We start from the raw sequence: 64,813 nt of genomic DNA, 5'->3' as shown, positions 1-64,813 counted from the left end.
CATTATTTTGGGAATGGACTGGCTGACAAAGAATAGGGTCCTGATTGACTTCCAGAAAAGATCGGTATTGGTTAGGCCGTTTGGCATGGAACAGTTTCTATTTGAGCCAGGCAGATGGAGAACCTTCCCTCGCATGATCTCTTGCATGCAGGCTAGGAGACTTATTTCTAAGGGGTGTCAGGCCTTCTTGGCCAGCATTATTTCTGCACCTGACATACCCACTCCGTCTTTATCAGAGGTGCCAGTAGTCAAAGACTTCCCAGACGATGTTTCAGGTCTTCCACCAGAGAGAGAGGTGGAGTTTGCGATTGATCTAATGCCAGGCACAGTGCCAATCACTAAGGCACCGTACCGATTAGCTCCAGCTGAGATGTTAGAGCTCAAGCAGCAAATTCAGGAGCTTCTCAACAAGGAATTCATTCACCCTAGTTTCTCACCGTGGGGCGCGCCAGTAATCTTTGTGAAAAAGAAGAATGAAAGCATGAGACTTTGCATCGACTACTGTGATTTGAAAAAGGTAACGATCAAGAATAAGTACCCACTTCCTAGAATCGAAGACTTGTTTGATCAGTTGCAGGGAGCCACAGTGTTCTCTAAGATAGATCTTCGATCAGGGTATCACCAGCTGAATGTTAAGGATGCAGATGTTAACAAGACGGCCTTCAGGACCAGATATGGGCATTACGAGTTCTTAGTAATGCCATTTGGATTGACGAATGCCCCAGTAATTTTCATGGATCTTAAGAACCGAGTATTTCAGCCTTTCCTTGACCAGTTTGTCATAGTGTTTATTGACAATATTCTCATATACTCGAAGAGCCATGAGGAGCATAGCCAGCATTTGAGGACAGTGTTGCAGGTTTTGCAGAGTCGCAAGGTATTTGCGAAGTTCAGTAAGTGCGAGTTTTGGTTGCAGAAAATAGCGTTTTTGGGGCATATAGTGTCTAGCAGTGGTATTGAAGGGGACCCAGCAAAGGTAGCAGCCGTTAAGGAATGGGTTAAGCAAAAGAACGTATCAGAGATCTGTAGTTTTCTGGGTTTAGCCGGTTACTATCGTAAGTTCATTCAGGGATTTTCGACCATAGCAGTGCCACTCACTTCACTGACCAAGAAGAATGCTAAATTTGTGTGGAGTGATGAGTGTCAGAAGAGCTTTGATACTCTGAAGCAAGCTCTTATTTCAGCGCCAGTACTAGCCATGCCGACAGGGCAAGGAGAATTTGTGCTTTATACCGATGCATCTAAGCTTGGATTAGGCGCAGTGTTGATGCAGCAGGGTCGGGTTATAGCTTATGCTTCCAGGCAGTTGAAGGTGCATGAGAAGAACTATCTGACGCACGACCTGGAGTTAGCCGCCGTTGTGTTTGCATTGAAGATTTGGAGACATTACTTGTACGGCGAGAAATGTCAGATATTCACTGATCACAAGAGCCTCAAATATTTCTTCACACAGAAGGAACTGAACATGAGGCAGAGACGGTGGTTAGAACTGGTGAAAGACTATGATTGCGAGATTAGCTACCATCCAGGGAAAGTTAATGTTGTGGCAGATGCCTTGAGCAGGAAAGTTGCAGTCATAGCTCAGTTATCAGTGCAGAGACATCTTCAGCCTGAGATTCAGAGGTTTGGTTTGGAAGTTACCGTAAGGACAGAGCACCAAGGCTGTCTAATCTGACAGTCCAGTCTTCTCTGCTAGACCGTATCCGGACAAGTCAGTCTCCAGATGAGAAATTACTGAAATGGAGACAGAAAGACGAAGCCAAGGGCAGTGTTCTTTACTCAGTGGCAGATGGAATTGTGAGATACAGAGGCAGAATGTGGGTGCCTAGTGTTGATTCGATCAGACAGGATATTCTGACAGAGGCAGATGCATCTCCGTATTCTATTCACCCAGGAGGTACCAAGATGTATAAGGACCTACAGATTCTGTATTGGTGGCAAGGGATGAAGAGAGACATCCGCATGTTTGTGTCTGAATGCCTCACTTGTCAGCAGGTGAAGGCAGAACATCAGAGGCCAGCAGGATTGGTTAAGCCACTCCCCATCCCAGAGTGGAAATGGGAGAACATCACGATGGATTTCGTCGTTGGATTGCCTAGATAAGTCAGAGGCTTTAATGCCATTTGGGTTATTGTGGATCGACTCACGAAATCAGAGCACTTTTTGCCGGTGAAGACGACTTTCTCCATGACGCAGTATGCGGAGCTTTATATCAGGGAGATATTCCGTTTACATGGGTTCCCAGTTTCGATTGTGTCCGACAGGGACCCGAGGTTTACGTCGTCCTTCTGGATGAGCTTACATGCAGCAATGGGGACAAAGTTGCTGTTCAGTACAGCTTTTCACCCGCAGACAGATGGCCAGTCTGAGCTAGTGATTCAGATTTTAGAGGATTTGATGCGAGCCTATATGATTGATTTTCAAGGGACTTGGGAGTCTAAGCTACCGCTAGTGGAGTTTACCTACAACAACAGTTTCCAATCATCTATTGGTATGGCTCTCTATGAGGCGCTGTATGGACGGAAGTGCAGATCACCAGTCCATTGGGATGAAGTTGGTGAGAGAGAAGATCTTGGTCCAGAGATAGTTCAGCAGACTGCAGATGTGGTGGTCAAGGTTAGAGATAGGATGAAGACCGCCTAAAGCCGTCAGAAGAGCTATGCTGATACGAGGAGGAGAGATCTCGAGTTTGCCGTTGGTGATCACGCATTCGTCAAGATAGCACCTATGAAGGGTGTAATGAGATTTGGGAAGAGAGGCAAGCTGAGTCCGAGATTTATTGGACCGTTCGAGATTCTGGACAGAGTTGGGACAGTAGCTTACCGTGTAGCCCCTTCCGCCGAATCTGGCCGAGGTACACAATATGTTCCACGTTTCTATGCTGAGGAAGTACCTTGCGAATCCTTCGCATATTCTAAGCTATGAGTCGTTACAGCTTGCTCCAGACCTGTCATATGAGGAGCGACCGATTCAAATTCTAGGCAGACAGGAGCGCAGACTCCGGAACAAAGTGACTAAGCTAGTCAAAGTCCGGTGACTAAATCAATCAGTGGAAGAGGACACTTGGGAGTCAGAGGTGGATATGAGACTTCGCTACCCGGGATTTTTCGGTAAGACTTAATTTCGAGTAGGAAATTTTTATAAGTGGGGAGGAACTGTAGTGCCCAAATTCAATACACGTATAACCCCTGCATTTATTTAATTATTAAATCATTTAATTAATTTTAAATTGATCTTATCAGTGCATGATTTATGAAAATGCATTACTTTAAATCATTCATGTTTATTGTGATGCACATTAAAATGTTTCTCAAGTTTCATGTTTCAGGCGATCATTCGAGGCGGGATTGAGGAAAAGACCCTGCGACGGTGTTGGCAATCTAAGAATGTGGTATTTTATTTTAAGTTGAGGATGGAGCGTTTTAAATAATTTATAATTGTTAGTATTTTTAAAGCTTAATTTAATTATTAGGTGAATTTTAGAATTTTAAAACTTTTAAAGTCTAGCACTTGTACCCCTTTATTTTTAATTAGAGATTGTGTTAAAGTTAAGGGAGAGTTAGTATTTTAACTTAGTTGCTAATTATTTAATTAAGCATAATTTGCTCCTAATTACTAAAACACATGCACACACACACTTTTACACACACCTGTACACGACTAATTATTTAATTAAGCATAATTTGCTCCTAATTACTAAAACACATGCACACACACACTTTTACACACACCTGTACACGACTAAACATACACACATATTTCCAAATAAGTTTTATTATTTTTGAGAGAAGAGAACTAGGGTTCTAAGAGGAGAATAGCAGCCGCCCCTTCTTCTGGAAATCCTGCGAGATTTAGTCGAGTTTTATTCAGAGAATTTAGTACCACCATCGTTCCGGATCAAGCCTCGCACCATCTCCGCTTCGGTATCGCCGTTACGGTAATTTCAAATCATCAAAAGACACGTATAATCTCTCTTTTGCTGCGTCGATCATGTCACATTATGTGTTGCGTTGTTTTACGCGTGAAAATTCATGTATGATGTTCATAGTTTAAGCGGTTAATTGTTTGGATCGATTTTGAAGAAAAAGTTTTAGATCTAGATCACGTTTTTACTGTTCTTATAAAAACTGTGAATTTTCGGTCAAGCTTTGGGAAAACCTTCAACGCAAAAAACGTAGAACTTTTTGATATCTTCGATTTGATATAAAATACGAAGTTTTTGGACGAAAATTGAATGAGTTATGGTGTTTTTCGTGAGACTGCTCAAACTGCGAATTTTAAGTAAATTGTGTTCTTGAAGTTATTTGTTGCAGGCTTCGTTGGGGATCGACGGGTGATCATTGTTGCGTATAGATACTCTGGTAATAATGTTTGGGGTGTTTTGAGGTTTCGTTTCATGTCTTTAGGCTCTTTAACTCACTAGAAGTCGTAAGAAAAGATTTGTTGTCAATTGCCGTGTTTTCGGGTTGTATGTGTCGTAGGGTGGACGTCGTTATTTTTGGGGCATTCGTACGAGTTTAGTTCAATGCTATGGTGTCTTAGGATGGTCTGAAGTTGTTTAATTTCGTTCCATTAGTCATTCGATTGGGAGAATAGACATTGTGTAAGTTTCCTCGCACATTCAGAAAAATCGAGACCACACGGACCCATACATGGACCATGACACGGGGTCTGTGCCTTTGTTTCCTTCGAGTAGCCATTTTTGCGAAGCCACCCGGACCCCTACACGTACCCTAGCACGGGGTCTGTGTCCTCACCTCTTCCCGAGTTTCACGTTTGCGCACCTACACGGACCCCCACCTGGACCTCAGCACGGGGTCCGTGCCTTCCCTTTTCATCACGAGTCATTCCATCGCACCCACACGGACCCGGAGCCGGACCTGGGCACGGGGTCCGTGTACTTGAGTTTTGGGAAATATTATGCTATGCTTTGAGGTTTGATGTCTTGGTTTAGTGCAATGTTTAACAATGTCGAGTCATGGGAATTTTAGAACGTCCTAAGGAAATGTATGAACTCGTGGGTAAGCTTTACTGTTACGTTTAAGTTACACCCGTTAAGCTTATGAATTCACGTTAGTATATTGCAGCAAAGACCCCGATCGAAGTCCAACGGATCTCTCAACGCCAAGTAAGTATGTATGACGTGCAAGAAAATATTTTAATTTTTTGAGGTATGCTAAATGTCTTGTGACCAAATTATGAATGGGTTTGGAATTCGGTGAACGTGGCCGAGGACCTCTCCACCCCGTTAAATTATGAACGGGTTAGATCGTGGTTGGAAAGCGTTAAATTATGAACGGGGACCAACCAGCCCGTTAAATTATGAACGGGGATCTCATGTATGTGAAAGTGGATACGTCACTGTCAGCCCAGTACTGTGGTTTAGTCTGATCAGGTGTTTATTATGTATGGGTCACTTGCTTTGAAACATCCTCTACGCAAAATGATGAAGTTATATATGTTCAAGTATGCAAGCATGTTTAAGAAAGTTTATTTTGATGGCACGTCTAATTATGTACGTACGTATGTTCAAGTTCATTTTGCAAGTTCAAGATTCAAGTATGTATGTCCTATTTTAAAGTTGCCTGTGATTTTATTATGTATTACTTGCTATTCAAGTTTATATGTGTCGAGTCTTTAGACTCACTAGACTTGATCGATGCAGGTGAGGATGTCTATGAGGAGACAGGAGGTGGCGACCAAGGAGCATGCTTGGACTGAGCAGAAGACTAGACCGGATGACCGCCCACGTCATTTTAGGATTTTAAGCAGGAAAATATTAATACTCTGATTTTATGTTTTGATGCGAGATGTTCTGAGCAAGCTTTCCTTTTAACAAAATTTTTATTGGTGAATGGATGATGTAGTGACGACCGTATGGATTTTATCTTCTTATTCAAGAAATTCTTAATTTTTCTGCAAATTCTAAGTAGTAAAGGTACGGTACGTTACAAAGTCTAAACTTATATTATCAAAGATAATCGAATTTCGGGGAAGAAATTCAGTTTAAGGGCGGAAGATTGTAACGCTCCGAAAATTTGAAGGTCCACGCGAACCACATGTGTAACGTACCGTACTTTTCATACTCAAAATTTGCGGAAAAATTAAAAATTTTCTTAAATATGAAAATAAAATCAATACGGTCGTCACTACATCATCCATTCCCAATAAAGATTTTGTTAAAAGAAAAGTTTTCTCAAAATATATCGCATCAAACATAGAATCAGAGTAATTTAACTTTTGCATAAACTTAAACATTGCGGTCCTCGGGTTAGCCTCCCGCTCAGTCCAAGCCTGCCCCTTGGTCGCCACCTCCTGTCTCCTCATCAACATACTCACCTTCATCGATCAAGTCTAGTGAGTCTAAAGACTCAACACGTATAAACTGGAATAACGAGTACTACGTAATAAAATCGCATGCAACTTTAAAATAGGACATACAAAAACTTGAAACTTGAGCTTGCATAATAAACTTGACATACATGCGTACATAACTAGACGTGCCATCAATATAAACTTTCATAAACATACTGCATACTTGAACATACATAACTTCATCATTTTGCGTAGAGGCATGTTTCAAAGCAAGTGACCTGTAACATAATAAATGCCTGATCAGACAACCACAGTACTGGGCTGACAGGGACGTATCCACTGCCACATACATGAGATCCCCGTTCATAATTTAACGGGCTGGTTGGTCCCCGTTCATAATTTAACGCTTTCCAACCACGATCTAACCTGTTCATAATTTAACGGGCGGATTGGTCCCCGTTCATAATTTAACGCTTTCCAATCCTAAACATAATTTGGTCACAAGACATTTAGCATACCTCAAAAACTTGAAATATTTTCTTGCACGTCAACATACTTACTTGGTGTTGAGGGCTTCGTTGTATCTCACTTGGGGCCGCTACTGCACATACTAACATAAATTTTTAAATACTTAACTTGCATGTCTTAGACGTAGGTACTCGAGCACACCACCAAAGTGAATAAGTAGCTTAGGATATTCTAGTTCGCTCCTGGCTTGACCTCGTTTAATCATCGTACTAAACCATGACGTAAAACCACAAAACAAATCCTATATTTTTACATAAATAAATTTTAACCATGGTGCTAAACCATGATATAGAACCCGAAGCAAATCCTAAAAAAAAAAATAATAATTTTTTTTAATTTTTAATTTTTTTTTTAAAAGGATGTACACGGACCCCGTGTAGGGGTCCGTGTACGGGCCCGGGTAGACTCTGGAAATTCGTATTTTTGAAGGAAAAAGGACAAGGACTCCGTGCCGGGGTCCGGGTACCCTCTGTCTTTGCAAATTCACGAAAATTCGCTAACTTAACCTTTCACCCATTCAATCCAAGCTTAAGGACCATGAACCAACACCTCTAGACTCATCCTAGGATGTTATTACATTGATTCAAACCCATAAAAACGCCCCAAACGTCCCTAAGCATCAACAATTAATTCCAACACAACAATAACTCGTAATTAGGCATCGTTTCGCTTCCTACGACTTCTATTACATCCCAAGCCAAACCCGACCCGAACGAACCACCAAATAACACCTAAATACATCTCGTAACATATATAAATACAGTAGCACAAGCCCGACGATGTCCAACGAAGCCTGCAACAAATAACTTCAAGAACACATTTTACATAAAAGTCGCAGCTTTCAACAGAACAGTAAGTTACGAGATTTCAGATCTAAAAATATTTCAAACGCATTCAAACCATTTCCCGCTCAAACGACGAACGTCACACATGAGTTTTCACGCATAAAAATAACCCAACGCATACTATGACAAGATCGATGCAGAAAAAACAGAATATACGTGCCTTTTGATAACAAACGTTACCGAACCGGCGATATCGAAGCGGAGATGGCGTGAGGGTCGATCCGAGACGAACGTGGCGCTAAAATCTTGTAATAAAATTCATGAAAGTTGCTGGAACTTTTCAGAGAGTGGGGCGGCTGCTCTTGGTTCTTAGAACCCTAGGATTTTCTCTTTTAAAAATATAAAAATCTGAATGTGTGTGTTTTGGTGTGTGTAAAAACGTGTAAGTGTGTGTGAGTGTGTGTAACGTGTGTGAGTGAGTAATTAGGGGAACAATTTGCTTAATTAAATAATTAATCAAGCTATTTAAAATGCTAACTCCCTTAACAAGTCAATAAAATAGTAATTCACTACACACCCTTAATTAAATCCCTTAACTAAAATAACACACACAAAACGCTAACTTTAAAAGTTCAAACTTTTAAATCACTAGATAGATAAATTTGGATTTAAAATACTAACAACTTAATAAGTTAGTTAAAATACCCCAACCTCAACTTAAAAATAAAATACCACGTTAAAATTGCCAAAATCGTCACCGATCTTTTCCTCGCGATCCCGCATCGAATATTCGCCTGAATCATGAAACTCAAGAAAACATTTTAACGTGCATCGCATAAGCATAGTTAATTTAAAATGATGCAAATAAATAAATAATGAATTAAAACACAAATTAATGAAATAAACATGCATTAAAACCATTTAATAAAAATACATAAGGAATTTAATGAATTGCACACATGTGGTTCATGTAGACCTCAAATTTTCGGGACGTCACAATCTATCCCCCTTAATTTGAATTTCGTCCCCGAAATTCGCTTATCCTCGATAATCCAAAAATTAGATTCTTAATTCTAGTATCCCAACAATCCACGCTACCGCTGCGCTACTCTGATAAATTAAGCTTTATGTTGTCCTTACGTCTCTTCAATCATAATTAAATTGCATACCAAAAACCTCGTTTGCGAAATACAACTTAAACGACTTATGGTAAATTACTTTACTTTACTACGACCTCGAATTCTGACTTTTCTCGTCGTTCCCAATATTAGAAATGGAGGTTCAAACTTATCGTATCTTACCTTCTTTATAATATACCTGTAATGTCAACGACCTATTACATTAGCATTTATGCAGTTCAACTTAAGAACTCTTAGCACCAAAGGTTACTGATCAACTTCTATCCTCGACAATACACTTAAAAGATACACCTTATCTTAACTCCATAATAATATTAGCCCAATATCCTTGAATCGAATCTTTATCTTACGACACCAACCTTACTTAATTTAGCTTCTTTTTTTTTTTTTACAAGTACATCCCAATTACAAAATTGTTGCAAGTCTTAAATTTGAGTATTGTTAATCGATAAAACCCAAAATATCCGATACCAATCTTCTACCTGTTATATAAGATCTCTCTAACATCGATTACATGCTTAAACTATTCTCTTCCCAATTACAATAAAGTTGAGGCCTAGGACTCTGAACCTTTCTCATTGAAACAAATGTCGCATTCTTAAGTATCCTCAATGCTTAATTAATTCTAGCGTGTAAAACTTAATAAGTTATCCCATAGTAGCTTTAGACTAACTTTAATAAATCAACTTTACTTATAAATCATGGAGTTCTAGAATCCTCATGTCAAGATTTTAGATTTCTTATCCGATAAAAACCTTAATATTCGTCCATCGGTAACCCATGTTGAACACAAATAATTCCCTTTTGTTTTTATTTCACCCAACGTTTTCGTATGAACACATACCCGATAAATTTGAAATTCAACCTTACGCAACCCAAATAGTTTTGGATAACATAATTCCATCACACATATTCACTTATTCTCAAGTTTCTTAATAACCTACAAAAATTTCCCAAGACAAGATGTCTACCTCAATTCTTACATCCGTCGTCTATCAAATAACCTAATCATCAACCATACCCAACCTTCTAGAAAAAATCAAATTCCAACAAAGGTACAAGCTTAACTATTACAATCATGACTAAAACTTATGACACATCAACTTAAGTTCCCAAAAAAAATTCGCTAACTCAATGTCCACTCTTATAACTTAGCTAACCGATCAACTTTACCTCAAATCGTTATCACCCTGAATTTTAAATTTGCCGCAACATTAATTCACTAGCGCTTAACTTTTCGAGCACAATGTCGATTCATCTTACAATCCCCTTGATTACCATTTCTTATAATATTATAACCCAGATACTTCAAGGTTCTAATGATCCCTTCGAGCTTAAATTATCGAAAATTCCTATCATTTAAACCATTCAATTCTCACTTACTGCTAAACTAGTCCCCCAAATTCCTTAAAATTGTAGCATTAATTCATTATTTCCTCAAAATTATCCAGTTTATCTTAAATTTCGGAAATTTAATATTTACCCATAAGTTCTTGGTGTTCCTAATTCCATTGTGTAAGTTCCTCGCAACATAAAATTCAAAAATTTTAAGCTCAATTCTCATAGCCTCGAAATTTATTGATTTAATCCAAGTGTTCCTCAAAAATTCGAATTTAATCCCCAAAATTTTCTGAATTTGCCATTAGACCCTTAAAGTTTTCGAACTTACATTTTTGGCCCTACAACTCTTCAAAATTTGCATTTCCGGTCCCCAATGAAATCTTCGATTTTAGTCTCATTAAACCTTAAAATCCTCGAAACTCGGAATTTAATCCCAAACGATAACTTCGAAACTAGTCCCTTAGGATTTTTTTTTATCTTTGCACTTAGTTCCTGAAACTATTGGTCATTACCACTAGGTCCTTAAAATTCTCAATTCGTGCAATTAAATCCTTAAATCCAACTAGGGGGAGCATGCATCCTAAATAAATTCTATGCTTGTATACTTCCAAATATCGTCGTAGTCTCAAATAATTAATCCTTACATTTCCATCAATACTAAAAATCCCAAATTATACATAATTTTTTTTTTTATACTTCTAAAGGTCGTCACAAGATTTCGGATCATTAACCCTTAAACGAAATTTTCAAAACTTAACTCAACTAGTAACCTCGAATCATCATCAGTATAAAAAAAATATATATATATATCTCCTTCCCGAAAGCATTCAGAATTTTCATACTAACTTATGACTCAAAGAGTAGAACATCAGTGCTTATTAACCAAAAATCAATATGCTCAAATCGTTATCAATATTTCGTAGCACCCAAAAGTCAAATTCTTAATCATGTCCAATACCACAGAACCAACATGCATGAAAATCATATAGTTTCGCTTTTCATGTCGTAATATGCATAAAAACTTTAAAGATCCAAACTCAAACCACAACAACTGATAAATATGCAGTCTCAACGTATGTCATACAAACATACAACTGATAGCATTAAAAACATGCACATACTGAAATCATGACTTGATGCTTACTACATAAAATAATTTAAAACTTTAAACTTACAGACTTGAGGTGTGACTTCGTGAGCTTCTTGCGACTGGCAGTAGGCATAACCCTTTACAAGAACACCGCTCTGATACCAACTGTAACGTACCGTACTTTTCATACTCAAAATTTGCGGAAAAATTAAAAATTTTCTTAAATACGAAAATAAAATCAATACGGTCGTCACTACATCATCCATTCCCAATAAATATTTTATTAAAAGAAAAGTTTTCTCAAAATATCTTGCATCAAACATAGAATCAGAGTAATTTAACTTTTGCATAAACTTAAACATTGCGGTCCTCGGGTTAGCCTCCCGCTCAGTCCAAGCCTGCCCCTTGGTCGCCACCTCCTGTCTCCTCATAAACATACTCACCTGCATCGATCAAGTCTAGTGAGTCTAAAGACTCAACACGTATAAACTGGAATAACGAGTACTACGTAATAAAATCGCATGCAACTTTAAAATAGGACATACATAACTTGAAACTTGAGCTTGCATAATAAACTTGAACATACATACGTACATAACTAGACGTGCCATCAACATAAACTTTCATAAACATACTGCATACTTGAACATACATAACTTCATCATTTTGCGTAGAGGCATGTTTCAAAGCATGTGACCCGTAACATAATAAATGCCTGATCAGACAACCACAGTACTGGGCTGACAGGGACGTATCCACTGCCACATACATGAGATCCCCGTTCATAATTTAACGGGCTGGTTGGTCTCCGTTCATAATTTAACGCTTTCCAACTACGATCTAACCCGTTCATAATTTAACGGGCGGATTGGTCCCCGTTCATAATTTAACGCTTTCCAATCCTAAACATAATTTGGTCACAAGACATTTAGCATACCTCAAAGACTTGAAATATTTTCTTGCACGTCAACATACTTACTTGGTGTTGAGGGCTTCGTTGTATCTCACTTGGGGCCGCTACTGCACATACTAACATAAATTTTTAAATACTTAACTTGCATGTCTTAGACGTAGGCACTCGAGCTCACCACCAAAGTGAATAAGTAGCTTAGGATATTCTAGTTTGCTCCTGGCTTGACCTCGTTTAATCATCGTACTAAACCATGACGTAAAACCACAAAACAAATCCTATATTTTTACATAAATAAATTTTAACCATGGTGCTAAACCATGATATAGAACCCCGAAGCAAATCCTAAAAAAAAAAAATTGTTTTTTATTTTAAATTTTTTTTAAAGGTTGTACACGGACCCCTTGTACGGGTCCGGGTAGACTCTGGAAATTCGTATTTTTGAAGAAAAAGGACACGGACTCCGTGCCGGGGTCCGGATACCCTCTGTCTTTGCAAATTCACGAAAATTCGCTAACTTAACCTTTCACCCATTCAATCCAAGCTTAAGGACCATGAACCAACACCTCTAGACTCATCCTAGGATGTTATTACATTGATTCAAACCCATAAAAACGCCCCAAACGTCCTTAAGCATCAACAATTAATTCCAACACAACAATAACTCGTAATTAGGCATCGTTTCGCTTCCTACGACTTCTATTACATCCCAAGCCAAACCCGACCCGAACGAACCATCAAATAACACCTAAATACATCTCGTAACATATATAAATGCAGTAGCACAAGCCCGGCGATGTCCAACGAAGCCTGCAACAAATAACTTCAAGAACACATTTTACATAAAAGTCGCAGCTTTCAACAGAACAGTAAGTTACGAGATTTCAGATCTAAAAATATTTCAAACGCATTCAAACCATTTTCCGCTCAAACGACGAACGTTACACATGAGTTTTCACGCATAAAAATAACCCAACGCATACTATGACAAGATCGATGCAGAAAGAACAGAATATACATGCCTTTTGATAACAAACGTTACCGAACCGGCGATATCGAAGCGGAGATGGCGTGAGGTTCGATCCGGGACGAACGTGGCGCTAAAATCTTGTAATAAAATTCATGAAAGTTGCTGGAACTTTTCAGAGAGTGGGGCGGTTGCTCTTGGTTCTTAGAACCCTAGGATTTTCTCTTTTAAAAATATAAAAATCTGAATGTGTGTGTTTTGGTGTGTGTAAAAACGTGTAAGTGTGTGTGAGTGTGTGTAACGTGTGTGAGTGAGTAATTAGGGGAACAATTTGCTTAATTAAATAATTAATCAAGCTATTTAAAATGCTAACTCCCTTAACAAGTCAATAAAATAGTAATTCACTACACACCCTTAATTAAATTCCTTAATTAAAATAACACACACAAAATGCTAACTTTAAAAGTTCAAACTTTTAAATCACTAGATAGATAAATTTGGATTTAAAATACTAACAACTTAATAAGTTAGTTAAAATACCCCAACCTCAACTTAAAAATAAAATACCACGTTAAAATTGCCAAAATCGTCACCGGTCTTTTCCTGGCGATCCCGCATCGAATATTCGCCTGAATCATGAAACTCAAGAAAACATTTTAACGTGCATCGCATAAGCATAGTTAATTTAAAATGATGCAAATAAATAAATAATGAATTAAAACACAAATTAATGAAATAAATATGCATTAAAACCATTTAATAAAAATACATAAGGAATTTAATGAATTGCACACATGTGGTTCATGTAGACCTCAAATTTTCGGGACGTCACAACATGCATACAAGTTATTAAATTCTTTGTATTTCAATTAATTTTTTTACTTTCATAAATTAATTATGTTGTGCCTGTTGACATGTTTGAAATATACTTTTCTATATTGTTGCATTAAAATATATTTTTAAAGGTTATTCTAGTTGATATCGAGGAACGGAGACCGATGGCTGAAAAAATAGAAAATGTTTTTATTAAATAATTGTTTTTAATTATTTAAATTATGAGTGACGCTTTTTCTTATTTTTGAAAATAAAGGGTTTTTTGGTGATTTTATACGCCGGGATGTAAATTTTTTCGGTGTTGGATTTTCAACAAAAATACGAACGTTTTAGCAATCCGGCTAATAAATTCACAAACTTTACTAATCAAACTATTTTAATTAAGCACTAATGGTTTATTTGGGCCTAATTAACTTTTGTAATGGGACTAAGCTTTGTTAGTGTGTTAATTAACATTTAAAGTGCAAAAATACCCCCACAAATTGACAACACAACTCACGTCACCCCTACCCCCAAAAGCATCACAATTATCTTTCAACAAAACTCACGGCACTCAAGGAAAACAAGCAAAGGAAATTTTTGAATTTGCAAGGAAAAATCAAGCCATCGTCTTCGTGCCATCGTTCTTCGATTCGTCAACGTTTAATCGTGTGTAAAATGCGCAAAAGCAAGCCATATTCTTTCCTTTAATAATCTATCACATCATATTATTTATTTAATTATGTTATGCATGAAAATCAAGTAGCATCATGTTATATTTTCGTATATGCTTCATAAGTGATTTTTAAGGCTTGGGTTTTCATCCAAAAACATGTTTTATATGTACATAAAGGGGCTGCCATGAATTAGGATGATATGGGGCATGTTTTACACGAGTTTAAGGGACTATAATTCACGCAAACAAGCTTCACACAAATTGTTACTTGCTGGAACCTCTATTCACGTGTTTTGTGGGTCAAGGGTTCGATTGTTTGCATGTGGCTTGACCAGGGCTGGTTCAGCGGCACTGGTGGTCTCGGTATAGTGCTGCGTTGGGTCCTAGGGTGGCTAGGGGTCAAGGTAGTAGCTAGGGAAGAGTCCTTGTTAACTAGGACTCTCCCCCATGTGAGGTTCTGTGCGCAGCGGGAAAGTTAGGCTTGTGGCTGGCCTGGGCATGAGCCAGGATGGTCCATCCGGGTCAAGGGAAGTTGGCAAAGGGTTGGGTCGTGGGCTGGTGCAGGGTGGCTCGACGTGGCTCGAGCCAAACGTAGGGAAACGTGAGAAGCAAGGGACTACTACAAAAACACAAAACGACAACGGATTTTATCCCTTTTCGTAGGTCATTTAAAAATTGTTGTAACTGATCGTGTTGTTTAAAGTGCTTTCAACGACAACGTAATAGCGACGGTTATTATTAAACTTTCCCTAATTTAATTTAAAATATGTGATGGTTTAGCTTCGAACTGTCGCTAAATTTAGCGACGGTGTTGAAAAAACTGTCGCTAATTTAAGAAATGCCGCGACGGTTTTGCTAAAACCGTTGCGAAATATAGGAAAAGTTTAGTAAAACCGTTGTTGTTTGTCCAAAAAACACGCTATTTAAAAATAGTTTTCTAAAACCGTTGTCGATTGTCCAAAAAAACACGCTAATAGACAACAGTTTATAAAACCGTTGTCGTTGACCTTAAAAAACACTCAAAGACAACGATTTTCTCGATCGTCCAAAAAAACACGCTAATAGTACAAAAATTATAGAACCATTGTCGTTGACCATAAAAAAACGCTCAAAGACAACGGTTTTGAGAAAACCGTTGTCTTTTATGGGGTCAACAAAGACAACGGTTTTCTAAAAACCATTTTCTTTGTTGACCCCATAAAAGACAACAGTGTTCTGAAAATCGTTGTCTTTTGCTTTAAAAAAATTTATACGACAACGATTATCAAAAAAACCGTTGTAGAAAATAAAAGACAATGGTTTTAGCGAAAAATCGTTGTCGTATGTGTGTTGTTGAATGGCTAATTTGTTGTAGTGAGGGTAGCGCGTGGCTGCTGTGCTTGGCGTGGTGGCTCACTACGTGGGTTTCAAGGCTTGGGCTGGTCTGGGCAGGGTCTGGGTGTGGTCCAAGGATGGTTAGGGTCACGAGGGGTCAAGTGGTTAAGGGCTGGAAGAGTCCTAGTTGAGTTAGGAGTCCTAATGCTCAAAGGAGTCTCACACACTCACATGCAGATTCTGTAGCTTGGTTCCAGCAGGGTTTGAGCGAGCTAGGGCTAGGTTCTATGGGTCAAGTTGGTCAAGATGGGGCCTAGCTAGGGCCAGTTTGGCTCGAGGTGGCTCGATCATGGCTCGAGTGTTTTGGGAGATGGCTTGGGTGGTTCGATAATGGGTCAAAACGTGATTTTAAAGATTAAAATTGGAACCATGGGTCCACGGGTGTGGTTCATGGCTCACAAGGGTATTTTAGGTAATAAAAATGTTATATTTAAAATTTGGGATCAAAATAATGAGTTTTGGATTTATTCGAGATTTAATCGCCTCACGAAATGTTCATTAAAGAATTAATTGAAACACCTAGATTTATGCTTAATAAAATTATGGAAAATTATATTTAAGCTCAAACAATTATTAAAAGTCTAAGTTTTTAATTTGGGGATTTTATATTAAGGTGTGGTTTAATTCGTGATTAAAACGCATTAATATGTTATATTTGAAAATTAATTTAAAAGTCCTCGATTTAGGCTAAATAAAAATATGAGAAAATTCATGCAAGCTTAAATAATTATTTGGGACATGTTAGAGTCAATGAAATTAAGAAATGTCAAAAACGTGAATTTTTACGTCTAGGGGCAAAACAATAATTATACACCCGAAAATTAGTAAACGTCATGTCAGTGTCTTGAATGCTGTTTTATATGCTAATATGATTATTTGAAAAGTTTATGAATTTTTATATGTTGAAATATTTATTTAAAACGTTTATGGATTTTTAATATGTTAAAACGTTTAGTTAAATGTTTATGATTTAATATGTTAAAAGTTTATTTTAAATGTTTATGGATTTTATGATTAAATATGTTAAAACATTTATTTTAAAATATTTAAAGAATTTTATATGTTAAAATGTTTCTGGATTTTTATATGTTAAAAGGTTTATTTTAAAATGTTTATGGATTTTTATGAGGAAACGATAACGTTAAAAGATATGTTGCATGCTTGGTTTTAAAGAAAAACGTTATATGCATGTTTAAAGTGATGAGAATACGAAACGTTGAAGGAAGTGAAGTAGTGAAGTAATTGTGACTAATACGTTGATTTGTAGGAGATATCGTGAGGGCGAAGGTCCCAGTGGAAGCTCGACGATCGTATTGTCATTGATACAAATACGATGATATGTTGGAGATTCTGTGAGGGAGAAGGCCCCAGAGGGAGTCCGACGATCGTATTTCCATTGACACAATATGATATGTTGAAACGTAAGGCCAAGGCTCAATTGACCGGTGAGAGTGTCGCTGATGTCCCCGCCTCCCAGTACTGTGGTTTTATGTAGATGGATCCATCGCCCCAATATGTGAAACAAATACGAATACGAAAGTCACAATTAACGATCGGAATTAAACAAAAAACGAATATGAATATGAATATGTTGATATGAATACGAATACGAATATGGATATGTTTATGATGATATGAATACATTTATGATGATATGAATACGTTTATGAAAATGTTTATGAAAATTTTTATGTTTAAAGATAATGCATCATTATGAAATTTTTTTATTTAAAGTTTAGGTATCATTAAAATGTTTACGAAAATGTTCATTTTCAAAGTTTATGTATCATCATGAAAACGATATTTTAAGTAAAAGTATTTTCACAGTTGTATGTGTTCTGTATACGTGTTACTTGTTATCAAGATTATGATGAGTTGAGTCTTTAGACTCACTATGTGTGATTGATACAGGTGATTATTATAATAATGTTCATGGAGGTCTTGATGATTGACTTTGTTGAACTGAAGATGAACATAACCCGAAGACCGACGCTAGTTTTCCGCACTATTTATGATTTCAAGTATGCTAAAGATATTTAATGACTTTTATTATGATTATGAGTGGTTTTTGAGAGGTTGATAGTATGAGCTATACCTTTCAAATAATGTTGCTAGGCTGGGTAAAACGTTTAACGATTATATGATTCAAACTATTTTCCTTTGATTTTCAAATGAATGTTGGTTGTTTTATTTTAAAAAAAATGGAGTCAATGTATTTTAAAGTATATATATGTACAGTTTTGATATGCTGCACACCTACCGTGTACACCTATGTGAGCACCGATGAGATGTCACTCACCCATTGGATGCGTAATTTTTTTATATTTCATCACATCCATTAGGTGAGTGACACCTCATCAGTGCTCACATAGGTATGCAGCATATCAAAACTGTATATTATGTATACTTCGAATTATGGAGATTAAGAAAGAAAAAAATATTTCTAGCACGTTTTAAGCAAAACGAGTAGTGGACGTTTTATAATCATATTTTTGATTTCTAATATTTTTTTAGACGTAAATCCGAACATTTGGATTTAATGACTTAATGGCTAAACCCTGAAGCATTACGAATCCGAATAAATTCAAAACTTAATATTTTCTTCCCAAATTTTAAACATAAACTTTTCATCCCTAAAATACCCCCGTGAACCATGAATCAGCCATCGTGAACCACGGTTCGAGTCCCAAATATTTCCCTAGCCCTTATTCGAACCATTCTCACCTTCAACCCCTACTACATCCTAAACATTGAGCCATCTTCAAGCTAGACAATGTCCAGCCCTCCAGATCACGCTCCTAGACCATTCCCGACTAGCCTAGACTGATCCTGACCGCCCTAAGCCCTGTGCGTGGATCTCCCTTCCTTTCTTCCCAAGCCTCACATGTCCCTTCTATTTCCTAGCCCTTAGTTCTTGCGGGCCAATTAAAAAAAAAGGATCCCTTCATGAAGGATTTAAAAAAAAAGAAGGAGTTGACTCTTGATTAGTACGTTAAACCTCAATTAAACTTGTAACATCCTAAATTAATTAATCTCTTCTCTTTCTTCTCATTCGACGCACAAAATCCCCACAAAATTCCCCAATCGTAAGCTTCCCAAATTTAAAGAACTCATCTTCCCCATCTACCTCTTCCGCGTCACATTAAATCAAAATTGACACTGTTGTTGCTCAAATGTTGTTGCGCTCATTCCTCAGATTTAGATCTAAATCTACTCCCACATATGTTGGCCCCATTCTTCTGTATTTGAAGACCAATTCGTCTCTATTTGAAGAAAAATACAATAAGTTTGCTCCATTTTCTTTGAACCAGTTCATTGTTTTCTTCATTTCATGCAGCGATCGACCAAAATCAAGATCAATAATTTGTGTCGTTCATTGTTTTCTTCGTCGACCAAAATTAAAATGAAGAATTTTTTCCAACCAAAATTAAGTTGGTCGATCAAGTAAAAATTCTTCCTGGTCAACCAATGAAAAAATTTTCATGGACGACCACACTCTTAATGGTCGATCGAGAAGTTAAGTCGGTCGACCGTGATGATCATGGTCGACCGACTTAATTTCTTGGTCGACCAACATATTTTTGTTCGACCATGTGCGGTTTTTTTATTTTGTTATTAAATAATTTTGCCCATTCTAATTATCATATTTGTTTGTGCACTTTGTAGATATTCCAAAAGTTATTGTTGTTCATTTTGATGGGAAATGGGAAGTGACGGAGGGGCTGGTTTATAAATGGAATCCAGGGGCCAATGCAAAGTTTGTTGCTATTCCAGTGGATGATGATATTTTTTATTTTGAAAATTTAAAAAGTGAACTATATAGAGTTGGAAAAGTAGAAGACACTGCCAACTTGAGCTTGATTTATCTTCTAGATTTGCCGTGCAACATTCAACCAATTTATATAGAGAATGACCATGATTTGAAAGCATATTTATATCTTGGTTGTCCGAGAAGTAGGCCAGTGCTTCAAGTTGAAATTGAATGTGTTGCTTCTGTTGATTTTTTTGATAATGTGCACGGGTATGGTATTGATGAAAACAATTGCAATATTAACGAACAGATGCATTTTGATGATTATTTTCACTTGAATATTGTTTCTGTGGATCGTAATAATAGCAGTGATTTTTTCGACGAAGCGCATAACGTGGATGCCATGCATGTGGATCGTAGAAACACAGACGAGTTATATGATGAAGCATGTAATGATGCAATTGAGGTCGAGGCAAATTTGGTTTAAAGCAATGACGCAAATTTGGATGAGGATGTGGATATTGATAGTGACACATTTTCATTCACGGATGGTTCAAACTTATTTGTTGGTCAAGAGTTTCCAAACCGATAAGCGGTGAAAAAAGAGCTAATTAGAATAAGTTTGGAAGCTTGCTTTGAATTTGAGACGGTTAAAAGTAGCCAAATGTGAGGGCCCGTTATCCTAATCACGATTTATTAACATGCAATCTTGATTAATCAGTGAACAGCGAAAAGTGAGTTAAAAATTTGCGTTTGGGCCTATAAAAATTTCGGCATGACCCTTCTGTAAATAGGACATACTAGAAAATCAAATACTCAAAATAAACAACATGTGCCCTCGATAAACACAACAGCATACACACGTGCCAGCCAAACACGATCATGGCATATATAAATCAAAATATCATAGAGCCGACAAGGCTCGATAATATCATAATACAATCCTCCAAATATATACATATAATATCTGGGAGACAGCAACACCACACAATACCTAAGTACAACTGAGTCTACTCTCAAGGAGCTCTGATACTTCCCGAGGCTTCCTCTCGAGCGCCTGAGGTCGAACCACCTGTACCACCTGTCATGTCCACACACAAAAGAAACGACAGCCCCCTCTCGGGGGTCAGTAACCCCAGTACGAGACATCAAGAAACCACGATATATGACATAGAAATGCAATGATGCCATGCATGAATGCAATACATGAATAGGTGCAAGATATCAGGATATCAGGAGTCAAATGATCGATATCAACAATCATACATATGTGCTCGAGCTGGTCCACGAATCAGCGGACCGTGCCTGGGATATGGCCCAGCCTCGAAGCCAGCAACTACCTAAGCCGGACCGAATCAAGGTAGCCAAACATCTCCAGGACACCATATCATATCATATATATAACGGATCTCAACCGAAATATAACTGGATCTCAATAATAGATAGGCTCAATATGATATGTTCAGTGGTATTGATGTGTCTAACCAAAATAAAATGTGTGTAAACCAAAGAAATATTTTATTTTATTTTGCACATCAATTACCAACTGATAATATGTGAGTCAGCATATAATATCACATAAATCAGCAAATAGCAAATAAATCATACACAGGATCATCAGATGCCTCTGTCAGACATCGTGAAAATAACTGATTTCTACGTACCTCAACTAATTTACCAGTAACTCAAATCCTTAAGAAAGTCCTGAAATTGCCAACTCAGACAAATCACCTGAATATTAATTTAAATGGTCTTATTATCATATAACAATTCCATAACCATATAAATTCACTAAAAATCCAATTTTAATTATTTAGACATTTTAAATTCTTAAAATTCCAATATTTGACTAAAATGCCTAAATCAATTATTTCTATTTTAATTCGCGCAAAACATCGAACTAGCTGATACTCGATTTATTCATCTCACTAATTCAAAAATCTCTTGTAAAATATTCTGAAATTCGTTCAATACCTCGAATCAACTCAAAGTTTGTACCTACATCCAAAAATATAACCAATATCAATATTGATATTTAACCAAAAAATAGAGAAATCCTTAGACAATTTCTGGAATCATAGTTTATACCTCAATATATATACCAAAACGAAGCTTATGACCCAAAGAACAAAAGCCCTCAATCAATTTCCGAACTCCGGCGACGTACGGTGACGATTCAGCGGAGAAAGGGGCGACGGGTTTTTGACGGGTTTTCGGAAAGTGTCGAGAAACACTTCAATATGGGTACCAAAATATAGCTCTCGTCGAGAGCTTTCTAACCATATATTTACTTTAATTTTTTGGTCACCGGGACGGCTACAATCGGCGGTCAAAGTGGCGGAAATGAGTTTGAAGATTTGGATGGGAAGTTACGTTGGAGAGATGAGGATCCGTGTGTGTGTATAGGTGTAGTGTGTGAGAGAGAGTGTATATATATATATATATATATATAAATGTTATTATGCATGTTTATCTTTTATCTTTTCGGGGTTCGAAATTTGACCCGATCTATTTTATTTCAACTCTCGTGTGTTATAAAATTTAAATATGCATAAACACACAATTTAATTATTTGGCTTAATTATTTTAAATTCCTCAACTTAAAACAATTAATCTTAATTATAGCCAAATAACATATAATTAAATCGGGCTATTACATTTCTCCCCCTCTAACAAAATATTTCGTCCTCGAAATCGAAACACACAACACACCTTATATACAACATAGTCAAACATCTACCACTGATAATACATAGGAAAGTCAGAGTACATGGAATAATTTGTGACAATTTCAAACAAGTGAGGCCATTCTTGCCGCATTTTAGCCTCCAGCTCCCATGTAGCCTCTTCAGTCCCATGTCTACTCCACTGTACCATAACTAATGGAATCGTCTTATTTCGAAGTTGCTTATCTTTTCTATTAAGAATCTGTATAGGATACTCAACATAGCTAAGAGAACTGTCCAACTTCACATCCTCGGGTCTCAGAACATGAGATGGATCCGGCTCATACTTCCGCAGCATAGATACATGAAACACATCATGTATAGCAGACAAACTCTGCGGCAAGTCCAATCTATAAGCTAATAAACCGATCCTCTCAACAATAGTATACGATCCAATATAACGTGGAGCTAACTTCCCTTTTCGCCCAAATCTCATCGTTCCACGAAACGGTGAAACTTTCAAGAAAACTTGATCGTCAATTTGAAATTCTAAAGGTCTACGTCTTTTATTTGCGTAGCTAGCTTGACGATCCTGAGATGCTTTCATTCTTTTTCTAATCAAGTTTATCTTTCATTCATTTCTTCAACGAACTCAGGTTGTGCCAATGGTTTTTCTCCAACTTCATTCCAACATACGGGAGATCGACACCTTCTACCATACAAAGCTTCGAATGGTGCCATCCCAATAGTTGTTTGAAAACTATTATTGTAGGAGAATTCAACCAATGGTAAAGATTCTTGCCAGTTTCCCCCAAAATCCATTATCACTGATCGTAACATATATTCCAAAGTTTGTATAGTCCTCTCTGTCTGACCATCTGTTTGGGGATGATAAGCTGTGCTCATTGCCAACTTAGTACCCAAACATTCTGAAGACTACTCCAAAACTTGGAAGCAAATCTAGGATCTCGGTCGGATACAATAGATACTGGAACTCCATGCAAATTGAATAACATTATCCACATATAATCGTGCCATTTTATTATAAGCATAAGTACGATCGTATGGAATAAAGTGTGCTGATTTGGACAATCTGTCAACTATCACCCAGATAGCATTACAACCTATGTTTGACCCGGGCAAGTGAGTCACGAAATCCATTGCAATATGTTCCCAGTTCCATTGTGGTATTTCTAAACTCTGTAACATACCTCCAGGTTTCATTCTCTCGGCTTTAACCTGCTGGCATGTCAAACATTTCGCTACAAATTCTGAAATGTCTCTTTTCATCGCATCCCACCAGAAATATGGCTTCAGTATGTGGTACATTCTATGAGTACCAGGATGGACACTATGACGGCTACAATGTGCCTCTTGAAGCAATGCTTCTCTCAATCCTGTGACATTTGGTACCACCAATCTGTTATTCATTCGTAAAAACCATCTGATGAGATATTGTATTTAGCTAGGTTACCAGACAAAACCAGATCTTTCGATTTCTGAACCTGTGAATCATTCTTTTGAGCTTTCTTGATCTTCGAAATAATCTTCGGCTCAAATTGTAAAGCAGATACAATAAAATGATTGCCTTTCGGCTGAAAATTCCAACTAGAAGTACATAAATCATCATAATTCTGCCAGACATGGATAGATGCTATCATAACATCTTGATACTTCCGGCTTAATGCATCTGCAACTTGATTCATTTTTCCTGGCTGATATTGTATTTCACAGTCAAAATCTTTCAACAAATCTAACCATCGTCTCTGCCTCATATTCAGTTCTGATTGAGTAAACTGATATTTCAAACTCTTATGATCTGAGTAGATAATAAACTGCTCACCGTATAGATAATGTCGCCAAAATTTTAAAGCAAAAACAATGGCTGCTAGTTCAAGATCATGAACTGGATATCGGGATTCATGTGTTTTCAATTGCCTTGAAGCATAGGCAATAACTTTTCCATGTTGCATTAAAACACATCCCAAACCTCTTGATGATGCATCAGTACAAACAGCAAATCCACCTGATCCAGATGGAAATGCCAACACTGGTGCTGTTGTCAGCTTATCTTTAATGTAAGAAAACTATTCGCACATTCATCTGACCAAATAAATCTTGCATCTTTCGTAGTCAGTTGGGTAATAGGTCGGGCAATCTGCGAAAATCCTTCAATGAATCGTCTGTAATAACCAGCCAATCCCATAAAACTTTGAATCTCTGGTATATTGGTTGGTCTAGCCCAATTCAGGACTGCTTCAACTTTACTCGGATCTACAGATATACCTTGGGCTGATATCACGTGGCCCAAAAATATCACGCTATCCATCCAAAATTCACACTTTGACAACTTAGCATACAATTGAGAATCTCGAAGTGTTTGAAGAACCAATCGTAAATGCTCTTTATGTTCCTGTTTTGATCTCGAATACACCAGTATATCATCAATAAAGACAATAACAAATTTATCCAGAAAATTTCTGAACACTCTATTCATCAAATCCATAAACACTGCTGGTGCATTTGTTAAACCAAATGGCATTACTAGAAATTCATAATGCCCATATCTAGTTCTAAAAGCTGTTTTAGGAACATCTTCTTCTCTAACCCGAAGTTGATGGTATCCTGATCGAAGATCAATCTTCGAATAAACAGAATTTCCTTGAAGTTGATCAAACAAGTCATTAATTCTAGGCAGAGGGTATTTATTTTTAACAGTAACTCGATTGAGCTGCCTATAATCGATGCACATTCTCATGGAACCATCTTTCTTCTTTCCGAACAGTACAGGTGCTCCCCAGGGTGACATACTAGGGCGTATATAACCTTTTTCGAGTAAATCCTGTAACTGCTCTTTCAATTCTTTTAGTTCTGCAGGAGCCATTCTGTACGGCGCTCTAGAGATCGGCGCAGTACCCGGCATCAAGTCGATGCTAAAATCAATTTCTCTCTGCTGTGGAAAGCCTGGTATTTCTTCAGGAAAGACATCAGGAAATCCTTTTGCTACTGGGATATCAGATAATTTCGGTTCTTTCTTGGTAGCATCCACAGCATAAACCATATATCCCTCATTTCCTAAAGACAGTAATCTAAACATTTCCATCGCTGAGACTAACGGTATCTTAGCCTGTGATCCTCGACCATAAAAATTCCATTTGCTACCATAGTATGACCTAAATCGTACTACACCATGAAAACAATCTACAGTGGCTCGATAACTAGACAGTGTGTCCATACCAATGATACAATCAAAATAATGCATCGGTAATACAATCAAGTTTGTGATCATAATGCTATCATCGAAATGCAACACACAGTCTAACACAATTTGCCCAGATGGAATAAATCGACCAGCTAGCGTAGACACAGATACGGTTTCATGAAATGGTGTAGTCCAGAATTCATATTCATCAACATAATTGGATGCAATGAATGAATGAGATGCTCCAGTATCAAATAAAACTCGTGCAATATGATCGTAAATAAGGCAAGTACCTGCGATCACCCCGCCTGGAGCCTCTCTAGCCTGATCCTCAGTCAATGCATATACTCGCGCTTGTTGAGGACCCTGGAAAGACTGTGGCACATTACCCCTGACCTGTGGGTGACTAGACTGCTGGTAGGATGGTGCAGGAAAAAATGGTCGCTGAGATGAGCCACCTGGAAAACTACCTCTGGCATAAGGCAACTGCTGTGGCTGCATCTGTCCCTGTGCACGGTTCGGATAAATTCCAAAATGCCCTGACTGACCACAAGTATGACATGAACCCAATACTCCACTGCACTGTGCAGTAGGATGTCTTCCTCCGCATCGATCACAGTAAATCACGGGGTACTGTCCACCTGTTGCACTTTGCGAACTGCTCGAACTAGAGGAACCGGACTGATATTTCTTTTTCAACTGTTTTCCTTTTGGTCTGAATTGTTTTTGTTTCATGCTGTTGGTATGACTGCTGAGATGGAAAAGATGGTGTACCTGCTGAAAAAAATGAACCACCACTAGGCATTTGTGGAGCCTGTGGTTGTCTACCCCTTTTCAATCCAGCTTCAATTCCAATCGCCTTGTCAACAGCTTCGGCATAAGTTGCAGGCGACCCAGCCATAACCATAGCATGTATTTGGTAGTCTATACCTTCCAAAAATTTTGAAATTTTCCCTTTTTCACTCACGGCCACATGTGGTACATAAGTGAGAAGAGCAGAACGTTATCGAGCATATTCTTCCACAGACATATTACTCTGAACGAGTCGATAAAATTCAGATTCTCTGGCTGAGTAGTAGGATGGTGGAGAATATTCTTGGAGAAATTTAGCACGAAACACCTCCCAAGAAATCTGACTACCTGTTTGTTGCAGTACATTTGTAGTAGCCTCCCACCAACGCTGTGCACGATCCCGTAGTTGGAGGACTGCCATAGTTAATCTTCTATCAGCATCATAATGTACTGTGTTGAACATGAATTCCATGTGTTTCAACCATCCTTCTGCTCGATCACTGCCTTCATTTCCAAAGAATTTCACAGGATGCATATTCTAAAATCGAGCTACAGCCAATTCCATTTCATCAACTCGGTGCACTAACTGTTCTACCTCTGCATCTGCTTTAGCGGCTATCTCTGCAGCTGGACGCCCATGCCTACCTCGAGGAACTCTGTCATTTCCTCTGATATTCTGTGCCCCAGACTCCTGAGCCACTTCTTTTCCTTTCCCTTTATTTCCTCTAGTTGCCATTCTACAGGATTTAAGGTTAAATTCCCAAAATATTCAATAACCTCAATATAATCCAAAACACTGAAATAAAACTCAAATGTATAATCTACATGTCATATCCCTAAGATACTAACATGTAATTCATTCCAGGCAAGAGCAAGTAATTTCAAATAATCAAACACATGCGCACAAATTTCTTGTGCCTAAACTCGAGTGTACTAACTCTAGTGCGAGCGTATCCCAGTCTACGCTCTGATACCAATTGTGAGGGCCCGTTATCCTAATTACGATTTATTAACATGCAATCTTGATTAATCAGTGAACAACGGAAAAGTGAGTTAAAAATTTGCGTTTAGGCCTATAAAAATTTCGGCATGACCCTCCTGTAAATAGGACATACCAGAAAGTCAAATACTCAAAATAAACAACATGTGCCCTCAATAAACACAACAGCATACACACATGCCAGCCAGACACGATTATGGCATATACAAATCAAAATATCATAGAGCCGACAAGGCTCGATAATATCATAATACAATCCTCCAAATATATACATATAATATCTGGGAGACAGCAACACCACGCAATACCTAAGTACAACTGAGTCTACTCTCAAGGAGCTCTGGTACTTCCTGAGGCTTCCTCTCGAGCGCCTGAGGTCGAACCACCTGTACCACCTGTCATGTCCACACATAAAAGACACGACAGCCCCCTCTCGGGGGTCAGTAACCCCAGTACGAGACATCAAGAAACCACGATATATGACATAGAAATGCAATGATGCCATGCATGAATGCAATGCATGAATAGGTGCAAGATATCAGGATATCAAGAGTCAAATGATCGATATCAACAATCATACATATATGCTCGAGCTGGTCCACGACTCAGCGGACCGTGCCTGGGATATGGCCCAGCCTCGAAGCCAGCAACTACCTAAGCCGGACCGAATCAAGGTAGCCAAACATCTCCTGGACACCATATCATATCATATATATAACGGATCTCAACCGAAATATAACTGGATCTCAATAATAGATAGGCTCAATATGATATGTTCAGTGGTATTGATGTGTCTAACCAAAATAAAATGTGTGTGAACCAAAGAAATATTTTATTTTATTTTGCACATCAATTACCAACTGATAATATGTGAGTCAGCATATAATATCACATAAATCAGCAAATAGCAAATAAATCATACATAGGATCATCAGATGCCTCTGTCAGACATCATGAAAATAACTGATCTCTACGTACCTCAACTAATTTACCAGTAACTCAAATCCTTAAGAAAGTCCTGGAATTGCCAACTCAGACAAATCACCTGAATATTAATTTAAATGGTCTTATTATCATATAACAATTCCATAACCATTTAAATTCACTAAAAATCCAATTTCAACTATTTAGACATTTTAAATTCTTAAAATTCCAATATTTGACTAAAATGCCTAAATCAATTATTTCTATTTTAATTCGTCGCAAAACATCGAACTAGCTGATACTCGATTTATTCATCTCACTAATTCAAAAATCTCTTGTAAAATATTCTGATATTTGTTCAATACCTCGAATAAACTCAAAGTTTGTACCTACATCCAAAAATATAACCAATATCAATATTGATATTTAACCAAAAAATGGAGAAATCCTTAGACAATTTCTGGAATCATAGTTTATACCTCAATATATATACCAAAACGAAGCTTATGACCCAAAGAACAAAAGCCCTCAATCAATTTCCGAACTCCGGCGACGTACGGTGACGATTCAGCGGAGAAAGGGGCGACGGGTTTTCGGAAAGTGTCGAGAAACACTTCAATATGGGTACCAAAATATAGCTCTCGTCGAGAGCTTTCTAACCATATATTTACTTTAATTTTTTGGTCACAGGGACGGCTACAATCGGGGGTCAAAGTGGCGGAAATGAGTTTGAAGATTTGGATGGGAAGTTACGGTGGAGAGATGAGGTTATGCATGTTTATCTTTTATCTTTATGGGCTTCGAAATTTGACCCGATCTATTTTATTTCAACTCTCGTGTGTTATAAAATTTAAATATGCATAAACACACAATTTGATTATTTGGCTTAATTATTTTAAATTCCTCAATTTAAAACAATTAATCTTAATTATAACCAAATAACATATAATTAAATCGGGTCATTACACCAAAAGGTGTACGCCGTAAAATGTGTAGTGTCTGATTGTAAGTGGAGAATCTGGACCTCTTTGATTAAGAATGATTCACGTGCATTATCCGTTCGAACATATTGTATTACACATACATGTGGTTTGACTGGGAGACGAAAGAGAATCCGTGGAGCAAGTTCTGCTGTTGTTCGTGATATGTTAGTGGATAATTTCCAAGGTCATCCAGTGCCAATTGTACCAAAAGCAGTGATGGCGATGATGCGCAATAGTATGAATGCTGTTATATCATACTACAAGGCTTGGAAAGGAAAAGAACTAGCAGACAATATGATGAAAGGTGATCCTACGCAGAGTTTTAATAAATTGAGTTGTTATTTGCACATGGTTGAGCAGATGAATTGAGGAAGCATAACAGACATATTTGTCGACGAGGAAAATCGATTCAAGTATATGTTTCTTGCTTTTGGTGCATGCGTTAATGGATATCGAAGTATGCAAAAGTTGTATCAATTGATGGCACGTGGTTGAAGGGTAAATATAATGGTGTTTTACTAATGGCATCCGCTCAAGATGGAAATTATCACCAATATCCTTTGGCGTGGGGAATTGTAGATGTCGAGTGTACTTCTTCGTGGAGTTGGTTTTTAACGAAGTTGTTAGAAGTAGTACCAGACGAGGATGAATTGGTTATAATTTCTGACAGGCATCAGGGGATCATTAATACGGTTTCTACTGTCTATATAAATGCGCATCATGGTCATTGTACGTGGCATTTATCCCAAAACATGAAGACTAGATGCAAAAAGAAGGGTGCAACCGAAATGTTTTTGCACATTGCAAAAATTTATAAAACTTTCGAGTATGATATTGCATACAATGATTTTAGGAATAGATATCCTGAGGCAGCGCAATATTTGGACGAGAGAGACTCACTTGATAGATGGACTCGAGCGTATTGTCCGAAGACCCGTTACAATATTATGACGACAAATGGGGTTGAGTCGATCAATGCTAGACTACTTGAAGAAAGGAAGCTGCCAATCATTGCACTCTTAGATTCTTTACACAAACTGGCCTCATCTTGGTTTGCCCGATATCGCCACGCATCAATTGCAAGTAACACTAACTTGACCCCTACGATCGAGGGGATTCTTCGTAGCAGGTTCACAGATGCCCAAGGAATGCAAGTTTTTGAATTAGGACGTCTGTAGTTTGATGTTAGGAGTCGTGGACATTCGGCCATAGTGGACCTCGAATAAAAAAAATGCACATGTCGAGTTTTTGATATTTATATAATCCCATGTGCTCATGCCATCAGCAGCTAGTTGGTTAGCGAATATTGATTTATATGATATGTGTTCACAGTACTATTCTACAATGTCATGGTGCATGGCTTACTCAGAGACTGTATATCCCGTTTCAGAAGAAAATGAATGGCCACACAACAATAATTTTCCATTAGTGTTGCCTCTTTTGCTAGAGAAGGGAGTTGACAGAAGAAAACAAAACAGATTTCCTTCGATTGGTGAATTCAGCAAGAGATAGCTTGAGGGTCGACGATTAGCTTGATGGTCGACCATTATTTTTCTTTGGTCGACCATCAAGCTATCGGTAGGGTGATGGTCGACCATGAGCTTTTTTTGGTCGACCACGAGCTTTATTTGGTTTTGTTTTTTTTTAATATATATTAATAATTGTCCAAAACATGTAAGGTGATGAATTTACGATTACATATTTTTTGTTGTCCAAAAAAATATAAAAAAATAGTTCGATTTATATATTAATAATTGTCCAAAACATCGTTTCTTACATAATAGTTGACCATTATTTACGATTTATATTTTTTAAAAAATATAAAAAAATAGTTCGATTCCATGATTCACATTTAACATAAAACATATAACATAATCCTGTTTTTTAGATCGTGACAAAATTCGGAGATTATGATGAAGTGATTCATATCTAAATTAAAATAAGTAACATAATCTTGAAATTACGATTTATATTTTTTAAAAAATATAAAAAAATAGTTTGATTCCATGATTCACATTTAACTTAAAACATATAACATAATCATGTTTTTTAGATCGTGACAAAATACTGAGATTGTGATGAAGTGATTCATATCTAAATTAAAATATGTAACATAATATTGAAATTACAATTTATATTTTTTAAAAAATATAAAAAAAAAATAGTTTGATTCCATGATTCACATTTAACTTAAAACATATAACATAATCCTGTTTTTAGATCGTGACAAAATACTGAGATTGTGATGAAGTGATTCATATCTAAATTAAAATATGTAACATAATCTTGAAATTACGATTTATATTTTTTAAAAAATATAAAAAAAAATTTCGATTCCATGATTCACATTTAACTTAAAACATATAACATAATCCTGTTTTTTAGATCGTGACAAAATACTGAGATTGTGATGAAGTGATTCATAGCTAAATTAAAATATGTAACATAATCTTGAAATTACTATTTATATTTTTTAAAAAATATAAAAAAAATAGTTTGATTCCATGATTCACATTTAACTTAAAACATATAACATAATCCTGTTTTTTAGATCGTGACAAAATACTGAGATTGTGATGAAAAACCCTAAACCCTTAAAACCCTAAACCTTGAAACTAAATAACAATGGTCGACCAAAAGAACAGTGGTGGTCGACCAACAAAATATAATGGTCGACCATAAAAGGTAAAGGTCGACCATTATTCGTTGGTCGACCAATAGAATTTTTTGGTCGACCAGACAATTTTTGGTCCACCAAAAACGAGAGTGGTCGACCAACATATGTGTAATAACCTCTCGACGTGGTCGCCTCACCACCTGACTTACGCAGATCCGGAGTCACTTGAATATCTAAAAATAAAGACTTTGTTGTTTAATATACTATACATAAATATCAAATCAAAAAAGTGCATTAACTCACCTTCTGAGGATTCCTCTATAATCACCGGAAGGTTAGGCTCAAATATATGTAGTGTTTGGCTAATACTCGCAATTTCCCTAGCCAGATTATCATCCACACCTAAAAGCGCACATCAAACAAATTAAAATAATTATGAGAATTGTACTAAATCATTATATTACATAAACATAAATATAATAAATAAAATTAACTCACCAAAATCTGCCTCAGATGCTTTCCTCTTCCGTCCTCTGGTATAGACTATGCTATAATCTCTGTCCTCCTGCACTGGCATGTTAGACCTCATCTCAGCAAAACCAGCTCTAATCTGTTCAGTCAAACTCGATTTCAAGTCAACTAGAGCTTGATTTATACTCCTGATAGACGCTCTGGTCTCAATAAATTCTGCTGCCATCTTCACATGCATGGACGTAACGGAATCCTCCAACGCAGTCAATCGCCGCTCGAAACGATGCTCCAAGGGTGATGGGCGGCAGGAGGGATTGAGTCAAAAGTGGACTCTAGGACCCGTACGCATAGGAGAACTGGTCCTAGAGCTGGATCTATTGAGATCACCAGGACGGATGCCGGAAACGTCAGGAGATGCATGTGCAGGAGACGTGTGCTGGACAGAGGGAGGTGAATGTCCAGAATGCATGGGCCGGACAGAGGGAGGTGAATAGTGCAGAATGCATGGGCTGGACTGAGGGAGACTCCACAGGGTGCTTGCTACATATGACTGTCTGACTTTGCCTCCAGAGCTCGAGTACCCGAGTGATCACCGTATCAGGCGCAGAATCAACAAAATGCCCGGTCGTATAATACGGTGCAACTAGCTCCTCATGAGTAGGAGTCAAAAATCCCAGACAATCTTGCATATAATTAATAAAAGATCAAATTAATTAAAATTAATTTCCACAGTTATTTTACCAAATCAATTCATATTACTTACATCTATAGCACAATCACCGAAGACTGCAGCGATTTCAGCACCAGTTGGGGCACGGTTTGACGCTCACGTGTTAGTCACCCATTGAAACATCCTGGGCAACATCAAACCGTCCACATCTCTCCTCCTTGCAAACTTCTGTTCCACGCTCGGACAACATTCATAAGCGAGGATCTGTAACATAAATTTCAAACAGTGTTACTGGTACAAATAAAGATAACAAATCCACTTTAACATTCAAAAAATAATATAGCTGCAGAGGGAGAACAAAACCACCAACAAGGAAGCTGCCCTCAACTTCTTTCCGGCCCTGTGCCTCGGTGAGGTAATTATATCGTCCTGAAAGATCCTTCTTCAAACATCGGACCGCATCCCGATAGGCTACTCTATCCCACGGATAGTGGTTGAACCTATCCAAATCATCTACAAGCCTCAAGTATTTAGGGTCGATCTTCGTCATCTTTTTCCTAGTCGCCTCACCGAATACGGCACAACAAAAGTATAGACTAGCCATCTTTATCTTCTCTATGTCTATACTAGTCTCGTTCTGCTCTTGGACAATAATCTTTCCCTCCAAATCACCCAAAACAATCTCAGCCTTACCTGGAAAGTGTGTGGTGCCAAATACACCTCTGTCAGGTAAATCTTCGGGCTCTATAGCGCAATCGAGACCTGTTATTAAACAATACTCTAACAAAGAAAATCTAAGAGGCCTTTTGCGCACCACCATCCACAAATCATCACTACTAGTATCAAGTATCTGGTTATTCATTAAATACCATAGAATTTGGCTGGAAATATTAAAATCTCTATAATACCTAACTAAATTACCAAAAGACGAATGCTCAAAAAAATTGGTTCTCTCCTCGTTGTTCAAATAACGATGAATCTTTTCAGCAATCTCTTTAAATCTCGATTGGATTGTCAACTTACATCGAAAAATGGCATCCCTGCCTAGTTTCTCGGCAAATATACCTGTGACAAAAAAAAATTACTTAGCAAGGAAAAAAAATTGGTCGACCATAAAACCACACATGTGGTCGACCATAAAACCACAAATGATCGACTATAAAAATTGATGGAACAACTATTATGGTCGACCATAAATTTTATGGTCCACCACAACCAATTTTTATGGTCGACCACGAATGGTCGACCATAAAACGTGGTCGACCATAAAATTTTTGGTGGACCATAAAAATTGGTCGACCATCAAAGATATTTGACCAATTTTTATGGTCGACAATGGTAGAAAACCACAGTTGATTACGCGCACACACACGCAGCAAACATAACTCAAAAATACGATTACAATTCAGAAGAAACAAATCGAAATAAACGCGAAAAATTACCACATTTTCGTTTTCCATTCCTTCGGTTGACTTTTGCAAAGACTCTACGGAAACGTTTTTCCGGGAACGGAGGGTGCGGCAAGGGTTTAGGGGGCCACCGGTGGAATAGGGTTCTCTGCTGTTTTTTTTTTTTTTTGGATAAAGAGTGTTTAATCATGTTTTTTACAGATTTTAAACTTAAAACATAGGGACATAAAGGTAAATTTCATTATGGATCCTTTTTTTCAAAAAAAAATAAAAATACAAGGGACTCCCTTTTCCCTAATTTTCCCTAGTTCTTGCCCCTCTTCGAACCACAGCCTCCCAATGCCTAGACATCCCTAAGCCACTCTCCTGGGCTGCCCTAGCCTAGCCTGAACCGAAACCTGCCCCTTTTCCTTCCATCCTCCAGCCGTGCCCACCCCTTATATTGCGGCTGTCCTCGCTCTTCTCGCCCTGCGTCCAGCAACCAAGGACCTCTCTAGCACGCTTGATTGTAGCCTACACATTACCCTGACCCAGCCCTGGACGGCCCGTGGTGCGCTTCCCTCATGGCCGAACCACCTTGTCCCAAAATCCCATAGGATAACCTAGAAGCCTTAGGTTCGACTTTCCCTTAACATTGCACGTTTCCAGCCTATGTTTCTCCATGGAATGACTCTTTTTACGACTCATAAACGTCTCATATTGACAACGTGTCCTTAGGAATCTTACTTTCCGCAGGTGGTGGTTGTCTACAACTCTCTTGGTTGGAGAAGAACAGATGTTGTGAGAATTCCTGTGAGTAGTTGCGTTCTTTTCCATCTTTAATGAGGTGAACTCAGATCAATCTAAAAGATTTCACTCATCCATTCTTCTTGATGAAACATGGTTTATTCTGGACGCTAATTGTTTCACGATTTCTCGAAAAACATTCTAACTGAATTCTCAATTATATGCATCTGTGTGTGTAGTATTTGTATTTCTGTATGAATGCATATATATTGCATTTATATAGATGGTCAACTGGGTGTGATCTCATCTTGCTTCATTACCTCGATGCAGGTTATCGATGAGAATGTCACTGTTCATGATTCCACTGGACAAGTGATTGTTTCACAGATTATTCCTTTAGTTGGTTCCTCAAGAGACACTAGGAAATTCTATGCCAGTGCTTATGTGGGCAAATCCTTCAGCATTCCCGTGTATTGGCTCGCATTTACAGCAACTGTTCAGCCTTTGGGTTTCAGCACTTATGTGATACCAAGTTGAAAGTTGGCAGGTCTTTAGCAGAATTTTTAGATTTTTATCAGTTAGTAAATGATGTTTGCTTAATCCAGGGTGTAATTGCAATTTATTCCGTTGGCTACATTGTTACATACGCAGCTCCAGCCTCTGTAGAACAAATTTCATACCCTTTTGATGCAAGTCAAATCAGTGATGTTCTAGTAGGTTCAGGAAACTTGAAGCTTTTATACTCGGGAATGGATGGGAAGCTTATGCAATATATTAATAGCAAGAGCTTGGTATGCCATATAGGAATGGCCACATCGGCTTGTCCTTTCACATCTTTCTGTCTTTTACTTATGTTTGGTCAAATTCATGCTGCAGTATTACTTGTCCTCGTAGATGTAACCTTGCCTGAACTTCAGTCTGCTGACCTTCCTTTTTTTAATCTTTTGCTGTAAATTTAAATGTTCTTGAGTCATATTTTATGATATAGGTGAACATATCTCTGGAACAATCATACAGTTAGTATGCTGGAGATGATGGGAGTAAAGATTCTCAGGTAATATTAGCAATATGTTCCTTATTTTTATGTCCTAAAGTGATACTTTTTGAGAATGGTGGAAAAGTTGATTTACTTACGAAAGGCCTCGGGAGCATATATCTTTCGCCCAAATGGCACATTTCCAATACAACCTGAAGGAAAGGTATATACCTTCTCTTCAAATTCAACCATTCAATGCATGATCTATGTTTCCTCGGTTAGACAATGAATTGTTTATCTTATTTTAATTTGCAGATTCCACTTGTAGGTTTTCGAGGACCTTTGTTTGATGAAGTTCATAAGACATTCAATTCATGGATATCCCATGTTAGTTCGAGAATCATTAATTATTCTACTCAAATTATATAAATATAATAGGATATTCACACTCCAAAGAAACAAGAATCCCCAAAACCATCAGGTTTTCCGTTATGTCTTCCACATGGGTATCTCTTCATCTCGTTTAGGGTTTGAGTTACACCCAAGGTGTAACGTCCCGAAAATCAGATTACGTATAAGCCATGCATAATTGCTACTATTTAAATTAAAAATGAATTTTTAAATATATATATGAAGTGGTAATTCATTTTTAATAATTTTAAGTCATGATTATTTTAAAAGTAGATGTTTAGTTTTATCTTTTCAGGATAAATACGCGAGGCCGGACCGGAGTTTGGAGATTAGAGATAAGATTAATCATAAGAAGAATATTCTTAAATTTAATTTAAGTCAAGGAATAATTTAATTTAAAGAAAAAGAATGTTTTAGGATTTACTAAATTTATTTGAGCTAAGTTATTAAATAAGTTCTTTAGGTTAATATTTAATTAAAGTTTAAATAAAAATATGTATACAAATGGGGATAAAATTAATCTAAGTCTAAAGTAATCAAGAAATTAAGAACCTAGCATTTTAATACTTAAATTTTTGGTTAAGTATGCCATGTAATAATTTATTCTAAATTAATGTGTTAATTCACTAAAATATATATAATGAAGGTTTAAAATCTTAAACAATTAAAAAGCAAGGTTTTAATAAAAACATACAATGCAAATTAGTAATAATGATCAACATTTAAAATATTTCAAATGTTTGATAACTCTCCACTCAAACCATTCCTAATTGCACTTCATGGGGTATTCATTTCCCATTTTAATTCACTAATTGGTAGTAATTCAAACACAATATCACACCTTATTTCTCCCCAAGTAATTATCAAGCAAAGCATCGTGTAATGCAGCAAGAATGTGTACAGGAATCGGCAGCTAAGGGTGGAAAAGCAATTCAAATTTCATTTAACTCCTTGACTTGTAACTCCCAAACTAAATGCATATTATAGCACCTTTAACATCTCCTATATCATTCACCTTCATAACCTACATCTCCTACAACCATAAGCTTCGAAAATAGCAGAAAACCAGCAGCTAATAATCGTGAAAACAGCAGCAAAACAGTAGGAGAACAAGAAGAGAAATCCAATTCCGTGCCGTCGCGTCGTATTGTCGTTTTGATTTTTTTTTCTTCAAAACAAATTCCAGGCATGTATATATTGTTTCTTGACTCTTCAATCAAGTCCTGTAGATAATTTTAAAGCATTACATGTTCATGATTCAAGCTACAACTCGAAATTTTGGCAACAAGTTTCTAAAAAAAAAAATATGTACAGCTTCGGCCAATGCTATGTGCTTCATGTTTGGGTGTGTTTTGTTGCGTACAGGGAGTTGCTCGGTTCCAAGCTCACATGGCTGCTACTAGGCATGAATTAGAATGTGTTAGGGTGTTTTTAATTCAATGGTTCAAGCCCATACACGCATAAACCGAGAAATGACAGCAACTTTTTATGAGTACAGAATTTTGGTTCACGGTTTCTGTCATTTGATTGTTTAAGGGGGTGTTCGAATCTTGGCTGTCCTAGGGGCTGTAGCCATGGTTAAAACCCTTCCTTATCATGTTTAGGACATGACCAAATCCTCTTTTCAAAGCTTGTTTCATAGATCCCTCAGATTTTTACATAAAGATGACAAGTACTCATCGGTTTTAAATTTCTGATTTTTGGTATGAGGATGGTTTCGGTTTTGGTTGTGTTGTATGGATTATGGTGGCTTCTAGCCCATAGCCATGGTTCCTACAACACTTCATCATGTCTAGATTGAGCCATGGTCGGTTATAGGACCACTGGAAATGATACAAGACAGCAAGTTAGTGCAAAACATCACAGTACAGAATTTTGTGTCCTTGGGTTGGAGCTGTGATTTGTCCTAGGTATTTGCTTGTGTTGTGTTTGGCTTTTAGCCCTTAGCCATGGTCCAAGCCATGCCTTAGGATGTTGGTAAGAGTCTCTGGTTGGTGGTGCAAGCCACCATGGTCATTAGTTTCATAAATTGATCAAAACAAACACCATAGTTGCTGCTGTAATTTCTGGTTTTTGACAGCAACCTTCATCTTCGGTTTTGGAGGTGGTTTGAGTTCTTGGTTGGCTTTTAGCCCATGGCCTTGGACTGGACATTATCTCAATGAGTTAGGAAAGTCATGTTTTTGGCCGTTCGTGATTTGGTCGAGTTTAGAGGTCGTACGAGAATTTACGGTGAAATCTGCCAAAATGACTCTCGAAAGAGTGTTTTATGTTTTTGGATTCCTTTCACCTATTTTCGAGTTTTACAGTTATTATGCATATTTTTCAGTATGTTTGGGGTATTTTTAATCATGGTTAAACGTCGGTTTAATGTTGGTTCGGGTTGGTACGAAGCCATGGTTAAAAATCAAGTTGTTGGTCCGAATCGTCTCCTTTTTGGTTCTATTGTTAAAATTTTGTCAAGTTAAGATTTATTGCATGTGTCACATATTAGTAGTAAGTCGCAGCAAGCCTGGGAACGATCCAACTCATCCGGTAAAAATAAGGTTATAATTATATTACGTGCATAAAAATATAAAATGTTTGTTTTTGAGATATATGCTATATGTCTTGTGGCCACCTTATGCTTATGGGTTTGGAAGTCGGTAGGCGCAACCGAGGACCTCTCCTCCCGGTGACTTACGACCGGTTATGATTATGTATGGGTACGGACATCCAGTCCAAGGGCTGTGATTGATCTCTACCGCCCAGTATACTGTGGTTTAGTCTGATCAGGCGCTTATGCTATGTTATGGGCCACTTGCTTAGAAACATTATCTCTACCAGAAAAATTATGATATGTTATGACAGAGCTCAATTGAGCAAAGCTTTTTTAAGTATGAATTTTCAGTTATGCACGTAGTTATAATTATTCATGATACGATTTTCACCGTACGCTCTACGATACTTTATTTTTATGATGCATGCGATTTAATGATATATTTACTTGTTATTCACGATATATACATGTTGAGTCTTTAGACTCACTAGACTTGATTGTTGTAATTATTGATGAGGTCGAGACCGCGGGCGGAGACCAGTGAGCGATCTTGGGACAACAGTCCTCATGATTTAATTTATGCACCTTTTATTATTCAAACTCAGTTTTAAATACGTTGGATTATTTTTAAGTTGATGTTTACGTTGAATTATTTTTAAATTGTTGGTTGAAAACAATATTTGCTTCCGCTTTTATTTTAAAGTTAAAATTATTTACATATTTACTTTAATTAAATGGGACAAGATAATTATTTATTTAGAAAATTTTAATAATTCCGCAAAATTACGAATACGAAATACGGGCCTTTACACAAGGTATGGAAAACAAATTATGAGTAATGAATCATTGAATGTTTGTCAATTATGAGGGTCATATATGTTTTGATGCATGCATTACAAAATTTTTCGATGTATGTTGACAATTTACTGATTTAGGATCTTGAAAGTATTTTCCGAAGGTTATTAAGTTGAAATTGTGAGAAATTATGCAGAAATCAATTATGTGATGCAAAAGCTTAAATGGAAGAAAGATATACAAACTTAGAAATGTATGTCAGTGCATTGTTCATCGCCTGTGAGGAATTAGGGAAACCGAGACTTGACCCTTCTTGGAAACTAAAATACTCCCATTTCTCATTTCTTTGTTACCGATTGTTAACATACTTATCTGCAGATCACGAGAGTGTACAAGGAAAAGGAACATGTTGAGGTTGAATTCATGGTAAGTCAGCCTTCATATGTTCTTTTAGCTGTTCATAATAAAAACAGTTTAAATTTCTAATGTCCGAGCTACCCATAATGTCTGGCATCACCGGTTGGTCCGATACCCATTGAAGATGGAATTGGGAAGGAGATAGTAACTCAAATAAAGTCAACTGTAGGAAACAACAAAACATTTTATACACACTCTAATGGGCGTGATTTTCTTGAACGGGTGGGTTGCATCCATTCATTTCTGCCAGGGGCAAATCATCTTTTGTCCATGGCATGATGTGTTTGTGTATAAATCTCATCAGCATCACAGCTTGGAAATTAATTATTGGGATTTATAATGTAATGTGTAGAACTAAAGCTTTTGTCTTGTTTTGTAGATCAGAGACTACAGAGGGGACCTTCAAGTGAACCAACCAATTGCTGGAAACTACTATCTTGTATGTTTTCTCAAGAGCAGTACTTTCCAGAAAATATTCATTTAGTATTTTTGAAATGAATTTTTTGAAGCACTTCTACTACTTTAAAATCTCGAGAACAGGAATATCTGAAAGTGTCGACGTGACAACTGTGTTGATCACCTCAAAAAATGTTATTCTTGTGTCCTAAAATGATCGTGCATGGGTTAACCAGGAATCTGTAAAATCCCAGAAAATTTCTCAATAGCATAAGATCCAACACTAGGGGTGAGCAGAAACCAAATTGAACCAAACCATTGGTTTTTAGTTGATCACGGTTTGGATTTGTTTTAAAATCAATAAAACCAAAAACATTGGTTCGGTTCAAATTTTTTATTAAACTATCCAATCAAAACCGAGCGTTTTTGTTAAAACTATCCAATCAAAACCGAACCAAACTGATTGTATAATCATATAATATTTCAATTATATAAATATATTATTCATTTTTAGTTTATATCATATCATTAATATCATGGAAAATTGATAATAGATGTTACTTTTATAAATTTTAAGTTTGCCAATGATTTAAATTGAAGTTTAAAGGACATCGAAGATAAATCTCTCATTTTTTGAAGTGTAATGGCGGATGATGATGATGAAATTTTTTTAAGCTAAACTACTTCATTTTGAGAAGTTATATTTTTTAGAGTAAATTCGTAATGTCATTTTCATACATTATAATGTTAAATTGTTTAATATTTGTATGCATATTGATATTTATCTATTTATAATATAATAGTTAGTTTATAAATTTTAAATTATATTTTAAAATATTCAAAAAATTATTTGAACAAAAATTTAAAATTGGTCTTCTAAACCAAGCCGAACCGAAACCTAGGTTTGGTTTTTAATTATTAATGGTTCGGTTTGGTTTGCAATTTTCAACACCGATAGTATTGGTTTATTTTGAGTTTTTATTGTGAACCGTGTTAGACATGAATTTTATTGTGGCGATGTTAACTAAAACCAGCAGACCAGAACAGTAGACTAACTTATCAGAAGCTACTGGTCTAAGTAAAACTAAAGCAGTAGAAAGGATAGAAATACAGAACCAGTAGAAGACGTTGCCTAACGTTACTACTTTAATTGTTACCGTTAAAGTTCCTAGTACTAGTATTAATTGCAGCATTAAATACTATACGGAGTCATTTAATGCACGTTACCCAATTAAGTATAAAACAAGACTGATTGTTTTATAGCTTTTCTGCAGGAACCTCTTTTGGTAATAATTCTATCAGTTATCTGAAGACATCCTCTGATTATGAACGTTGAACTCAGTCGCTTATATAAACATGGAACAAATCCTTATACGACAATACTTTCGCATAACATCAAGGATCAAAGCTATTTTCACTTATCAGACAAATCTCGAAATTCCTTGAGTACATAAAGTTCAACACAAAGAAAAGTAGCACACGCCTCACAGCTAATATCTGATCTTTTAAAGATCATCTTGTGCTACTGATTCCTACACTCTTCACAATTTTACATCACTTATATTTTATCAGGAAGAGTTTGTAATCTGAAAAGAGTCTTTTCAGAACTTTGTGTATAACGTTTTTGTGAGTTGAGTAACTAAGAGTTTCAGTAGGCTGAAGTGTAAGTCCTTCTGAAGTGGGTGTGTACAAGAGTTGTACTGTAATTTCCAAAGTCTTTTAGTTATACCTTCTGGAAACAGAAGAAGGGGAGACGTAGAAGATTTCATCTTTGAACTTCCATAAACAACTGCTGCCTACTGTTTTTATTGTCTTTCAATTACTTCATCAGATTGTTTCCGCACGTTTTATTGTAATCTAGGTGAAGGTATACGTACAAGATTAACTACTATCTCTAACAGGATTTTAGTACCTCATCAGAAAAAAAAAAAAAAAAGAAAAACGATTAGAGTTTATTCACCCTCCCCTCTAAACTCAACTTCGATCATCAACAATTGGTATCAGAGCAGGTCATTCTTGTTCTTGAAAAACTACAACAGATGGCACACTTCAGCAAGATCCCTGTGTTCTCTAAGGAAGATTTCGATGATTGGAAGATCAGAATGCAAGCTCATCTTGCAGCACAAGATGATGACATGTGGTATGTCATCACAGATGGTCCATTGAAAATATTAAAGCCTAACACAGTTGTTACTGTTACTGAGGGTGCACCGCAGATGGTTGAAAAATCAAGAAGTGAATGGACCAGTGAAGATAAGAAAAAGGCCAACCTTAATAATGTGGCAAAGGATATATTGTATAAAACTCTCGACAAGAACACTTTTAGCAAGATCAAAATGTGTTCTACTGCAAAAGATATTTGGGAAAAGCTCATTTAGATATGTGAAGGAAATGAGCAGACGAAATAAAACAAACTCTCTGTAGCAATGCAGAAGTTCGAAAATCTAAAAATGAGAGCTGGTGAAACTCTAAACGAGTTCGATGAAAGATTCAGTAGCCTGGTAAATGAGCTAACAACTATGGGTAAAGAGCATAACAACAGACTAGCCCTCAAGGTGATGAGAGCCTTACCCAGAGAATGGGATGTTAAAACAATGGCTATGAGAGTGTCCAAAGACTTGAACAAGTTGGAACTGCACGACTTATTTGCAGATCTGAAAGCTTACGAGTTCGAATTGGAAGTAAGAAGTGGAGAAGAGCCTTCAAGCCTACCTACGAAGGCTCTTGCTGCTACTGCTACTGCTTTTACTGCTACTGCCACTACTTCTTCTACTGCTGCTATAGTTGTACCTCAAACACTACCTACTGTGATCATTGACAGTACATTGGAGAAGACTGCTGAACAAATCAGCAGTGATGCTATGTCCTTATTTGTAAAGAAATTCTCCAGGTTCATGAAGAAGAACCATCGAACTTATCAGGGTCCTAATCGCAACTTCAAGAAAGATTCACCATCTGGTGATATGGGATGCTTTAACTGTGGAAAGATAGGTCACTTCATTGCTCATTGTCCTAAACCAAAGAAGGATGACCAGAAGAGAAATGATCACAAGAGGAATGACAAAAAGTCTAGAAGAGATCGAAAAGCAATGATTGCTGAAGAAAGCAAATCCAAATAGGTGGACTCCAGTTCTGAGTCATCTGATTCAGAAAGTCATTCCAGTGACAGAGATGCAGAAGAAGTCAAATGTCTCGTGGCAGAAAATGATTCAACCTCGACATTTGGAGAGGTATTTGACTTTGACTCTAACGAATTTACACGAACTGATTTGATTGATGCACTACATGACATGGTAGAAGAGTATTCTAGACTTTCAGAATCATTTGAAGAAGTTAAGATCGAAAATCAGAACTTAAAGAATCAGAACAGTAAGTTAACTTGCTTGCAAAGTAGACAGCTGTAATGATTTACAAGTTAAGATGAGTAAATTAATAACTGAGAATGAAAGAGCCAAAGCAGATTACCAGAAGGTGTTTTCTGAAAACCATAAGTTGTCGCTACTGGTAAATGCTTGGAACAAGTCTTCTGTTTCACTGGAAAAGATTCAAGAATTACAAAAACAGTCAGGAGATAGGAGTGGTCTCGGTTTTTGTAATAATGAAGGAACTTCTGAAACAAATACTAAGCCAACACTGGATATGTGCAAAGGGAAATATATTCACTTTGTGAAATCCAGCGTGGTACAGAAACCAGAAGTACCTACTGCTTCAGTTGAAAGGAATGTAAATCAGATGAACAGAAGAATGCACTATGGTCTGGGTTACGTTAAACCTAAGGAAAAAGTTGACCAGAGTTCTAGATTCAGAAAAGAATTCAACTCTGGAAGACAACATCCTATGAAGGTTAAAAATTACCAGTACTACAACTCTAAATCTGTTCAGAAGAGATACAGACTGGAAAACAGAAACAGAAGGGAGGAACAACACTTTAATATGCATACTGTTAGAAATAACAGACCCTCTGTTGCACACACATCTTTGGATACCCGAAGTACAAGGTCACCAAAAATTGTACAAATTTGGGTCCCCAAAGGACTGATAAGGCTTGGACCCAAATAGATTTGGGTACCAGATACTAAAATTTGTGTTTGCAGGAACAGTAGAAGAAAGCAGAAGTCAGTAACTCTACATGGTATCTGGATAGTGGATGTTCCAGACACATGACTGGACAGAAAAACCTACTTTCCGAGATAGTGAGTTGCACTGGACCAAAGATAACTTTTGGAAACAACTCAAAAGGTAAAACCATGGGTAAAGGTAAGATTATCCATGGTAACATAACTATTAATGATGTGTTATTAGTTGACAATCTTTGTTACAATCTAATCAGCATTAGTCAACTATGTGATAATGGTTATTCTGTAGCCTTTCAGAAGCATTCATGTATAGTTAGAGATTCTGTTGAAACTACTGTGTTAACTGGAAAGAGAGAAGGCAACACTTACAGAGTCTCTTGGAACTTAAATCATGTCAATACTCCTAGATGCTTAGTTGCCTCTCTTAGATATAAACACTGGCTATGGCACAAGAAATTGAATCATCTGAATTTCAAGTCAATCAATTATCTCAAGAAGCAGAATATAGTTGATGGATTACCTGATATTAATTTTGTTAAAAATCATGTTTGTTCTGCTTGTCAGCTTGGGAAACAGATAAGATCCAGTTTCAAGAACAAAGATAGCAAATCAACTTCAAGATGTCTGGAACTACTGCATATGGATCTATTTGGTCCAATCCCTATCATGAGCTTAGGAGGAATGAAATATACTCTTGTTGTTATTGATGATTTTTCTAGATTCACTTGGGTAATATTTCTCGCAGGAAAAGATCAAACCAGTAGCCTCCTTATTAAGCTACTGAAAAGGATTCAAAATGAAAAATTTACTTCCATCATTAAAATCAGAAGTGATCGGGGTACTGAGTTCACTAACAAGTATCTTGAGTTATATTTGAATGAACAGGGGATTCATCATGAATATTCAGTTGCCAGAACACCTCAACAAAACGGAGTAGCTGAGAGGAGAAATAGAACTCTAAAAGAAGCAGCTAGAACAATGCTAGCAGATGCAGACATCTCTCAGCGCTTCTGGGCTGAAGCTATTAATACTGCTTGTTACACGCAAAACAGATCTATGGTCAACAAAAGGCACAATCAGACCCCTTATGAAATATTGAAAGGGAAAAAGCCTAACGTATCTTATTTTCATGTGTTTGGTTGCAAATGTTTTGTACTAAATAATGGCAAAAATCATTTAACTGCATTTGACTCAAAATCAGATGCTGGACTATTTCTTGGTTACTCTGCTGTAAGCAAAGCCTTTAGAATTTTCAACAATAGAACTCTTAATGTTGAAGAATCGATTAATGTTGTCTTCGATGAAAACAGCAGTGCTCCTGAAATATCTAACATATCTGATTTAAGTAACAGGCTAGACAGGATTCACTTGGAACTTGACAGTGAAGATGATGTAGAAGCAAACATCAAGGATCTTCAAAATCCAGAAGCAGACATTCCGATAGTGGAACCAGATGTACAGACATTGGATATACCAATACCAGCAGAAGACACTCAAGAACCTACTACTGGTTCCGCTGAGAACAATCTCAACATATCAAATCAGGAAGATATCCTTTTAAATCCTTTTATCTGGAGAAAATCTCATCCTCCATCATTGGTTATTGGTAATCCAGCAGCGCCTTTGATAACCAGAAGGCAAATGCTTAATGGATACATGCATGCTGCTTTTATATCTCAGGATGAACCAAAGAAAATTGAAGAAGCTCTTCTGGATCCTAGTTGGATTGAAGCCATGCAAGAAGAGCTGAATCAATTCAAACGAAATGAAGTTGGGAATCTATTGACTAGACCATCTCACCAATCTGTCATTGGAACTCGGTGGGTATTTAGAAACAAACTCAATGAAGAAGGCACAGTTGTGAGAAATAAAGCAAGATTGGTAGCTCAAGGTTTCAGACAAGAAGAAGGAATAGACTTTGATGAGACCTACGCACCAGTAGCAAGGCTCGAAGAAATCAGAATATTCTGAGCCTTTGCTGCTTACAAAAATTTCAAAGTATATCAAATGGATGTGAAAAGTGCTTTTCTGAATGGTCTTTTACAAGAAGAAGTCTACGTCGAACAACCTCCAGGTTTTATCGGTCATTTCTCACCTCATCACGTATTTAAATTACACAAAGCATTATATGGTTTAAAACAGGCACCTAGAGCATGGTATGAAACTTTATCGCAGTTTCTTATCGATCATGACTTTACCATTGGAGCAGTAAACAAAACTCTGTTTACTTTAGTCAAGAATAAGCATATTCTTTTAGTACAGATCTATGTTGATGATATCATTTTTGGGTCAACTAACCCCAAATTATGTGCAAAGTTTGTAAAATTGATGCAAGATAAATTCGAAATGAGTATGATGGGAGAATTAACATTCTTCTTAGGATTACAGATTAAGCAACTGGAGACTGGAATTTTTATAAATCAAGCCAAGTACACCAAGGAGCTTCTGAAAAAGTTCGGAATGGAAGCATGCTCTGCTGCTTCTACTCCAATGAGCTCATCTATTAAACTTGATAAAGATGAAAGTGTAATTCCAGTAGAGGTAACTCAGTATCGCGGTCTCATTGGTTCATTATTATATCTGACTGCCAGTAGACTAGACATCATGTTTGTTGTTTGTATTTGTGCTAGATTTCAATCTAACCCCAAACAATCTTATTATATTGCTGCTAAACGTATTTTGAAGTACTTAAAAGGAACTCAAAATTTCGGCTTATGGTATCCCAATGACTCATCGTTAAATCTTATTGGATATTCAGATGCTGATTATGCAGGTTGCAAACTAGACCGAAAAAGCACAAGTGGCTTTTGTCAATTTCTTGGTGATAGGCTGATATCCTGGTTTAGCAAGAAGCAGACTTCCATAGCCACATCTACTGCAGAAGCAGAATATCTGGCTGCTGGAAGCTGCTGCTCTCAGATATTGTGAATTCAGCAACAGTTAAGAGACTATGGGATTCAAGCCTCCGAATCACCTATATTCTGTGACAATACCAGTGCAATTGCAATCACACAAAATCCAGTACTTCTTTCCAGAACGAAGTACATAGACATCAGACATCATTTCATCAGAGATCATGTGCAAAAGAAGAACATTCGTCTGGAATACGTTTCTACTGATCAACAAACAGCAGATATCTTCACAAAACCTTTACCAGAAAATAAGTTTTCTTACTTTTGTAACTCTCTTGGTTTGATAGATTTAACTTGATTTTGTTTTCTTTATTATTATCATCTGTTATCTTGGTTTAGCTTCTATTTTCATAATTACTCGGTTATTTATCGTATTTAACTAACAGTAAGTCACTTGCAGAAAAGCAGAAGGGAAAGTCAAGTACGTAAACTGAAATTTTATTAGAAACCATTCCAGTACATTAAACAATGCAGAAGTAAAAACAGTAGATCTACAAATGCTCCTTAACCAGAAGCGTTACATTTAGCTTTTGTCTTCAGTAATATGAGCACCCTGCAGTTTGTTTGCAAAGTACTTCAACAGGAATAAGAGATTCCAGCAAGATTAAGGCCTAGAAAGAATCTAGCAAGCTTGGGTCTTGTCAGCACTAATGTATTATTAGATGCCTTACAGGGCATCATAGATGATATCAGCTTTATCGATCAACCAGCACTCTCTTATTGAATTAGCATGCTTCTGGAAGGAATCGATGCTACATTTCAATATCAATGGAAGCAACAAATCTGTTTGACTGTGGACACTACAACTCCAGGAGTTTGTTTCAAGGATCATTACGTAAAGAATGAAATCCCCAAACTTCCTTCTGAACATTTCTTCGGCTCCTGGATCAGACTCTAACTCTCTTTTAACTTGAGTTTTCATTGTAGATTATGTTTGTTTAACTTCGTTCCAGTTGTGCAGGTATTTATAGAAGAAACAAAGACTCTTGCGACTGTTCGTTTTCAACGGTTCAGTTTGAGAGATTGCCAAGAGTCACTTGTCGCTTTAATGATCACTTATTAGTTGCATTTACCGAGGGGGAACAGTATCTTAGTCAGACTATGATTTTGACACCTTTTTCAGAAAACAAATAGAATGTTTGTCTTTCCGATAAAACTACGAGTCTGCTGGTTTTGTCAAAGTGCTCAAATATTTCAGCACCCTGAAACTTCCAGCAGACGTTATCATAAAACGACAAATCTTCTTCTGATTTTTAGTAACCGTCTGGACAGCCCGCCTTTTTCAAATTTTTGAAATCATTCGTATATCTGACAGTTTCTGCAAAACTTTTCAAACACTCAACCAAAAACATACTGACACGTGTCTTTATGTTTATTTGACGGCTGTATTTTTATCTTAAATTTCACCTTTTCATCTTTATTGTTTCATAACTGTCGTTATCCAGCTACTGCTTTCTCTCCATCATCTCTAACTACTGCAAATTGTATCTGATTCTATCCTCATACAGAAATGGCCGGAGCATACATTCTCAACGCATATCAAGTAAATTTTGCTTCTGTTCTCAACGTCAAGGATGAGAATCTCATTAAAATGTTTCAAGACATTGAGAAATCAGGACTTAGAAAATTCCTGGAAGCACCATCTGTGATTTACAAAAATGCTCTCCAGGATTTTTACGCTAAAGCGACAGTACATGAAGGAAAGATTGTTCATTCTCAAGGAGATGCATCCATCTCCATTGATGCCACACTTTTGGGAGCGACCTTTCTCCTCCCACTCTCAGGTATTTCTGAACTATCTGATATCTCCAAGATAGATATGTCTATTGCGCTCAGTTCTTTCTCAGCCTCTGGAGAAGAGCTATCTCCTTCTTGTCACAAGAAATTACTCAAAATAGAATATCAAATTCTGGCCGATATTGTGGCAAAAGCCATTTTAATCAAAGCCGGCACTTTCGACAAGTTGACTAAGGAGAAAGTTCAAGTGATGACTGCCATCACTAAGGGAATCAAAGTGGACTGGAGTCGTTTTCTCTTTAGAATCATGAAAGATATGGTTGACAGAAAAAGTTCTGGATTCGCTGTTCAAATCAGCGCAATGCTCAAGGATGCTGGTTTCGCCTCTACCAGTGATCAAGATGCTGCTTCAGTATCAATGATTGATGCTGAGAACAAACTCGCTTTAAGGCCTAAGCCAACCGTGGCTGAATTTGTCGCCTTGAAAAAGGAGATTGGAGAAACTGCTTCTGAGGTTCAAAAACCTCAAAGGAAAATTAAAAGGAAAAGAGTGATCATTTCGACTGATTCGGACAAAACATCATCAGAAGAGTCTGCTGCTGCTATTCAACCAACCGTACCAACACCAACCAAGAAGAAAGCTCGCACCGTTCTTAAGATCAAGAAGACAGCAGCAGTGTCTAAGATTGAGAAAGTACCTATCAGACAGGTATTTCCAGAAGTGATTCCTTATGTTCGACCCACTGCTGCTACTTCTGTACTAGCTACTGCATCTATTCCAGCACCATCTTCTACTTCTGGTTTCAAGCCATCGTCCGGAATAGTTATTCGGGAATCAACAAGCGGGTCTTCTGCATTCCGACCCATTTTGCCTATTTCATCATCAGATAAAGACAAAGGAAAAATGATCGAAGAACCACCAGTTTTTGGACTCAAATCAACTGTAACGACCGGTGTTGATCTTCATCTGGCAGAAATCAAAAACTCTGCAAATGATGACATGAATTTTTTTTATGAGTGGCACACGGTCCGACTTTTCCATTCTTTTGCTTACTTCAAGACAAAAGGAACCTATGCAAAAATGATGAACGCAGTGAAAAAAAAATTTCAACTTGCAAAAACTGAAAATATCATCGAGGCCTTGCGCAGAAGGAGTTTCATCCTCGATCAACTGAAATGTCAGAAGCTAGAATCGGTTCTGAAAGTTCTTGAATCGGATTTTGATCCTACTGTTCCTACTGTTGTTCAGGATCAAAACGTTATTTTGATTCTTTCTGACAAGTTAAAACAGATGCGTGAGCAACTTCTTGCTCAAGAACAGGGATTTGGCGAGCCTATTGTATATCACGTCGGCCTTGTTCCAGACTTTAATCAGATTCAGACAGTTGAGGAAAGGACTACAGTCTCACCAAAGGCTTCTGCTCTCAGTACTCCTGCTTCTCCAACAAGGCCCATTCCGTCATCGTCTCTGTTATCTGTACATGAACTGGCTTCGGTTGAAGAAGTCATTGAGTCGATTGTTCCAACGATCTCTACCTCTCAGGAAGCAGCACCGGCTACTTCATTTCCACCTTCTCCTTCTCCGACCCTAGTGCAACATATGGCAGAACCAGATGCTACATCTCTCTTGCCAAATTTAGAGAAATTTTCTGCTGCTCATCAAGCAGAAATGAATATTCTTCTGAATCAGCCTTCTGCACCTTCAACTGCAGAACCATCAGACTCACCTGCTGTCATTGCACCAACGGAAGAGCATTTGGCCTCTGACTTGGCCATTCCCGCTGAAAAAATTGCTCCTCCTCTGGTTGCTGCTGAACCCATTGTCTCTACTCTTCCAGAAGAAAGCTCAGCAGACCCTGGTCCTTCTACTTCTTTGGTGGACACTAATCTCGTTTCTACTGCGTTGACTATCTCTCATCCTGTTCTAACTCAGACGAACTCTCGTCTTGCTGAGATTAAGCAACCCATGCTTGCGCGAACCCCCTCCCCAGAATCAGATGCATTCAACTTGGAATTTCAGATTGAGACTCTGCAACGGGAACTCAACAACGTGTCTGATTTAGTCAAACGAATGTCCTGTTAAAGCATTTCAGAATTCTCTGGTGCTCAAACTTTCAGAGAACGCATGGGCAAATACATTTATAACACGGCAGAAAACATGGAAAGAATGCATGCTGAAACCATCGTTTTCAGACAGGCTATATCGAGAAATCACAGTAATATCATGCTTGCTCAAACTGATATACTCAACCGAATCACCGAGCATGATGATCTCTTCCGATCATTTTCCACTTCCTTGGAACTTATGGATGCCAAGATTGATTCTCAAAATCAATCTCTCACTACACTGAATGATTGCGTATCTTCTCAAGCTCCGTATCTGGAGATGCTAACCAATGGCATTCAGAACCTATCTGGAAGAATGAATGATCTCTTGGCCCATGTAGTTGCCGCTGATGCCAAAAAGGGGGAAGATAGAAGAGATCCAGCAGAAACTAGGCAATCAGAAGCTGAAGCTGAACCTTCAGACAGAAGACTTCAAGATCCTCAGAATGAAGAAGTCATCTACAGGGATATTGAAACTGATTGATTATTTACTTTGATACTTTATTGACATTATCCTTTTTGCTTAATGATTATCTACTTTATTTAACACTTTTCTACTGTTTAGGTTTTGGCATCACCACAAAGGGGGAAATTGTTAGACATGAATTTTATTGTGGCGATGTTAACTAAAACCAGCAGACCAGAACAGTAGACTAACTTATCAGAAGCTACTGGTCTAAGTAAAACTAAAGCAGTAGAAAGGATAGAAATACAGAACCAGTAGAAGACGTTGCCTAACGTTACTACTTTAATTGTTACCGTTAAAGTTCCTAGTACTAGTATTAATTGCAGCATTAAATACTATACGGAGTCATTTAATGCACGTTACCCAATTAAGTATAAAACAAGATGATTGTTTTATAGCTTTTCTGCAGGAACCTCTTTTGGTAATAAAGCTGATTGTATCAGTTATCTGAAGACATCCTCTGATTATGAACGTTGAACTCAGTCGCTTATATAAACATGGAACAAATCCTTATACGACAATACTTTCGCATAACATCAAGGATCAAAGCTATTTTCACTTATCAGACAAATCTCGAAATTCCTTGAGTACTTAAAGTTCAACACAAAGAAAAGTAGCATACGCCTCACAGCTAATATCTGATCTTTTAAAGATCATCTTGTGCTACTGATTCTTACACTCTTCACAATCTTTACATCACTTATACTTTATTAGGAAGAGTTTGTAATCTGAAAAGAGTCTTTTCAGAACTTTGTGTATAACGTTTTTGTGAGTTGAGTAACTAAGAGTTTCAGTAGGCTGAAGTGTAAGTCCTTCTGAAGTGGGTGTGTACATGAGTTGTACTGTAATTTCCAAAGTCTTTTAGTTATACCTTCTGGAAACAGAAGAAGGGGAGACGTAGAAGATTTCATTTTCGAACTTCCATAAACAACTGCTGCCTACTGTTTTTATTGTCTTTCAATTACTTCATCAGATTGTTTCCGCACGTTTTATTGTAATCTAGGTGAAGGTATACGTACAAGATTAACTACTATCTCTAACAGGATTTTAGTACCTCATCAGAAGAAAAAGAAAAACGAGTAGAGTTTATTCACCCCCCATCTAAACTCAACTTCGATCCTCAACAAACCGAACCTATCCGGTTTTTCTCACACCTACCTTTAACCATTATAATCGGTCACAGAAATAATACTATGGAGTTCAACTCAGGTCATTTGTTGTTATTCTTTTCTTTTCTTTTTGTTTTTCTTTTCTTTTCTTTGGTGTTTTTTTTTTTGTTTTGCTTCATTATTTAGTTGGACCTTCTTGCAGATCAATCTTGGAATTTACATCAAAGATAAAACCACCGAGTTTTCAATCTTGGTGGATAGATCAGTTGGAGGATCGAGTATTGCTGATGGGAAGTTGGAGTTGATGCTCCATAGGTTGTAGCTATGCTCTTGTTTTTCTTCAATAATTCTGATTCATCTCTATAAACTTTTGATATCTTTTCTTTGCCATGATAACGTTCCTGCAAAAATAAAAAGAATATTTATTGTCATCTATACACTGCACTTCGAGAAATCAACTCCAAGCTTTGTTTTGTAGGAGATTGCTTTATGATGATGGTAGAGGTGTTGATGAGGCTTAAAATGAGACAGTCTGCATTCTTGAGAAGTGTGAGGGTTTAACCGTAAGCATCTTGATTACCTAGATCAGTTTGCCCGAGTATCTCTGTCATATTCAATAAGTTCTGTTTCATGTGAAAGAATTACATGTTTAAAATAACATTTAACTGTAATCGACTTCTATTCCATTCCCATCAACACACACTTCCATATTCTGTCACTCTTACTGGCATGCAATCTGTTCATATTACTTGCTAAATTCTCACAGATCCAAGGGAAGTACTATCTTGGGTTTGATCCGCTAGGAGAGGGATCCAAGTGGCGTCGATCATTTGGACAGAAGATATACTCACCATTCCTTTTAGCCTTTTCTGAGCAGGTATCTTGTACATTTGTATTTCTTGATTGCCTATATGGTAAATATCTTTAACTCAGACAACGTGCTTATGTACTTGCAGGATGAGGAGTTTACAAATTTCCCCATACCAACATTTACAGCAATGGATCCTTCTTATAGTCTTCCTGATAGCGTCGTGATACTAACCCCACAGGTATTATCTGCTCAGAAACTGATGGTGGCTGCAAGGTTTTTTCTCTTTGGGTGTAATTATTAATGATTTAATTCTATTGGTCGCTTCTAATGCCTCAGGAACTTGAAGATCAAACCGTTCTACTCAGATTAGCTCATTTATTCGAGGTTTGAATTCTTTAATTTTGCATTATTCTCCCAATTTTCCTTGAGATATTTTTATGTTTCTCCAATAAAATTATTATGCAACACTTGTTGATTGTTCTAAGATGCAATCTTGGGCCATGAGTTCATACGGTTCTTATCTTTGCAAGCAATTGTTCTATTTTATATGGATTCATCTTTGGGGCTTATGGGTTATCATTTATGCTCTTGTTGAAAGTCGACCTAGCATAATAGGTGTCCGTAAAAGGGCTACCATGATCACTGTTAATAATGTAGCCCGTACCACATTACTGGTAAGATTAAGGTGGATGTGCTGAATACTGATAGGTGATGAGACCTATTTAGAGTACGCAGGTTGATGACGCGATCTGACGTCAGCTTCACGACTTGGACGGTGATTAATTGTTGGGAGGCTGATATTTTTTGGATTGTATTTCCCTCTTGGTTTACAAATTACAACCGACATGCTAATTGTTGTCCTTACATTTTATTTCTATATTAGGTTGGCGAGGACAAAGACTTATCAGTCATGACCACTGTAGAATTAAAGAGAGTTTTTCCAAACAAGAAAGTAAGACAACACTAAGTACATTTTTCTTTCCATTTATCCTAATATCTTTCTTTAATTGCCATGGCTGGTAATTTTGCAATATCCTCTTGTCAGATATACGATATTCATGAAATGAGTCTATCTGCTAATCAAGAAAGAGAGGAAATGAAGAAGAAAATACTATCTTGGAAAGTAGAAGGAGGTTCCAATAAACAAGCATCTCCCGAGCCAAGATGAGGCCCCGTACATCCCGCAAAATTGGTGGTGGAGCTTGCGCCGATGGAAATTCGAACCTTTATTATCGACTTCCATTCTAAAGTTTTCCTGTACTGAGAGTTTGAGAGGCATTTGACTTAGCTCTACTCATCAATTTGGAAACACTAAATATTTCGGAAATGCTGTCAATAATAAAACTTTCAAAGTCGTTGATGTGCTATTAGGTGGTTTGAAATTGACTACAATGACATGAAAGCATACATCTCGTCATAAAAACCGAGAAAAAAAGTTGTGTTATTTGTATTTTATGCATGCTTATATTACATTAAATGTTTTCTATTTTACGGAGAAAAATATATATATATATATATATATATATATATATATATATATATATATATATATATATTGAAAGGATCGGTTATTCGAATAAAGAGTGTTTAGAAGGGGGGTTGAATAAACACTGCTCAAATTTAAATATTCTTAGACAATATGAGTTCAGTTTTGTTACAAACTGAAACTAGATATCCCGTCGGTCAATAACAATCAGTTAAACTGAATAAAACAGTTGCGGAAAATAAACTGACTGAAAGATAGAGTATCTAACTGAAAATGACAACTGAAGTAATGACACCACAATTTGTTTCTGGATGTTCGGAGACTTGAATAACTCCTACGTCACCCCTTCTATCACGAAGATAGGATATTCACTAAAAGACTTTGATCAAATACAAAACACTGCACTGACCCACTTCAGTTTGGACTTATCACTTTGCCAAAACTGAAACTCTTAGTATGCAACACTTTTACAGATCGTAACTGATCTTAGAACAACTTAGAAAATATATCAAAGATTACAAAGTGCTATTTAAGCTCGAGAATGTAGTCTTGAATACTACTGATATAGCTGATAAGCGTGAGCTTTGATTTCTGAATGCAAGTAGATATTTTTGCAGCGTGACAGCAAGTAAAATGAGATAACTGAAAGTCGGGTGTATCTTCAGTTGCTGCCTTCGACTATTTATAGGCACTCCTCTCAACGGTAACATTAAAGAATGTTTGAATATTCTAACCGTTGATTGCCACGTCGATATACTCTGTCAGTCGTACACTGTTCATTCTGTAATGCGGCGTTCCACTACTAGTTGCAGGTATATGTACTATTTGTCGGTTGTCGCTTTCAACTGATGACGTGTACAGCTGAGAGATCAGCTGGTAAAGAATCAGTTGACGAGAATGAACTTCAGTTGTATCGATCAGTTAACTGAGTTCAGCAGATGACGTGTTCAGTTGATGATCAGTTCAGTTGCTTAGTTCAGTTGGTAAGTCTTTTTGTCAAAACACCGGAATTAAGTTTTCAAAAATTTCCCCCTTTATGGTGTTTGACAAAACTTAGAGAAAATATAACTGAATAATTGAACTCTTGTAGATAAAATAAGATGTAGATTCAACTGAACTCATATTCTTCACAAATACAAGAATTTAATATTCTTCTGCTTTTTCTAAAATCAGTTTAAGGCTCTTCCCCCTTTTTTGTCAAACAGCTCGATCTTAGTAGATAATTTCCGAACGTCAATTGATAGGAGCTGAACAGAGTCGGAAATATTGCTGATAGCAGTAGTCATTGCAACTTGAAGCAAATCTATCTTTCTTTAGACAAGAGACTCCACACTGTCAACTCGTTTGTTGATAGAGTCTTGAGTGGCAGTGAGACTTGAAAGTATCCCTCTGTTTTTCTGTATATCTTCAACTGCAAATGTCAGAGAGGTAATAGCAGTTTGTATGGCGTTCAGTTTTTCTAAGTTGAACGGATGAGAATGGTCCAACTTCAGAGTGTGTGACAGTTGAGTGTTCTGAATCTTTGAGATGGCAGTAAGCATTTGTTGCATACTGTCCTGCATATTCTGAACTTCTTCAAAAATAAGATCAAAATCTGATGAAGATGGAGGAGGAGACTGATGAAAGGTTCCTGGTTCTCTTGTTGTGTGTTCAGAAATGACTAAGGCTTGGTCAGTTGAGACTGTAGCAGCAACATTCTGAACTGGAACATCAGTTACAATGATTTCTCCTTTAACTGGAGACGATGAGGGTGGATTCTGATCGGCAGAAGAACTGGCTTGATGAATAGCAGATGGGGATGAAACCAAACCTGGTGCCTCTAAAGGATGAACTTGAGAATCAATCGGCACATCAGTTGAAATAGCTTGTTCAGCAAATAGATCTTGCTGAACTGGTTCTTCTGAAGAGATGGTGACCTCTGGATTGATTTGATCAGCAGAGTGATCAACTGGATTAGACATAGGTTCACTCAATTTAGTATCCTGCACCACTGCTTGGATAATTTCCTCAATGTTTGCAAAAGAAAGCTCGGCTTCAGTGTACAGTAGCTGTTCAGCAGGAGGTGGTTGAGGCATATCCTGAACTGGTTCTTCAGTTAGAACAAGAACCTGTTCAGAGGATGGTTTTTGCTGCTCAGAAGTCGGTTCCTCAATTATTTCCTCTTCATCATTATCTGAATCGCCTTGATGAAGAACTAATTCTTGATCTGTTTCCCAAAATTTTATCTGAGATTGTAACCCAAGAAAATTGGTATCAAGCTGAGTAATTACTGCTTGATCAGCAAACGCAGTAGGATTTGTTGGAATGTAGTTAGCCTTCAGCTTATTAAGAATTTGTGCTAACTTCTTTGCTCTCATCTGATCAAACAAATAAGTTTTTCTTTCCATAGCCTGAGCAATTGTGGCAGCTTTCACCGTTCTTAGAACAAATGCTTCCAATTTGATGAAGGTGTTCAGCTGTGATTTATTCTTCAGTTGCTTGGCAAAAACTTGTGTACGAAAAGCTGTCCAAGCATCATAGGACTGAATTTTTGAAGCTGCAAAACTATTAACCTTTGCCCAAACAAGATCAATTTGTGTCTGAATGGCATTGGAAGGTCTGGGCTCTTCAATCAGCTTACCCTTGCCTTTATCAGTACTCAGAATGTGAGGGATTTCCAATCCTGTTCGAGTTGATTCCACCACCTCTATAAATTTTATACCTTTGGGTCGAGCAGGTGCCACACTAGCAGGGCGAGTGATCTGAATCAGAGGCGCTTTGGTCCTAACTGATTCCTTTTTGGCACCAACTGAAGCTTCTGGTGGAATGATTTTCAAAGGGACTGCTTCTATTGGTTGCTGAGCATTTGAAGAAATTATCGTATCAGTAGGAATGAATACCTCGGTAGATGATGATTTAACCCTTTGGGTTCTTGGTTTCTTGGCAAGCTGTGGGATGGAGTTATGCACTCAAAATTAATTTCCTCTTTGCTACCTTCAAGTTGAGTCAAAGTTTTAGCCTTCTTCACTGATTTTGGAGCCGCTTGACCAGTCCCAATCTCCTGTTTGATCTTGACAAACTGAGCAGGAGAAATGTCCAGTTTGGTCTTTAGTGGCATAGTGTTCTTTGCATTAAAAACCTTAAACTTTGATGATCTTTCTGAATCATCAGCCACTAACCTTTTATTTTCAGCAGATAGCTGAGTTGCACAGCAAAACCCTTGGACTGTTTGGAAGACAGGAACATATTCTTCAGAATAATAAATATGAGATGCTTCCAGTTGAGTTGACGATCAGCCATAATAACAGAAATGGCTTGAAATTTCTCCAAGGTAAGGGCAGCAAACGATCCAGCTTTTGCCAAAGCCCTTTGGCTACAACATCAGCAAGTAACTGAACTTCATACTTCAGTTCTTTCTTTGGATCGGAGACTTTGATCTTCCGTCCATCAGCGGAAAGTGAAGTTTGCATCTCTTCAATATCAGAAGCTTTAACATCAGATAGGTGTGCCAATCCATCAGAGGGTAGAGAGAAAATTTCTCCAAAGGAGTCTTCAGAGATGGTCAGAGACTGATTATTGACAGTAAAAACTATGTTGCCATCAGAGTTGACCATACCGAAGGAGTAGAAATCCTGAAGTTCTTTTGGGTAGATTTCTTGAGATGATTTTCCCAAGAACGTCTGTAATCCAGCAGTCTCAAGTTTTTTAAAAACTTTCTTGACATCATCATCCCCGAAGGATAGAATTGACCCAAAATTGACAGCCATAGCATTTAGCATATAAGCGGGAATTTGAGTTGCCATTGAGAACTGAATGAATTCCTGAAAAGAAAATTGAAGGATGAAATTTGTTCTTGCTCTCAAAAGATTGTGGATAAGCGTAAAGAGAAACTGAAATGGAGCGGGTAAAATCCTTTTGTAAGTGACTGTTCGAATTTTTGGACACGTGTCAGTCCAAGAAAATTTTAAATAAATTCGTGTGTACATGTGCCAAATGCGTGTGTATTTGAACGGTTTCAAAGGTGTCCACGTTGACACTAATCAGTTTACTGAAACGCGGCATTTAATGCTTGAAAGACAGTCACGTCGCTTGATTTTGAATATAATAGGTTTAATTAGTTAACTTATATGAGAAGATTAGTGAGAAGCTCAACTGAACGATCAGTTGTTACTGTGTCCTTTCAGTTGAGAGCTGACTAATCAATTGTCTTCTCAGTTAACCTCTTAAAACCAATATTCCCCCTAAATAAATGCATAAAATAATTAAAGCGAAAAGTAAATATCAGAGATATTGTTAGCTGATGACACATTGATGACCCTTCGGCTTCCTTGATAGTCTGCTATAAATAGAAATAACATTGTTAGTTCCAGTCATATTGGTGAAAGAAAGAGAAAACATTCAAGATAAAAAAAATGGCAGATGCGAGTAGCTCGAGTGGTTCTCCATTTTCTCTGGAAGCTAGGAAGGCGGCTATCGAAGATGAAGTCTTCTACACCAGTCTTCCCTACTGGGAAAAATTACAGGAGCTTGAGTTCCTGTATAATTCTGGAGAGGGTACCACTCCTAGACTCGTGGCTCAGTTGACAGAAGTGCGGGAGCGCTTGACTATAGCTGTTTGGGTGGACGTCTTTGAGGATGGTCATATCCATCAGCTGATGCTTCAAAAGGAACTGGAGATTCTCAATCGCATAGTTTCTTCGCACAGCTTTTGTAAGACATCTTCCTCAGCTCTATCAGTTTGGCTGAGAATGTGGATAGATGATGTAGAAAAGTATGACAATGTAATCCAAGCGAATATCTATAGTTGCATGAAATGTTTATTTTGGTGTAAATTGGTGTTTCTTTTTCCTGCAAGTAATATGTTTCAATAACAGATGAACTGATGAACTGATGAAACACTAACTGATAGAAGATTAACTGACATCAGTTGAGAGTCATATAAATAAACAACTAACTGAAGAATCAGTAAATAACAGTAAAACTGAAAGATGAATTAAGAACCAAGAAGACAATAACAACTGATTAGGATAAATCAATTAATCCAAGTACATTGCGAAAATGAGAAAAATTAGTCTCGCCCAATGGTTTGGTGAAGATATCAGCTGCTTGCTGCTCAGTTGAGACATATTCCAGTATGATGTTCTTCTTCAGGGCATGATCTCTGATGAAGTGATGTCTGACATCTATGTGCTTAGTCCTGGAGTGAAGAACTGGATTATAGGTAATAGCAATTGTGCTTGTATTGTCACAGAATATGGGAGATTCCTTTGCATCAACACCATAATCTTTCAGTTGTTGCTGAATCCAGAGCAGTTGAGCACAGCAGCTTCTAGCAGCAAGATATTCTGCTTCAGTTGTGGAAGTTGCTATGGATGTTTGCTTCTTACTGAACCAAGAGATCAGTCTGTCTCTTAGAAACTGACATGATCCACTTGTACTTTTTCGATCAAGCTTGCATCCTGCATAATCTGCATCTGAATAACCAACTAAATTGAAAGATGAGTCTTTAGGATACCATAATCCAACATTTTGAGTGCCTTTAAGATATTTCAGGATACGCTTGGCAGCTGAAAAATGTGATAGCTTAGGATTTGCTTGAAATCTATCACACATGCATACAACAAACACAATATCAGGACGACTAGCAGTTAGGTACAATAATGAACATATTAAACCTCTGTAAAGTGTCGTCTCAACTGAATTTCCCCCTTGATCAGTGTCTAATTTAACTAATGAGCTCATGGGAGTGCTTGCAGCTGAACATGATTTCATGCCAAATTTCTTCAGCAATTCCTTAGTGTATTTGGTTTGACTGATAAAAGTTCCTGAATCCAGTTGCTTCACTTGTAGACCAAGGAAGAATGTCAGTTCACCCATCATGCTCATTTCGAACTTATCCTACATTAACTTAGCAAACTTCTCGCATAATTTGGGCTTAGTTGACCCAAAAATAATGTCATCAACATAAATTTGAACGAGTAGAATATGATCATTCTTGGAGAATTTGAGCAAGGTCTTATCAACTGATCCAACCAAGAAATCGTGATCAGTTAGAAATTTTGAAAGAGTTTCGTACCAAGCTCTTGGAGCTTGTTTAAGACCATATAAGGCTTTGTTCAAATGGTAGACATGATCAGGAAGGTGATGATTGATAAAACCTGGAGGTTGTTCAACGTAGACTTCTTCCTGCAACTGGCCATTCAGTCACGCACTCTTTACATCCATTTGATAGACTTTGAAGTTTTTGAATGAAGCATAGGCGAGGAATATTCTGATTGCCTCCAGTCTTGCAACTGGTGCATAAGTCTCATCATAATCAATTCTTTCTTCCTGCCTATAGCATTGTGCTACTAGTCTTGCTTTGTTGCGCACAACTGAACCATCTTCGTTCAGTTTGTTCCTGTACACCCATTTTGTACCTATAACAGTTTTTGAAATTGGTCTTGGAACTAAGTTCCAAACGTTGTTATGGACAAACTGATTTAGTTCCTCTTGCATTGCATTTATCCAGTTAGGATCAGCAAGAGCTTCATCAGTTTTCTTTGGTTCCAATTGAGATACAAAGGCTGAATGAATAAATAGATTGAGCATCTGATTTCTGGTTCTTACTGGATCAGATGGATTACATATTACCAGTTCTGAAGTATGTGATTTCTTCCATTTGAGTTCAGCATTTGTTGCTTCTCTATCAGTAATTTCTTCGATAGGTAACTGAGTGTTCTAAGTTTCAGTTGGAGCTAATTCAGTTGGCAACTGATTCACATTTGTTTGCTCCACTAACTGATTGTCAAGATTTGCTTCCAATTCAGCTGATTGATCCAATATCTCAGTTTCAGGTGTTTGGAGGTTGCTTTGATTAATATGGATGTCTTCTTCATCATCATCATCCAAGCTTATATCTGTAAATCTATTAGCTAGCTCAACTGTATCAGTTGGCTTAATAGTTAGTGCAGATTCATCAAACACAACATGAATAGATTCCTCAACGTTCAAAGTATTTTGTTGAAGACTCTATAAGCTTTAATCACTGAAGAATAACCAAGAAATATTCCCTCTGTAGATTTAGCATCAAAAGCTTTTAAATGAGTTTTACCATTGACAAGTATAAAACATCTGCAGCCGAATATTTTGAAGTAGGAAACCACACTTTTTCTTCCATGCCAGATCTCATAAGGTGTTTTCATATGATTCTTATTAATCATTGATCTTTTTTAGTGTAACACGCAGTGTTCACTGCCTCTGCCCAAAACCTTTGAGAGATACTGGAATCAGCAAGCATTGTTCTAGCAGCCTCTTTGAGGGTCTGATTTCTCCTTTCAGCTACACCATTTTGCTGAGGAGTTCTAGCTGCTGAGAGCTCATGCTTGATTCAGGTATTCTCTAAATAATTTGAAAGAATTTGATTGATAAATTCAGTTCCTCGATCGGATCTGATTCTATCAATTCCAACTGATTTTTCATTTAATAATCTTTTGAAAAGCTTAATCAGTTGAGCAGCTGTTTGGTCTTTGGTTTTGAGAAATATGACCCAAGTGAATCTTGAAAAGTCATCTACAACCACCAAGGTGTATTTCATTCCCCCTAAACTCATGACTGGTATTGGACCAAATAGATCCATATGTAACAGCTCTAAGCATCGGGAAGAAGATTTACGGCCCTTGTTCTTAAAAGAAGATTTGATTGCCTACCAAACTGACATGCTGAGCAAATTTTGTCTTTGATAAAATCCATTTTGGGCAATCCAGTAACAAGATCGTGGTTACTCAAATAAGCAATAGATTTGAAATTCAGGTGGTTTAACCTCTTATGCCACAACCAGTTTTTAGAAGATTTAGAAGCAATAAAACATACTGGTGCATAAGGTTGATCATTCCAGCTGACTTTATAAGTGTTTCCACACCTTTTGCCAGTTAGGATGATCTCTTCAATTGAGCTTTTGACTGAACAAGAATGTTTGTCAAACTGAACTGAGAATCCATTATCGCATAACTGACTGATGCTAATCAGATTATACTTGAGATTCTCAACTAATAAAACGTCATTAATAGTGAAGTTACCATGGATAAGCTTACCCTTACCCACAGTTTTACCTTTAGAATTATCTCCAAAACTGATGTTTGGTCCAGTGTACTTAACCAGTTGAGATAATAATCTTGAATCTCCTGTCATGTGGCGTGAACATCCACTATCCAAGTACCATATAGATTCAATGCTTGTACCTGTTATCTGCAATCACACACAAGATAAGATTCTGGTACCCTTTTTCTATTTGGGTCCAAAGTTGATTAGTCCTTTAGGAATCCAGACTTGGATTAGTCTAACTGACCGTCCAGTTGCTGTATTCCAGATGGTCTTTCCCTGTCTGTGTGTGCTTGGTGTATGGTGTGCAGGAGATGCAACATGTGATTTGCCCTTTTTCAACTGATTGTTCAGCCAGTATCTTTTCTGAACTGGCTTACTGTTGTAGTAATTTGAGTAGCCATTTGAGTAATTTTTGCTGAAAATTTTTGGTTGCTGACTTCGAGAGTCAGTCACAACTTTTGGGCTATAACCAATTCCACATCTTTTGCCCTTGTTCATACTTTGAGTTGGCTGTTCAATCAGTTTACTCGGCTCAGCTTGTTCTTATACCATAACTGATTTTACAAAGTGAATGTATTTCCCTTTGTTTATATTCAGTTTTGGCTGAGTATCTTTGGAAGACGAATCATCTTTACTACAGAATCCTAAACCAGTTTTATCTGTAACTGATTTCTGAGAATTCTGTATATCAGTTAAAGCATCAGACGATTTTGTTCCAAGCCTGAATAAGCTCATTGTGCTTTGAATTTTCAAGCAACAACTTTTGAATCATTAATTGATCCCTGCTTCTTTCATTTCTGAGCTCAGCAATCTCCCTTCTCAGACTCAACATATCAACTGATTCATCAGTTTTTGTTTTATCGTCTTTGGGATCATTTTGCTTTGCTCTGGCTTTTTCAAAAGATAAAGCAAGCTTTTGATACTCATTAACCATGTCATGCAATGTTGAAATAAGTTCTTCTCTGGTAAAATCAGTTGAACTAAAGTCAAATACTTGTTGACTGCTGGACTCCAGTTCTGTATCAGCAGCCATCAGACATTTCACTTCTTCTTCATTGTCACTAGAAATGCATGAAGTTTCTGGTTCTGATTCCTCGCTGTCAGTGTCTGCCCATTTGGCTTTGCTATCTTCAGCTAGGAGTACTTCATGTTTCTTTCTGTAAGGCTTTTTGTCGTCCTTAGATCTCCTCTTGTGCTCATACACTTTCTTCTTTCTTTCAGTTGAAACTTGACTGTCCTTCTTAGGCTTGGGACAGTCAGTAATATAATGACCTGGTTTGCCACAGTTGTAGCATGCATTTGACTCTTCTCTGGAGTTGTTTCTTTGATAGTGCTTCTGAAAATTCCCTTGTTCCTCATAAATCTT

The 64,813-nt window shown here is 37.3% G+C and overlaps 3 protein-coding genes, 2 long non-coding RNA genes and 1 pseudogene across 8 annotated transcripts; 2 read left to right on the top strand and 4 right to left on the bottom strand.

The window, feature by feature from the left end:
• Positions 1-20,585: 20,585 nt before the first annotated feature.
• On the bottom strand, positions 20,586-22,078 carry LOC140836173 (uncharacterized). Of its 2 annotated transcripts, XR_012118998.1 has the most exons (4): positions 21,778-22,078; positions 21,664-21,687; positions 21,354-21,420; positions 20,586-20,770 (listed from the first exon to the last, which is right to left on the bottom strand). It is a non-coding gene; the product is annotated as an uncharacterized lncRNA (long non-coding RNA). The 2 variants fall into 2 exon arrangements; XR_012118997.1 differs by lacking the exon at positions 20,586-20,770 and having other exon boundaries at positions 20,780-21,420.
• Positions 22,079-22,425: 347 nt separating this feature from the next.
• On the bottom strand, positions 22,426-22,962 carry LOC140835751 (uncharacterized). Its single transcript, XM_073201158.1, has one exon. It carries the CDS (start codon positions 22,960-22,962, stop codon positions 22,426-22,428), a length of 537 nt encoding a protein of 178 aa, XP_073057259.1.
• Positions 22,963-22,979: 17 nt separating this feature from the next.
• LOC140835750 (uncharacterized) lies at positions 22,980-26,458 on the bottom strand. The gene is made up of 6 exons (XM_073201157.1): positions 26,332-26,458; positions 24,964-26,198; positions 24,199-24,442; positions 23,830-24,066; positions 23,567-23,752; positions 22,980-23,251 (listed from the first exon to the last, which is right to left on the bottom strand). The coding sequence occupies exons 1-6, from the start codon at positions 26,456-26,458 to the stop codon at positions 22,980-22,982; spliced, it is 2,301 nt and encodes a 766-aa protein (XP_073057258.1).
• Positions 26,459-27,518: 1,060 nt separating this feature from the next.
• LOC140836172 (uncharacterized) lies at positions 27,519-29,022 on the bottom strand. Of its 3 annotated transcripts, XR_012118994.1 has the most exons (4): positions 28,753-29,022; positions 28,639-28,662; positions 28,328-28,394; positions 27,519-27,744 (listed from the first exon to the last, which is right to left on the bottom strand). It is a non-coding gene; the product is annotated as an uncharacterized lncRNA (long non-coding RNA). The 3 variants fall into 3 exon arrangements; XR_012118996.1 differs by lacking the exon at positions 28,639-28,662 and having other exon boundaries at positions 28,729-29,022; XR_012118995.1 differs by lacking the exon at positions 28,639-28,662 and having other exon boundaries at positions 28,328-28,415; positions 28,773-29,022.
• A 450-nt stretch (positions 29,023-29,472) lies between these two features.
• Positions 29,473-30,434, top strand: LOC140835749 (uncharacterized). The gene is made up of 3 exons (XM_073201156.1): positions 29,473-29,560; positions 29,617-29,669; positions 29,715-30,434. Exons 1-3 carry the CDS (start codon positions 29,473-29,475, stop codon positions 30,432-30,434), a joined length of 861 nt encoding a protein of 286 aa, XP_073057257.1.
• A 3,611-nt stretch (positions 30,435-34,045) lies between these two features.
• Positions 34,046-55,369, top strand: LOC140835748 (probable alpha-mannosidase At5g13980; annotated as a pseudogene).
• Positions 55,370-64,813: the final 9,444 nt, after the last annotated feature.

This window comes from Primulina eburnea, chromosome 7, assembly GCF_022965805.1.
Source record: "Primulina eburnea isolate SZY01 chromosome 7, ASM2296580v1, whole genome shotgun sequence".
Classification (NCBI taxonomy): Eukaryota; Viridiplantae; Streptophyta; class Magnoliopsida; order Lamiales; family Gesneriaceae; genus Primulina; species Primulina eburnea.
Note: the sequence above shows the minus strand (reverse complement) of the source record. Positions and strands in the feature narration are given on the sequence as shown.

Bases quoted from the DNA above. Each gene is read 5' to 3' on its own strand.
- LOC140835750 (XM_073201157.1), bottom strand. From the start codon at position 26,458: ATGGCTGGGTCGCCTGCAACTTATGCCGAAGCTGTTGACAAGGCGATT. The intron at 24,443-24,963 runs GTTAGAGAAGAA...ATGTGCGAATAG, and splicing joins CAGGATACCATCAACTTCGG to TTTTCTTACATTAAAGATAA. The intron at 23,252-23,566 runs GTATGTTACAGA...CAATGAGCACAG, and splicing joins CGAGAGAATGAAACCTGGAG to CTTATCATCCCCAAACAGAT.
- LOC140835751 (XM_073201158.1), bottom strand. From the start codon at position 22,962: ATGAAAGCATCTCAGGATCGTCAAGCTAGCTACGCAAATAAAAGACGT.
- LOC140835749 (XM_073201156.1), top strand. From the start codon at position 29,473: ATGGCGATGATGCGCAATAGTATGAATGCTGTTATATCATACTACAAG. The intron at 29,561-29,616 runs GTGATCCTACGC...ATGGTTGAGCAG, and splicing joins AGCAGACAATATGATGAAAG to ATGAATTGAGGAAGCATAAC. The intron at 29,670-29,714 runs GTATATGTTTCT...TGGATATCGAAG, and splicing joins GACGAGGAAAATCGATTCAA to TATGCAAAAGTTGTATCAAT.